General features: G+C 35.7%; 3 protein-coding genes across 4 annotated transcripts; all 3 read right to left on the bottom strand.

Moving 5' to 3' along the window:
- Positions 1-6453: 6453 nt before the first annotated feature.
- On the bottom strand, positions 6454-9008 carry LOC140987582 (transcription factor MYC2-like). Its single transcript, XM_073456148.1, has one exon. It carries the CDS (start codon positions 8773-8775, stop codon positions 6820-6822), a length of 1956 nt encoding a protein of 651 aa, XP_073312249.1. The 5' UTR covers positions 8776-9008; the 3' UTR covers positions 6454-6819.
- Positions 9009-24024: 15016 nt separating this feature from the next.
- On the bottom strand, positions 24025-43360 carry LOC140988238 (regulator of nonsense transcripts 1 homolog). Of its 2 annotated transcripts, none has more exons than XM_073457245.1 (29): positions 42696-43360; positions 41071-41322; positions 40830-41000; positions 40650-40700; positions 40106-40198; positions 39933-40028; positions 39669-39719; positions 39469-39587; positions 38692-38800; positions 34186-34308; positions 34027-34098; positions 33842-33913; positions 33652-33718; positions 32614-32756; positions 32428-32499; positions 32232-32360; positions 29888-30043; positions 29393-29506; positions 29203-29301; positions 29049-29126; positions 28709-28843; positions 28410-28484; positions 28194-28308; positions 27632-28005; positions 27443-27505; positions 27293-27358; positions 27002-27133; positions 25162-25281; positions 24025-24821 (listed from the first exon to the last, which is right to left on the bottom strand). In XM_073457245.1, exons 1-29 carry the CDS (start codon positions 43230-43232, stop codon positions 24693-24695), a joined length of 3813 nt encoding a protein of 1270 aa, XP_073313346.1. In that variant the 5' UTR covers positions 43233-43360; the 3' UTR covers positions 24025-24692. The 2 variants fall into 2 exon arrangements, with proteins under 2 accessions (XP_073313346.1, XP_073313348.1); XM_073457247.1 differs by having other exon boundaries at positions 25162-25242.
- An 8823-nt stretch (positions 43361-52183) lies between these two features.
- On the bottom strand, positions 52184-56826 carry LOC140987875 (uncharacterized). Its single transcript, XM_073456594.1, has 9 exons — positions 56351-56826; positions 54929-55080; positions 54628-54723; positions 54424-54486; positions 54229-54297; positions 54042-54144; positions 53880-53951; positions 53027-53115; positions 52184-52558 (listed from the first exon to the last, which is right to left on the bottom strand). The coding sequence occupies exons 1-9, from the start codon at positions 56664-56666 to the stop codon at positions 52409-52411; spliced, it is 1110 nt and encodes a 369-aa protein (XP_073312695.1). The 5' UTR covers positions 56667-56826; the 3' UTR covers positions 52184-52408.
- Positions 56827-72089: the final 15263 nt, after the last annotated feature.

Here is a 72089-nt window from a genome sequence, read left to right as displayed (position 1 = left end):
TCAACTAGCTCGTATATCATATAATAACATGTTGCATTCATTTCATAACATTTTTATATTCATGACATAGCACATCTCTTGAACATTCATGATCTTTAATCTATGATACATAACAATGGTATATGCGTTATGTTTTCATCAATCAACGTAGCAACAAAGTACATATAACAATAATCGGTAAGAAACAAAGTACATATAACAATAATCGGTAAGAAACATTCGAAACTCGTAATATTACCCATGTATTACTTCAAGAACATGCCAACTTACTTTCCAAGCGTTAGAACACTGGTAGAATAAAGTTCCCTGGTCCTACGCTGTAAAATACATCAATAATTGCATCACTACCTTTATACTTATGAATATGGTTGAAAGTTACTCTACACGGTCTTCTACATATGAAAATCAACATTCAATAGGTTAATACTTACAACCCTAAAATGCTCTTGTGGTGGATAGTTCAATTCTAGCTTCAATTTGAGGAAGAAGAAAAGATGAATGATCACTTGAGGGAAGAACTTGGCAAACCCTTGTTTTCTCCTTGATTTTTGATGGTAAAATGGTGCATAGAACTGAAACCCTTGATCCTTATCCATTTAAATCACAAAAATCATGTTTCTAACTCAAACTTTTTTCCAGGGGTACTAGGGCGGTTGAAAATGGCCGCCCCATCTCGAGCCTATCTGTTAAAATACCTAAAATTTGGTACAGGGGCGTTAGGGCGGTGAAATTTGAACGTTGGGGCGCCCCCTACACACAACCTCATCAGTGTTTGCTAAAATTGTACATATTTCTTTCATAATTTGAAAAGGTGGTCAACATAAAATTTGTAGCTCTGTGTCTTGGCTTTCATTTCCAATTAGCCTCAAGTCATTTGAATATCCAAGTAAAGAGTTATGCTCATTCTCCCAACGTGTGTTCGTGCAAAAACAATGATACACACGACACATTTCGGGGCACTTTTGGCTTGTCTTACACAATTATTTGAACAAACCCCAAAACATGAAAGTTGTAGCTCTACTTCTTAGATTTCTAATGAACTTAGCCTCCTATCAATGGGATTCGTATTCAGGTAATTATACAAAAAACCGTAAGAACTGCCATATTTTTCATCTCATTTCCTGCATTGCAATACCAACTTCCATTACACTACTTTATCTACACATCTTACTATCACTATTTAGACACATGTTCATTCTCAATATACCATGGAAAATATAGAAATCATATTCAATCTCAATATCAATATATAAATCGATGTCAATAGGTCCATATGCATAATATAAGGAGTATTAGCGGCATCATTCATGTAAATCATAATGAATCCGGTAAGCAGATAACACGCGACATAAACACATTAATCATTTGTACGAGTAACCGGGCATTACAATATGCATATCCTATAAAAGTGCAGTAAATTGTTTTAGGTCCAATTTTAATTTGTTTTGGCTTAGGTACTTTTACTTTAACCAAATACCCCCACAATTTGAGTTATTTGTAAGATAGTTTACGATCTTTCTATAGTTCATATAGATTTTCATCTTTTCCTTTATATGGTATCTTATTAAGAATCTGATTTGCAAATAGAATCAGTTCTCCCCACATGTTTTGAGGTAAGCTAGAATTTATTAACAACACGTTCATAATTTCCTTAGGAATTTGATTTTGCGTTCTGCAACTCTATTGAATTGAGGTGAGTAGGTGCATGTAGTTTTATTAATTATGCCAAAAGTTGGGCAAAATTCTTCAAATGGAGTGACGTACTCTCCACCTCATTCATTTTGAATCATTTTGATTTTTGAACTGAGTTTATTCTCGACCTCCTTCTTATATTTTTTGAAAGCTTCTAAAGCTTTATCTTTGATTTTCAATAAAAAGACATAACAGAACCTTATGCAGTCATCAATAAACTTTATGAATTATTTTTACCACCTCGAGTTCGCACAATTTTTAAATCATATACATCAATGTGGATTAACTCAAGTGGCGTATACTTCTTGTCACATAATGGAATTGAGCTTTGGCATCTTTGCTTCAACACATATCTCTCACTTATCTTGTGGATTTCTTTTAAACTTATGTGTTATTTTTAAGATTTGCAAGTATTTACAAGGTGTTGAAGTTAACATGTTTTAATATTTCATGCAATAAATTATAACTTTCAATCAAGTAAGCAAAATTAATCATTTTATTCTTCGTCTCTTGGTGGATAACATTCATTACATTTGTCACGTCCCGAAACTCGGGATTGACACCAGCGTCGTTTAACAATCACACAATTGAAAATAACAAGCCTTTGTAGCACAGTTTAAACCGAAACCAGTTTATGATTCATAATTCAAACGAAATAAGCATTTGTCTTTACAACTCAAAACTCACTAAACAACGTAAATAAATGCGGAAACGTCTTACAATTATTAAATCATAAATTCGAACATAACTACTACTGGTCTCGTGAATCACCAGCCCCAGAACTGCTCGGACTCCTCTTCCTCAATTTGTTCCTAGGACTTTTCTGGGAAGGGTTGTAAGGGAGGGTGAGTATTTGGGAATACTCAGCGAGTGGGGGAATATCGAGCACAATAAATCAACATGCATAAATTTCGAAATAAAACACATGACTTGCATAATATTTTTCGTATCACCTGCATAAACACTTACCAAGCACTGCGACTCATCTACTTTCTATGGTTTACTGACGTTAGTTCCTAATTTTTACTCCTCTAAGGGGACGAGACCGTATAGCGGTTATATCCCCCACCGCGTAAGGGTACGTCATGGTTGGGATTCCCACCCATATCCAGTCGACTCCTCACAGTGCCCAAAACCATATGACAATCAACACAAGAAAGGAGTAGGAGAAGAATGTAATCGACCGTATTTTCAAAAACGAATAAGATAATATGCATAACGAGATTTAATCTTTAAAACAAGCCCACTCACAGTATTTTAAATTGCTAAAAATGTAGGTGTTTGGCTTCGAGAATTGGATCGCTTCTTGCTCTTGCTCGGACAGCGCCTCGGCTTCGACTTTTGGTCTAACTTCGGGACGATTTTTGAGTAGAACTTCGGCTAGGAGAAGGTGCTGAAATTTCAAAAATTCTAGCTCTAGGATTTCGAAATTTGGGGGTGGAGAATGAGTAGGGATGGTGTGGTATTTATAGGTGAAGGAGAAGGATCTAAATTTGGCACTAAAATCCTACCAAAAGTTGCTCCAAATCTCTCAAAATTTGGCTCTAATCCCCTTGCTTAATTTCGAAAATATGGTTCCCTAATTAGTGAGATTTCTTGATCTCATGGCCCTTGATTTGGGTTGAAAATATGGTGGCTAGATCCAACGGTTTTGGTGCAAAGTTTTGATGATCTCCTTCCAAATAACCAAGCATCTAATCCTCACAAAAATCTTGTATATTCCCTTGCTTATTTTCGAAAATATGCATGCCATATTGTAAGTATTCTTTACTTGGTGACAAAGACTCCAACAATTAAATATCTCTTCATATGTATATCTTGGTATTTATTAAAATAATCAAGTATTACAATTTCCTTACAAATATTAATTACATTAGGGTGAGATTTTCGGCTCTCACATCTGGTATCAGAGCCGGTCACCGACATGGAACACCCGGGCTCGGGGCGTGACAGAATGGTATCAGAGCCGGTCACCGGCATGGAACACCGGGAAATAAGTGCTATGCAGGGCAAAGTGCTACGTGCATGGGAGCCACCTCTTGAACCTGATGGGCAAAGTGCTACATGACGGGAGCCACCTCTTGAACCTGTAGGAGCCACCTCTAGATTCTCGGTGTTGGTGGATCGAGGGGTCAGGCCGCGACGAGGACGTCGCGTTCTGAAGGATGGGTGATTGTGATACCCTTATCCCACATCGAAAAAATCAAAGATTTAAAATTAGTTTATAATGGCTTACAATGGACTTCTATAGCAACTTGGGTTAATCATTTTCGTAAAGCGAGGACGAATACGAAGTAGTTGCTATAGGGGCCCATTGTGCAGTCACGCAGGCGCGGGCCCGGGCTCGGGGCGTGACAGAATGGTATCAGAGTCGGTCACCGGCATGGAACACCCGGGCTCGGGGCGTGACAACTTTCATCTTAAAAAGACCAATGTCTTTGCATCTTTTACCTATAAAAACACAACTTTTGGTTAAGACAAACTTTTCTTATTAAAACACAAGCCTAAAATCAGCTTTACTTAATAAGGATTTAGAAACTAATTTCATACAAATGTCCGGCACATGCAACACATTCTTGAGCATTACTTTTGTAATGCCTAAAAACTAGTACACGTAAACCTCACACATGATTGAAATATTTTAATAATTTAATTAATATTTAGGTGATGCATGCTACGTGTTAAATTATTTTAAATGTATATGTATTTATTTTATTTATGTAATTTAATATGTTTTCATGAGTTTTATTTTTTCAGACGAATATGTTCGACACCGAACCGGGAATGGAGACCGAAGACGATTAAGATGTTAAAAATTTAAGAGTCCTAACACTACCACACAACACAACTCACGTGCACACACAACAAACACCAAAACACCAAGAACACACACTACATACACACACTTGGTCGAAAGTTTGCATCACCTAAGGTTCGATTTTTTCAACTTCCTCCCATCAGCAAGCTTAAGCCAACCACCACACTACAATCCTTGGTTAATTTAGTCACTTTTCAAGCCATTAAATGCAGCAATCCGTCTCCGTTCGGCCTCTGTTTTCCCACGCGTTCGTTTGTCGATATTTCGTGCGTTTTAATATAAAAGCATGTCTAAACCTTTCTTTTATGCATCGATCATGTTATATACTATATTTTATATAAAATATACATGAAAATCCATTGGTTTAATTATATGTATGCTAGAACTTGATTAAAACTCGTTTCGATAAATATATGGCATGAACTTCAACGTTTTCTTCGAGTTTTGATCGCCGCCTTCGTTGGACAGTACCTATGGCTTGATGCCATCTATGTTTATGTTTTAGGATGTGATTAGATGTCATTAGGTGGTCCGAGATGGGCCGATAGGCCGCTGGTGAGACAGAAGATGGAACAGGCGCAGCCGCACGCATAAGGTGATGGCCGCGAGTTTGGCGTCGGGTTGGTGGTTAAGCTGGACTAGGGTGCATATCCATGGTCTAGTCAGGGCCTTAGGGTCCTGAGGTAGGTCTGTTAATGGTTGGTTAGGATCCAGTTGGGTGGAGATAGCTGCTGGAGTCGAGAACATCAGCTTACGCGCATATGGAGAGGCGCGACTAGGGTGCACGATTTTGTGGGGATTCAAGGGGCAGTGGTGCGTGTTAGGGGCTGGACCAGAGGCTTAAGATATGTCTAAGGGTCGATTTTAGGGCTTGGTTCAGGTTTGGTTCGAGTTAAAGTCGGCAGGAAGTCGTACGAAGTGCATAAGTGCCATAGCGTCACTCTTTGGGCAGCTCGTGTATAGATTGTTTGTTCGGGACTGGTCTAGGGCCTTGGGCAGTAGGTTAGGATGTATTTTATGTATGGTTCGAGCACCGATTCGATTGGTACAACCTAAGTGGTTCTATTTAATTCGGGAGTCATACGTGTCCGAATGCACCTTAGGGGCTGTTTTGGGTATAAATTTTAGCATGTTAGGGCAGCAAGTCCAAAGACGATCCAACGAGGTTCACAATGTTCGTAAGTATGTATGACGTGCAAAATAATTATTTTTGAAGTATGCGATTCGTCTTGTGGCCAAATTATGTTACGGGTTTGGAAGCTGGAGAACGTGTCCGGGACCTCCAACCTCTTCGGAGGAATTATGTTATGTGGACATCCAGTTCAAGGGCCGTGGTGATCCCTGCCGGTCCAGTACTGTGGTTTAGTTTGATCAAACGATTTATATTATGAGCCACTTGCATTGAACAGAACTCTACACAAAATGATTTACGATTACGATTATTATGACGAGTATGAAAATATGATTTTATGAAAATATTTATGCAGAAAAGTCGCGTTATATGTATTTATGTTTATATTTTTCTATATACAAGCTATGTTAAAATTGCATGGATTTTTATTATGTATTACTTGTTATTCACGGTTTATGCATGCTGAATCATTAGGATCACTAGACTTAATCAATGCAGATGATGTAGTTGAGTAGACGGGAGACGATGACCAGTGAGCAAGCTCGGACTAGCAGCAGTGCAAATCTGAGGATTGAGTTTTATTATGCACATTTTTAAAACTATTTACTCTACTTTTATGTATTGATTTTGATGACTAGTATACTGAACTTTTATATTATGTTAGACTTTTCAAATTATGATAGTTGTGGTATTTCTAATGTTGGTATTTCTAATGTTGAGTTATAAATATTAATTTTATTTTAGTATGAGTAATCAAAGAAGCAACCACACACACATATATATGAAAACAAACACCTCCAATGGCCAAATCTATCATCAAAGAAGCAACAACACACATTTATATTACATTAAAGTCATATAATCACACATAGACAGCCCCTACATTTGTCGGACTTCATAGCTATGTACATTGAGGCTACACCCTAACCATGACACCATTAGAAGAACTACATGTAAGAAATTAACTCAAACTAAGCTCCATCATCGCCTAAGAACTGCTTACACATAGTTCCTAAATATACAAGAAGTACCATACACTCAAAATTTAATTCCCGAGCAAGAGCTTAACTCTAGCCCCGTATATCAAGAAACGAGCCTTTTTTCATGGGAGGAGGGGAATCGATGAGGTGGTTAATTGCAAACTGATCCAAGAACGAGCTTTTCTCAGTCAGAAACTCTACCGAGTTTCGGAAATTTTTGATGTCAAAGCAGCCCTAAGTTGATCTTGAGAAAAAAAATAACCCTCCATCTTCACTGTTGCCTGTTGGATCATCAAATCGTTCACCACCGATACGCTGGCATGATGAACATCTAGATTCAGCTCTTTAAGAGCAACCATCAATCTTGCTGCAGGATGATTTTTTTTACTACATTGGACTCGTATCATCACATCCCAACCGATGATCTTAACGTCAATGTCCATATCAATGGCCGTGATCCCACCACTGCTTGACTTCTTTTGATCGTTGCTCATTGGAGATGTAACCGATCCTTTGGCAACCAATTCCTTCTTCATCGATTCGAGTTGAGACCTCAAATCATCTTTATCCGATTCAACATTTTGAAGCTTCACCTTCAAATCATTAATATATGAAATGGCGTCACCGAGAAGTGAAGCCTTGTCCATTTTCGACACATTTGGTACGACAGCTCGAAGAGCATAGAACCTTTGATTCAACTTTTCCCTCCTCTGCCTTTCCGCCTCAACATGATTCAAAGGCTCTTCTCTACCATTTGCTGGTTTTCTCCCTCGCTTTCTTGGTCGTTTTTCGGGGTCAACGACCCTACTACTCTCCGCCTCCTTCACCACCGATACCTCAAGATCTGAATGATCCGACTCGAGCCCACCATTAGCATCGGTTTTCACCATACTTGAAGTTTGCAAAATCGCACCCGAAGTGAATGATAGCATGCCCTCTTCATGACTACCCCTCGGAACCGGAGACCTCTTCTTGTTTTTAGAAGTACTATTGTTATTGTTCTCTTCCTGAGCACCAAACAAATTCACATTTCCACCACAAATACTCCTTGTAGAACTCTCACCAAAACTAAGAATCTCCCCATTCCTGACATTGCTCGTCCCGTTGGGCCCGAATTTTGAAAATTTCAAATCTTTTGCAAGAAATCCCTGATTTTGCTGCTGTGGGTTCTCAGTTACAGTACTGGAACTTGGATTTTCATTACCAAACACAATTTGATTGCTAGTAATACTAGAAGGAATTGAACTCACTTGAACATTAGTATTGTTGTTATTGAATGAATCTTTTGTATCCACAGCAGAAGAAGAAGGCTCGGTCAACCATAAGGCTGAAGGATCGTTCTCAGCCAAGGCCCAAGAGCCCGATCCTGAGCCCGAACCCATTTCCATTCCATTGAAGTTGAACAAGAATCTGACCTTGTTCATGAGATCCGAGCTCTGGAAAATGGGTTCAGTGGAGCCAAGCTCCACGACTCCATTTGGAGATGGTATGCACACCAGAGTTTGAAGTCCGAAACCCTGTGCCTGTTGGGCCCGCTCACAGTGGGACGCCAAAAGCCTCTCAGTTCCAGTCACCCACACCGGGCTAGAGCTGTACATAGCCTGACCCGGAAGCCCAAACCCGTTGGCAAAGGATTGAGTCATAGAAATCAGGAAAAACCACTCAGTATCAGTAACCTCTTCATCCACGGCGTCATCGGGCGAAGCCTGAGAGCCCGAAATCAAAGAATTCAACTCCTTTATTACCTTCTTCCTGTGCTCCTGCTCCGCGGGGGAAGACAGAGTATTCCTCTTGACCTTGTTCTCCTCCCCTTTGTAGTATCCATCTCCCCAACCCAGAACAGATGGACCGCCATATTCAATAACGGAAGACTGCCAGAAAATGGCGTAGGTCCAGCTCTCTCGGGCCCCCTCAATCAGGGCCAGCAGACGCTGCTGCAGCGTTTCTTGGTTGAAAATCTTGGCGGAGGAGGTGGGCTTGGAGTGGTCGGTGGACGGCGGAGGAGGGTTTGGCGTGGCGGCGTAAAAGGGTTGTTGCGAAGGCCAAAAACAAGACAGATCGGAGGAGGACATGAAAGCATCCATTATCGAAGCCTCCCCGTCACCCGCCGCCGCTAGCGTAGAAGTATTACTGGTAGCTGTCCAAGGATTCATGGTGGCTGAAATGAAAAGAGTGTCCGCAAGAGATATCAATCAATCACTCACTCCCTCCATAAATGCAATCAATGAGCAGAAAATAAGAGCTTTTTTCGAATGGGGGCGGAGGAGACGATAAAGAAAAGAGCGGAGAGAGGAAGAAAATGGTGGAATTTGAGGGGCGTTTGATGTGAATTTGAGGGGAGTTTAAGGGATTCCAGTGTGGAGTCCACAGATAGAAAGGGAAAGCGAGTGGCAGCTGCCGATTCAATCGCCACCACTCAATATCTATTTTGGTTCACCATGTCATACAATATTACAAAACATATTTTATCTCCATTTAATTACAACATTTCATATACAAACATTATTTAACATATCCGCAAAGACGCGTGTCAAAATAAGCTAGTATATATAATATTTACAAATTATTTGTTTTTGTATATATATGTAAGTAAATATCTTATTAGACGGTATCACATATTTTTATTCGTGAGACTAGTTAATTATGTTTATATTTACAATGAAAATTAACATTGTTATCATTAAAAGTAATAATTTTTTTACGAGTTATTCAAATATAATATGTCTCATAAAAGACAAAAATTTGTGTGAAACGATCGTATTTTGTGAGACGGATCTCTTATTTGGGTCATCCATGAAAAAATATTACTTTTTATTATGAATATCGGTAAGATTGACTCGTCTCATAAATAAATATTCGTGAAACCGTCTCACAATAGACCTATCCCTCATAAAATCGATTCATTAGACAATCTCAAATTTTTTTTTTAATTGTAGTATAGTCTATATGATATTATAATATACGAAGGACAGAGGGACAGAGCGATTACTTTTGAAAGTAATGTTATAATATGTGAGACATTAAAAATACCCTTATAATATAGTAAAAATATTTTATTTTTATTTAATTTTTAAAAAAATTATAAAAATATATTTTACGTAAATGTATAGTTTATCTTAGCTACCAGCTCATGTTATGAAAAATTATTATAAAAACTATTTTTAAAATTTTTATTTTAATATAATATATGATCATTTAAATATTGCTAGTTTGTAGTATAGAATGTAAAATATCTATTCAGTTCCTTTTAAACTAAATTTTGGGTTTGAAATTCTGTGAATGAGGAAAGTAGGTAATCAAAAATCTTCTCCGGATTAGGTTCGATCAGGTTCGGTTTTGGGTTTGGATATTTTCTTAGTCGAATAATTGTAATTATTATGTCATTATGATTGTCAAGTGTTATAAATTATAATAATGTAGTTAACCATTGAGATATATTTAGTTAAAAGGTATTTGAAAACTAGGTATAATAAATAAAATTAATTAGTTGTTTTATTTATTTAAATATTTTATTGGACGATTAAAATTATTTGATATTTAAAAATTTTATGATCAAATAAAGTATGTGGTTCTGGTTAAAATTTTTTTTTTTGTTTAAAAGAGTTTTTAGCCTTTTGAGTAAGAAAATTACTGATTGATTAGGTTAGAAGTCACGTGAAATCCATTTTCATTTATTGTCGGTGGCAAATTCTTGACTTTTTTTCCTAATTAAAAATAAAGAAGAAAAAAATCAATTCCATTTGATTATTTAAATCATATATGGTTTTATAATGCGTTTTTTTTGAGTGTTTGACAATCATTTGATTACTTCTTTTGTTGAACCGCGACGTGAGACAATACTTTTTATTTTAGATGTGGTTGAGCGACCATGAAGTTACAAGATGTTTCGATAATTTGGGATCTAACAAATGATGGGAACCCGATGACTGAAATAGATGTTTTATATACAGTTGACAACATATATGTCTTGACTTGTTGGGATTTACGCCACCATCATCGCATTTTAAAAGTGGTCATTTGTCTATGACTGCACTACACGATCAATGCATTTGTCACGCCCCGAAACCGAGACATTAGTGATATCCAATATTTTTAATCAATTAATTTGAAAACAATAAGTTTTGTAGCAAATAACCAAAACCATAAATCCAGTGTCTTTACATATAAAAATGCAAATAATGCAGAAGTTTTTTCTTACAAAAGAAAGCACAAAAATGCGGAAACATGAATAACTAGTAATCTTGGACTCAAGGACTTGGTCTTCTTGTCTCTGTAGTTCTTCACCAGCCGCATTCTCCCATAGACAGGCTCCTTCCGGGGCCTTTTTCTTTACAGGATTTCTCGATGCACCATTATTCGAATCATAACTTATCATTTGGGACGAAGCAAAAAGATCAAACAGAGCCTTGCACGGCACTTGGTCGAGCTAACCGTTGTTCAATGGGTGATTCGAAACTCACTTGAACTTGGACGAATCTTCACCGAACACAAACCGTATTTCGAACAAGCCTTGGACGGCACTTGGTCGAGCTTTTGGACAACAATTTTTTGAGCCTTTGGACAACACCTTAAGTCGGTTTAGTAGCACTTGGACATGCCTAGATATTGAATGCAATAGCCGCGACTTGCCTTCTTTTTCTTCCTTGATATGGCCGAAACTTGGAGTGGGTTTGAAGAATTTTTTTGGTACATTTCTTCAGCATATATGGTGATATTTATAGGTTGAAAATGGCTGCTGAACTCCCCTCCATTCAACCGAAAATGTGGCATTCCAAGTGCCAAAGATTGATGGTCCAAGTAGCCTTCAAGTGGTCAAATTTTATCCACAACCAAAGGTCACCTTGGTTTGGTGTACTCAAGGGCCATTCTTTACATCTTAATTATATCCAACTTCTAGTTCCTCCCATGTCTAAATTTTTGGCTCCTTTAGGACATGACTCAATGAGCTTCCTTGAGCTAAAATCTTGAGTTCATGAGCTAGGGGTTTCTTCCTCTGGGTGATGACGCTTCGATTATTGTGGTTTCTCAATACATAGATTTCTTTTAAGCTAATCACTCGAGCTTTTAAAGATGAAAGTTTAATTCTATAGTCGAGTTTCAAAAATTAATAATTTTGAGCTTAAACATCGAGTTTTATTTTTACGTGATTTGCTTCGAAAATCCTGGTCCTCACATCATTTCTACCCTTATTGATGATAATAGTTCGGAAGTAGATGTCATGAAATATACTCGCTGTGTAGTGTTGATGATTATTGGAGGAATATTTTTCCCGGATTATGAAAGAGGGTCGGCTAGACTCATGTTTTTGTAACAATTGCATGATATTGACCGTGTGAAATCTTATTTTTGGGGAAGTGCAATTTTAGCATTCCTACACTACGAACTGTGCAATGCAACACGTATAGAAAATCTACAATAGCTGAACCTTTATATATCATGCAGGTATAAATATTTTATTTTCATTATTTAATACAACATATGTATTTTTAAATGTTGTTGTTGTTATTATTATTATTATTATTATTATTATTATTATTATTATTATTATTATTATTGGATATGAGCATAGAGCATGATTGCGTCTCCAAATCAACCCAATGATATTTTCCCAGATGCTCCATATGGTGAACAATAATATTTTAATTTTTTGTCCAAATATAATCTATAATTATTTTTAAAATTTTCAATATGTAATCATATTTGTTAAATTATAGGTGGAAAAATGTGTTTAGTTACACACATTCATCGACTCATGCTATAAGAATTAAGAGTCTTTCTTGACCGTATGAACAATAATGATGTATTTTTGGATCATTTAAATTATGTAATAATTATATGAATTTTAAAATTTAAATTTTTTTTTTGTAGTTTAACTAGAACATTTATAAGAAAAATTACATTTATTGATTCATACGATAACAAAATATGGCGATGTGTTTGTCCTCTCATTTGCTTTGAAATTGTGGAGATACATCGCCCAATCAGGTGACGAGATAGTTTAAAATATGACAATATATTCCAGTGTCTGCTCTCGACAACGATGAACTTCATAATATCTCGAGAATCGATCATCACAATACAGATTGGAAAAGAATATCAAAATGCAACTCTTATATAGAATAGAAAGTTGAGATATATTTTCAAAGAAGAACGACACGGGAGATCGAGGCAAACTGATGATGACTACTTTCAATGATATGAGCGAATATCTGTCTACCTTTTATCTCCTACAATGCATGGGGTTGGTTTTCAACCATATTCATATCATAATGTTGCCGAACAACATATTGTCCAACAAAATTTCAGTACACCTTCTCCTTGTTCGCATCATTCATCATTATGTTGGGGGAGTAACTTGGTTAGACCATCAAGTGGATTTACCACTATTGCACTAAAATTTGATAATTAAAATTTATATATTTTTGAATTATATAAAATATTGATTTAATTTTTAAAAATTCAAATACAAGACTTTTTTTTTATATACAAGGGCATGAAAATTATGTTTCGGGACATCATAATGTCATTCAAGTGTTGAAGGATCAAGGAAAAGCTTTCAGGCCAAAACAAGTGTGCCCGAGCGGCGCCTGGACGAGACAGGCATGCCCTAGTGGGCCGTTCTTCCCGCTTCAAAGTACAAGCGCGCAACACGCCCTTTAGCAAGAGCAGTGCACCCCAGCGGGCAGAATCTAGCACGCAGGCACGCAACACCCTTGAGCGAGAGCAGTGCGCCCTAGCGGGCTTTTCCGCCCGCCCCAGCATATAGGTGCGCACCAGCACCCAAAAACACCAGAATTTTAATATTCGTTATAATTAATTTTTAATCAACATCAATACAAAATACATATTTATTGATAAGAATTTAAATTTTAAAAACATTTACATATGTATAGTTCGTTGTTGACTTTCTCTAACTACTGGCCTATCCATCTCATTTCGTAATCGAGTTGTTATGTCCTTACCAACTCTTCTTCTTTCATGTCTAACCAGGTTGTGGTGCAACTCAAACGTGGGTGGATCCCAATATCGTTCATCTGTAAGAGGTTGAAATCTTCCCTCATACGTTGCTAGGTACTCGACATGTTGTACCACGACTGCACAAGTGTTGTGGGATCTAACAAGTACCATTTAGCGGTGCAAATTTCATGGAACATGGGATGTCAAAAATCGTCTATTTACTACATGAACAATCGCTGGTTGATAATTTCACAACCTGCATATGTTGGCCATTACTTGGCCTTTCTCTAGTCATGAACGAAGCAGTTTTATCTCGTACATCATATTTGACAACACGATGTTCACTAGATTTTTTCGCCCATTCCTCAATACTTTCCGAGATGCATATTCTGACCATAGCTGATTTTTCTGAATCATACGACTACCTCTTGTCACACGTTCAATGAAGTACTGTACGCACATCAAAAAGGTCAAGTGTACTATTGCAGATATAGGAACTATACGAGCTCCTTTTAACACACTGCTTATACACTTAGACATATTGGTTGTCTCCCCAACGATACTGCATTTCTCTAGCGCAATTCCATCCAAATATCTATGCGGCAAAATTTTTTTGTACTTGATTGCCTCCATTGTTGCTTCAAACTTACAAATTTGATATAGTGTGTCTGCCTCCCATCATAAATCTTTCAAATGCACATATTTGAATTTAGAATTAAAATTTGAGAAGACATGTTTCAAACAAAAAAGATGCAAACCATGAGGAGGTCGAAAATAGGATAGATTCTCAGCTGCTTGCACAATTCCCTTATGTCTGTCAGAAATTAGGCACACACCATTTGAACTACAAGCAATATGTTGACGAAGATTCTCCAAGAACCATTTCCAAGATTCGGGCGTTTCTTCATCCACAATGGCGAATGCTAGCGGTAGAATCTGATTGTTTGCATCCAGAGTGATAACGATCAACATCTTATGCTTGTATTTTGTATGCCCAGAACATCGCTTCGATGTTTGATCTGATATGCTTCTACTCCACTATTATTCCCTGATTATATTTGGAAATGACACACATATATTTTGGAAGTAGTTGCACTGAGCTCTCCCATGTACCATAAGAAATTTCCACTGCGTGTTTCAAACTTCATCATGCTTTCATATACAAGATTTGATATCCATATTTACCTTTTACATTTTCCATGATATACTTAATCTCATACGAAGGATAATATCATACAACTCCCAATAGCGTTTGTGCATGCCACCATATCACTATTCAAGTTGTGATGATCTATACCAACATTGGTAGATAAACAAGTGTGAGGCCCGCCATATTTTGTTATTTTTCAATAACCTGTTTTCGACTTGAAAGAAGCTCGAAGACCCCATCGACATATGATCGTAGAAGAATCATTTTTGCACCTTAAATTCCACAAAATGCGTGTGCTATCAATGTAGAGTGTGTTGGAACGAATGCTAATAACAGTAGTGTAGAAACGAACTCGTAAAGATAAAGCAGTAACCGAAACAAGTGTGTTATTAACATTATGATTATTGTGCAAAGGAAAACAAAACCAAACCGAGGCTTGTAGTGTGTACAGTTTCCTTAAAACAGATTCGCTCTCTCTGATATGTGATTCGAGGTTTCAGCGGACGTCTGTTTCCCAGTATACAACGGGCAGACCAGCAGTGATATCGCACAAATCACTATGCTAGCGAACTAAACAGTACCTGAAATTTATCAGTGGACGGAGTAGGAGCAGAAGCGCAGCAGAAGTGCATCAAAACAAGCAGAAGCAAAACGCAGAGTAGTGGGAGAATGGATTTCGGTGTGTGTTTCTTGGCTATGCACATCCCCTATTTATACATGTCAATATCACCCATACGAAAAGCCAACACGAAAGGCCAAAGATTGCCTTAAAGATGGTAGATGAAGCACAAAGAGTTGGAGCAAACGAAGCACCAAAAGCCAATCCATGCGAAAGGTCTAAAGGGCATGTGAAAGGTCTCAACCGAAAAAAAAAAACAAAAGATGGCATAGACTGCTAGGCGATTTTTTCCTTGATCGGTCCGGCATTCGACGCACTCAGGTCGCGTTCGTACGCTTGCACACAANATCCGGCATTCGACGCACTCAGGTCGCGTTCGTACGCTTGCACACAAGTCAAGTCTTTTCTAGTTCAAATAGGGCCCATGATTTGGGCCCCCTCTGCGCCGGCGTGCGCGAGAGATAACCTCTTGACTAATCATTGTTACACCTCCATAAAGTGTAATACAATATAAACTTAACTATATCACTTTATTTTTCCGATGTGTGACAAACCCACCTTTCCACATTTCCATTCACTCACATGAAAAGCCCATAAACCTTATAACTCATACTTTTAATCCAACAGAGTGAGGTTGAAAATTTTTTTGCATAAGTGTGGAGTTTCTTCATATTGACAATTTTCGCGTTCTAAGTATTGTTCCCCCTTCCGGGTGTTGGAGGCGTAAAATTTGTGAAAGAGTTCTCAATGTAGAGGGTGAGGCTGACGTTCGTTTTTTGTATTTTGATTTTGTGTAATTATTGTCTATATTATTAATTAAAGTTAAACCCTCTTAAATAACTAATGTTTGTTATGTTGATATTTTTTTAAAAAAATATTTTCTCATATCTTATTTTAAGGCAAAGTATATGAAAAATTCAATTAAATATTCTCTCACGTATTCATTTTTTTCTAAAATACTTATTCAATTTTCTGTCCAAATTAAATTATCATACATTTTTCCAATTTCATACCTAAATAAAAATAATTATTGTCTCAAATCTCTATGCTTTGAATTCATCGTTAATTTGTACATATGCAACATGTCTTCTTCAACCACAAATAGCTTATTAATTTGTATAAATCGGTGAATAGCCGCCACTATTAATTTAATAAATGCCCATTTATGTAAATAATAAATCAAGTTTATATTATTTAATTTATTAATTTAACATATAAGTTTAGTAATTACTAATTCGTTGTAATATAATAAAGTATAAATAGTGCATAACTTGTGTAAAAAAATAAATTCTACCAACATTTAATTAATAAAGCACTAAATCAAATTGAGTAGATCTTTTGTGAGACAGTCTCACAAATCTTTATCTGTGAGACGAGTCAACCTTATCGATATTCATAATAAAAAGTAATGCTTTTAGCATAAAAAGTAATATTTTATTATAGATGAGTCAAATAAGATATTCATATCACAAAATACGATATGTGAAATCGTCTCACACAAGTTTTTGTCAAATTAAATTTAATATTGCTGTGTAAAAGTCAAATCCAACCAGTAATGCGAACCCCACATTTGGCGTCGACGGTTGGATGTTTATTCAATATATTTATTTCTAATAATTAATAAATAAGATATTAAAATATTGAAGCACGTTTTGCTCATTGCATGCCATGAAAACGACATAATAAATTTATTTAAATAAACATTTATAATTTGTGTAGTGACATTGTTCCTTTTGGATTTTTTTTAAAGATTTGAATCTTTCGTTTAATCATGAGTCCTTAGTGTATGGTCCACTAATAAATTGTATGGGTCCAATGTCATGCGTCACGCAAATTATCGGGGGATAGAGAATTCATTTGTTTTAATTTATTAATTATATATTTGATTAAATAATAAATATGAACACATTGTGTAATAAGCGTGAGTCAAAATATATATTTTTAGTATTATATATACAAGTTTATTGTATCTTCGCACTTATCACGCCTAATATATATATAGATATTGTTATTTATGTTAGAGTAAGTGTCCCATAAATCAACTTGTAGATTGAGTTTTATTAATTTTAGTGTAAAACATTTTTTATTTTAATAATATTTTACGATTTTATTCAATTATGACATTTATTTTATCTGTATACTCATGCAAACTTCATAGATAAATACGTTGAATATAATGAGGTCGATTTCGCAAGGTTGATCATGAAATTCGTAAGTGTGTATTGTGTATCTAAATACGTTTCTAGTTGATTTAGTCGCTTAAAATATGGATAAAGGTCGCTCGAGACTTGTATATGTGATGTAAACGTGAATTTCACAGGTAATAGCATGTAAATGTCCATTCATATAGATGGCTGTATGAGTGAAGAGATCGTACCGTAAGCTATAACTATAATCTTTTGGTTCTTACAGACACTATCAATGATACTAATGGATAATGAGTTGATGATACTAAATGCTCTTACAATTATCTGATGGGTACTATCAGACTTGAGTCGATAATTATTTATCTATTACATGTATTGTAAAAAGTTGACAAATACTACATAGTTATATAATAACACATAGGTGTTTCTCCGACGGAGAAAAACTTAATAAGATTTTTATGAAAGGAGAGTTCTGGTTAGACTATGATAAACATTGATATTATTAATATATCTAATCAATTGTTGAATTCATACCATACAACACAAGTTACATATCAAATGTTAAAAACTCTCTCTATCTCACCCCACAAAAGTCGATCACCACCTCTACATGGAGTACTCACGACCGAACACCACCACTTCCACCACCGTACGCCGCCCCTGCACCGCCCATCGGACCGCTGTCTTCCAACAGTTACTCTCAATGTGAAAATTTCGCATATATCTCTAGTGCGATCTATACGATGAACACGATTGACGATCGTGGAATTAATTAGGCTATTCAAGAAAGGAGAGATCCAGTTGATCGTTCGTAAGGATATACAAGAAGGACTATATCCGCTAATCCCATATTAGTTTGGGTAAGCTTTTAGAATACAAAGGTAAACATCTAAATGTTCTATGAATACTTAATTGAATTATATGACTCCTCGGGAAGTTTTGATTGTCAAAACACAAAATTTTAAACTTCTACTTCTCATTGGGTGCAAGAAAACAGTACTCTTATAGAGGTATCAGAGCCTGAGTTTTCTATAAAGTATGATTCTTATTGTTTATTTTTAAATAATGTTGATTTATTTATTTCTAATCGCTTAAGAATAACTTCAAAAATTGCATCGCCTAATTGGATTTTAGAAAACAAAACAAAACAAAAATATTTTTCTTCGCTTCCCGAAATATTTCCGGGTAGCGCTGCCTAGCGCGGGATATAAAAAACAATTTATGTTCTTCACCTAGGGCAGCGTACTGCCCCGCACAAGGGGGCAGTTGCCAGCCGACGGCTGCCCGAGCTCTTTTGGCAGTGGGAAGCCGGTGAGGTTTCCCAGATTCTCGGGCAACCTTTTTCTGTCAATGGATCGAATTTTTTTGTCAGGCTTGATTTTCTGATTTTACAAAATTATGGTTAAAATTGATATTTTGCGAAAATTTGATGAAATTTACTGTTGAAAGTAATGTTTGACAAAATTGTGGATTTTTCATATAAAATAAAGAATTAGAATTGGATTTTAATGACAAATTAATGTAAATATTAGATGAGTGGGAAATCAAGATTTGAAATTGTAGGCCCAGGTCATCAAGATTTTTGAAGATCGAAAATTTGGAAAATATGGAAGTTTTTGTAATTGTTGCATTTGCATCCCTGTAATTACCTAGGTTTTGGACTTGGATCCATATTTGATTTTCCAAGTTTGCCATCACTTTATCTTCTGTTGTCCACCCATCGCATGGCTTTTCGATGCGATGAGGTGCTCCGTCAGTTATAACAACATCTGTATTTGTTTTCATGATTTTCATTGGTCCCTCAGTTATGACGTACCATATATCATCGTCATATGCAACTAAATGAGTCTGTATTCTGATTTTACAGTAATCTAATTCATATCTGGAAAACATAGGGATTTTATTGAATAACACTTCTGTTTTTGAAATCTTTTTCGGGTATAAATCAGTTCTCTAAGGAAGAACTGATTCAGAAATCTTGTGTATCAATATCGATTAGTTAACTAATAGTAATAATGCGGAAATAAAATGAAGGATAGATATATTTGGATAAGGTATCGATAACAGAATGAATAATATGATGCACACAATGAATTTATGGATGTTCGGAGACTTCAACTGTTCATATGTCACCCCTTCTATATCAAGGATAGGAATTCACAAAAATAATTTGATTGATTACAAATATTTGTAATAACCCACTTCAGTTGAACTTATACAATACCAAACTGAAACTCTTAGCTTTTTTTTTACTTATCAGTTGATAATTGAATAGCTCTAATAAGTAGCCTGAATGCTATGAATAAATCAATGAAGTAAGAGCTAAATTGTGCGATTTGTAAACTGAATGTAATTGAAAGTGAATTGCAACTGACTGATAGTTGTTCGTGGATAAGTCTTTAACCTTTCTTTAATTGAACTCATTAACTATAAATAGTCTTCGATTCCAACGGTCACATTCAATGCATTTAATGATTAATATCCGTTGAATCGTCTTTTAGCCCATGTAGATGACTTTTACTAACAGAAGTACGATGTATCAGACTGTTCTGCTACATCTGTTCTGTTTTGGTACGGACTGTCAATTTTTCTGCTGAGATTCAAATTGTAACCGATGACGTGACTAACTAATCAGAAGTCAAACTGGTCGACTGATCAGTTTAGCTGGACTCCATCAGTTCTAACTGATGTCTTCTCAGTTTGGACATTTCAGTTCAGTTAGGTCATTTTAGCTCAGTTTTGCGAAGTCTTCAGTTCTGATCTTCAATCTGTTTAACGAACTTCGAATCATCAGTTTTGAAACTTATTTATACTTATAAGAACTTTAGTCTTTTTACTTCAGTTCTTAATCCATTTAAGTCTGATAAGTCTTCTTTAGTTTCAAGATCAGTTACGAACTCTCAAATGTGTCAGTTCAATTTGCTTCTTCAGTTCTTTTACCGATTTGTTTGTCAAACTCTGAAACTCGTAATTTCCAGCACCCAAATTGAAGTTGTTCAAACCCAACTCACTAAAGTGATCAGTTTTCTTCATCACGTGCATGGTGATGCCGAAAATGGGGAAAATACAAAGGAGCCAGAGAAAGCTAAAAAAAATTATAAGGACTCAGAAAAGTCGAAATCATCTGCTTTTTTGCACTCTTCCTCTCAACACAAGAAACCGCCTGGCAGTGGTGGGCATATTGGTTCAAGCAGTAGTTACAGACCAAATCACTCAACTCACTGATCATTCAAGGGATATATTTTATCTTGTTTTATTGTGTTTCATTTCAATTCTTTTCAGTTCATCTATAAAGTCTTAGAATTTCTTAAATTTCTTTTAATATTGCAAAATACTGCTCAAGTTTGACATCAAAAAATGGAAAAATTGTTAAGATAAAATTTGGACTTAAATTTTGGTGACTATAAAACTAAAATAATTCAAATAAATTTTATTAATGCAGACAACTCAACTGACTGATAGAACTGGACAACTAAAACGATAGAATGAGATTTGAACTGATCTAAATCAAGAAGAGATTTGACAAGGCTACAACAGAAATGTATGGATCTGATGGTACTCAACAGTTCAAGACGTATTAAGCTGAATAAGACAAGTCTAGAGCAATTGTGTTGATTATTGGACTTATCCGAAAACATTCTCTGAATGCAACAGCCAGTTATATGAGAGTATTTATTCAATCAAAAAGGACGGATTTTCTATTTGCAACATAATAAAGCATTTGTTGCTTGTCTCTTTCAGCTAGCGTCCAAGGAAATTTGAATTGCCTTGTAATATATTTGGGAAGACGACAAGGACATGGTCTTTTCAGCAAGAATGTCCGGAATCCAGTACAATTGTGAGTACCGGCCATTTTTATGAATGTTGGATCGATTCCTATATAAAAAAAGGTGCATCAGATAACACAACTTTTTGCCTCTTGGAATCTTAATTGATATCAAGCATTCATTGAATTATTGGCATCTCTTAAAAGACTTATATCTAGCTTATTTGCACACGTTTCAAATTTCTATGATATCAATTAAGGATCATTCAGTTCACTCATTTGTTCTCACCTATTTTTGAATTATACGAGCTTTATTGTATTGTGAGAAACATCGTAACTGTCAAAAGTTATTTCTGAACATATTGAATTAAGAAGATAGTTGCTAGGAGTTTCAGCTTAACAGGGTTGGTAAACTGAGCTGATGTTAGTTTGTATAAAGAGTTGTATTCTAGAAGTTTTGTCTTCGAACTTCCATAAACAAATTCTCGCTCCTATTTAATTTCAGTCATGTATTCGTCTATTTTGATTTTATCTAAGTATGTTATGCATTTAGTATATTGAGTTGTTCTGCACTCTATCAATTTAGCAGCTCTACGTACTAAGTTTGATTGAAAAATCAACTTTAGATGCTCACACGACTTAAAGTTATTTAAATTTAGCATAATATTTTTAAATATTGATTCACCCCCTCTAAACATGTTTTCAATCCAAACAATATAAGTATATATATACACACACATATATACATGGAGAGAATGATGATAAGAGGAGCTTGGGAATGAAAAAATATGGTGAAAACTTCAATAAATTATTGAAGTATTCATTTTAATTAATTTTAATTATATTTGAAAAAATTAAGTGTAGTCATAATTTTTTACCATTTGTTCTTGTTTATTAAAAAATATCATTTAAATTCTTTAAAACAAAATAGTTTTATACTATATTGTAAAACTATTTTCATATACAAATATATGTCCAAAATTAGTTATTTGTGTTATTTTCATAATATAATGTTCTTTTCTGGTAGTTATGATACAAAGAACTATAATATAAAAATTATCAGCATGTTTAAACTCCATTTTTTTAAACAACTTAACAAATTTTTTTCAAAATAAAATCTTACAACTTATAATTTTCTAAAATAATTTATTATATAATTGTCTAAATAATTTTTGTCAAACACGCTCTAAGTCTATGTAATATATTATTCATATTTCAATCAATGTAGATTGGAAAAAAATCAAAAAAAATAATGATTTATTTATAAACAGAACAAAATTTAAAATTTGAAAATATTTTATACATAAAATGTCTAGAACTATATGAATTAGCAACTACATTTTTCATGTTAATGGATATATCCCTCGTTTTAATTGAAACAAAGCAATGAATTTTAATCTCTCATCTTAAAAGGAAGAGTAGGTCTCTTGTGAGACGGTCTCACGAATCTTTATTTGTGAGACGGGCCAACCCTATCGATATTCACAATAAAAAGTAATACTCTTAGCATAAAAAATAATATTTTTCATGGATGACTCAAATAAGAGATCTGTCTCACAAAATACGACTCGTGAGACCGTCTCACACAAGTTTTTGGATATTATTAAGAGGGACGTGCATATCTAATCTAGTCTCATTTTCGCTCCATAAGAATCAAGATCAAATGAGCACCAGTAGGGAATTGGATTGGTTACGATATTTTTTGGGAAAGATTCAAATTGATGAATAAAAATTCATATGTATTTTACAAGTTATCAAAAATTCAAGTTAGTAACACGTCTAAATTAATATATATTCTTCAATATCAAAGAATCCATTTTTTTCTTTAAGCATGAAATAAAGAAATCTCTGAAGATATAGAGATAAGATAAGAAATTAAATTTTTATGGATTTAGCCATATGCATGTACATCTATTTTCTTCATAAGTCTTGTCAGTCAATTTTCACCAATTCTTTTTCCAAACATTTTATTTATATTCTATTCTTTGCCAAAACATCAATCATCATCTAAAAAACGAAAAAAATGCGTCGCATGTGTTTTACTTAATATTTATCATTAACTAAAACTTAAGAGGACTTGAAAGTCCATTACACCAATTAAACCGAATTTATAAGGGAAGAAAAAAACTGAAATGAAACAATGTTCTGAAGTATTTGCACAAGGTTGACAAAGACTGACGATTTTTTTTCCCTAAGTCAATAAAATTACAACGTGATCCGCAGATATGAATTTTATATTCTGTTGGAGAACAATAATTCTTATTACTGAAAGAACGATCGAAACATAACGTTTAAATTCTGTATTTTAAAAAATTTGGATTACATTGTTACAAACAACTATTACTTTTAATTTAACAATGTCGATTCTACAATTGACGTCAGGATAAAAATTATTTGGTTGATTTCATGAATTGTAAGAAATATAATTATCAATAATAATTGTTGAAGAAAACTAATTATCCATGTTGGAGTGACTTCAGATGTTACATGGTTTTCCAAAATCTGAATCGCAAGAACTAGTGCTAGCCAAATCCTTTTTTCTATCAACTAGCCATTCAATCCTACACGTTATTCGGAGTGATTATTCACCGTCCAATTTTGAGGCATATATACTCCATTTTATATTCATTACTGTTCCTTAAAGTCGAATCCGAGCAATAGAAAATGAATTTCGAATATCGTTCACATTGTTTGTCAGACGAACATTTTCTGTGGATCTGCATTTAGTCATCATACCAAAAGGACCAAAACAATCTTAAGACATTCACATCCAAAGATACCATATTGAAGACACTTTTGTTCAAAATACAAGTATTTCCAGTCAGTGTCTAGGAAGCAATTACAATTCACTGGCCATTTGCCCAAATGAACACCAAAACAGAGATTTGAAAGCAAACCAGTTTAAAGTAATATTGGTCTCACACATCAATCCGAAGACACCTAGTGACCAGCAGCAATTGCACTCGTTGACACTTTGAATTATTGTCATCACCAAGTTCCAACGAGCATGATCACATGCAGGGGCCAGATATAGGTAAGAACCTGTCCTTGCAAGCGATACAAAACTATAGCAGTTCTCTATAATATTGCCACTGTCCGCTACTTCAATAAACTTGATCTGTTTCAGAAACCCTCTTTACCTATATCACAGCGTGCCACCTGTGTACCGCTCTCTTAGATTTCATGGTTATTGGATCCTCCACCCCAGAAGGTAGTGCATGCTCAGAAGGTAGTGTATGCCTAAAGTGACCATCCTCTCAAACTCATGCAATCCAGTAGTTCAGAGTCATCCTTGTGGATTATATCATCAAAAAACTTTATATATTCATCGAACTTCAGACAGACTTTAGTGAGAGAGAATACACCTGATGGCACAAACCAGATTTCTGAACGTAACACGTCACTCTCATACATCGAACCCGTGACTAATTTTAGTGGATTTTCTGATTTTGGGAGGCTTGACCTGGCTGGGATGAATGCTGTTGCTGGGAATTTTGCATGTTCGGCTGTTGAGCATTGTAGTGTGCTAATGGTTGCGAATAGAGGGGATTCAGGAAACTCTGTAAAGAAACAAGTGGGAAAGCTCACTGACCAAATATGACAGTACAAGGTATGGAAAAGGAAGATAAAATAAATAAAAAAATTGTGGAATTTTTTTAAAGTTTAATTTCCATCACCAAAACGCATCAAATAGATCCATTTTACTCGTGAAGCCTCCTTTACTAAAATCATCGTTGTGCCTGATTCAGAACAGCTTAATACAAAGTTGCAGGGATTGTTAAAAAAATATTTGCTGCTTCGCTATGATCAGAAGTGTTTTATGGACATGCATATAAATCATCAGTCTGTTAAATTATTTTTCACTGCCATTAATCAATTTAATGATCAATAAACAAATACCTGAGTCTGAAGCGGACGGGCATTACCCCCACCATAGAGGTTTTGAGAAGAATCATCTTGAGATTGTTCGTTAAACGCAGCCTGTGTAAATAGTCCAAGTGAACCATGGGCCATGTATTCCTGGAGAATGATGGTGTTGAACTTCAAAGGACAAGAAAAAGGGGAGAAATTGCATATTCACTGTTTTAATAGAAATACAAGTAGGAGAGACTTTTGTCGATAGAATCTTTATCACTAAAACCTCCTCAGAGTACTGATACCATCCAAAGACATATAAGCTTCAATCTTTAAAATTTTAACACGATTAAATAGCAATTTTCTTCTCATGGAAAGGCAGGTACTATTTATTCATAAACCCATGTATAATCATTACTTCAAGAGAATGTTAAAGATATCAAAGAAATTCTAAAAGGTTGGACATGTGGAACAACCAAGTTCTCATGTACCTTCAATGCCGTTCTCTTTTTGTTATTATAACTTCAAATGTGAAATTATTTTCACCCGCTAACTACAAAATGTAGGTCTTAACTTTGTTATAATCTAAATGAACTGAAAAATAAGATCAATATATGCCATATCTGGTTCTGCTTAAAATCATCTTGGTGCAAATAGAGCCAAAAAAATGGAAATTAAGCATAAAACATGTTGCTAGAAAAATAGATAATTAGTAGTTTGTCTGTAATAAACACCTGATTCCCTCAAACTTTCTGAAAGATTATTTTCTATCCCTTAAATTTAACATTAGGCACTTTGACCTCTCCAACATACAACCAGATGTTATAAATATCATATCTGTTCGAGTGTTTAATGATACAAATAGTACATGGTGTTTGAAACTGACATAATGATTGTAGCATTAGTTAATAATAGGCAAATCAATTTCCATAAATAGCTACTACCTTTTTTATGACAGATGAGTGAATTCAATGTGGAAGGGCCCTATCTTACTCTTTCGCAAAGTCACTTCTCATATAAACATATTTTCATCGTTGAAAATAAAGGAAAACAATAACTACTTTGACCACTTAATGCATAGTAATTTAAATACGGTTTAGCCCCAAGTTAATTAAGCTCGTAAAAAAACTATATTTCATATTATAAAGGATAAGTTTCATTTTGTACCCATCACCTACGACTGACTAATGCCCATTTATCCCTCTCCACTATTAATTGTCTCACTATTAATTGTGTCAGTTAATCCCACTTCAATTATATACAGTATCCACATTATCTCCTTGAAATGATATTATCACTTTGCCACTCTGAACACTAGTAGTCATCCATTTGATATTTTTTAGTTGAAAGTAATCAAAGTATTACTCAATTACAGTTACAATTATAACACGGTAATCAAATTTATGATCAAACATAAAAAATTAAATAACTCATTTAAGGTAAAATTATTGGGCAAGATAATTTATATTCTTCACAGAATGTAAATTTTTAATATTTATTTAAATTAGTTTATACATGATTTCATAATAAATTTTATTTAATAAATGCTTCTGCTCTTGCAACAGCAACAATTATTACTTTATTATAATCATAATTTTTCTATATTTTTAAATTTTTAACCAGGTTAGTTCTTGATAGTTCAAGACTGCAAAATGACGTCAAGCGGGTAATATGTATAGCTGAAGGATGTTAACATGATGTAATAAATACTTCAAAGGGATCAGTTTTAACAATATTTTCAGGGGTAAAATGAAATTGATCCTATTTTAAATTTATAATGACTTAGTTTAGCAAAATAACTTGAAACGGCTAGGCAAGGGGTAACATATTTAGAAAACATAAGGCCACGTAAATCAGGGAAAATCTACATAATTTTAACGCTAACCTGAGACATGAAGTCATTTCCTGTTGCAAAACGACCATATCCAGCATGAGAGCTCTGGTTTAAAAAACTCCCAGGAAATCCACCTTGAGCACCCTGTGTAATATAGTCAACACCATATCCACCCTGAGTTGCCTACACAGCAAAACAGATCGATGTATAAAAAGTAATCAGAATATCAATAAAAATTATTTAAGAGACGAAAATCACCGTAAAAGTACCGTTGACAAGCAATTTAAGCAAATATACATGAATGAGAGTAGACGAAAACTACACAAACAAAGAAATGTATACCTGAGTAGAGAATTCAGCATATGGAACATGAGAACCCTGGCTTTTAAAATCATCACCCAAGAAATCCTGCATCGTATTCCAACAAAAAATAAAAGGAAATCATCAAAAAATCACACAATCAATCAACAAATTCCCGTTTAAATAAACTACCTGAGACATGCCACCCATTGAGAATCGGTCGCTAAATGTTTGGCTGGGTCCTTGACCTGTCATCTATAGTGTGCAAAAAGAAAAATCTCTGAGTTTCATCAATCCAAATAGCAGAAAATTAGAATATAAGAACGGACACATTTTTCTCCTCAGAAGAGAAACATGAATAAAGTTGGAAACAACACTAACATTGGAAACATATCCTGGCTGAGATAATAATCCACCAGCATTTGGCTGGCTGCTGGCATTCTCCATAGCTGGGAAATTGTAGTTAGATGCAATACTTCCAATAGGGGATTGCCCAACCTGCTGATGTGGAAGATGGCTACCAATAGGAGCACTGATGCTCCCACGCCCACCACCAAATCCTCGACTTCCAGGTTGTGGCATTTGAGGAACAGTTCCAACAGGTCCATGTACAGCACCACGGGTAGGAATGGCATAAGGCTGAGAAGGAGGGCCACTGTGGTATGGGGAGAGAGGCACTCGTGGCATTGCATAACCAGCAGGGTGAACACCAGGTTTATGAGCACCATTAGGCGGTGCAGGTGACATGTAAGGACCTGCATGAAGAAAAAACTTTTATGAGCTCCAATTTTAGGAAGATATCAGCATTTTCATTTAAATGATACCATCAATAAAGCATTTGAGAATGCTGTTTGAAAGTTCAAACTTTTATTGGGAGTTCTAGAGAGAAGCATTCAAAAAAACCGATTCAGACAGTTAATTCACTTCATTAATAGGAACATACCCCTAGAGCGAGCACCCCTCCTATCAGCACCAGGGCTTGACGCAACAGATCCAAAAGTATCATTGGGGACGCCGCCTGGTCCACCACCATAGAAAAGTCGGTGATCATTGTATATCTGTACCACATCAACAACATAACCCATATGAAGGAGTCCAAAAATATAACTAGCAAGCATTAAATTTCATATTTGGCCATTGTTCCATCATCTCTGCCAACCTTTTTGGGCTTCTGAAATTGAACCATGCTCTGCTTTAAATTATTCAGAGGTCCCTCAACCAAGCATTCATGTTCCTGATAAACCAAACTTTCAGAGAGAGAAGCATACTACGTTACAACACATATATACATTCCAGGAGACAATTCCAAGCTCAAACTTAGTGAGAAAAAAACACCAAACTAACCAAAAATGTGGCCATGCTGAAGGAGCCACAGCCTGGTCATGGCAACTATAAACAAATGTAGGAACTATGTTTTATCATAAGGACATTAAGAACACAATGAAAGTGGAAAAATACTTTGTAATGTGTCAATAAGCCATTCCAGAGGGGTTGTTTGCTCAATACTTTTGGATTTCCTAGGATAACTATCCCATAACGAGCACGTGTGAGGGCAACATTAAGCCGGCGTGGATCATTGAGGAAACCAATGCCCTGAAAATAGATGAGACGAGAATATCCATCAAAAAAATTGTATCATGCACAAAAAGTTTAGGGTTCATAGGCATCTCCAGCAAATCGTGATGCATAAGAACATTTTGTAGTCAACCACCATATTGGAAATTATGCAGAGAATCCCAGAGCTGAAATACATATAACATATACAGTGAAGTGATTATTCTTCGTGTGAAGCCCCTACCTGGTGTTCATTACTCCTCACACAAGACAAAATTATGTAGTCCTTTTCCCTTCCCTGAAATGAGTCCACACTAGCCACCTGAACCGGACATGTCAAGTCACCTTCTGACTCAGACAAATTTTTTCAAATAAATAAAACCCAATATTATACTTACCTCGATTTCTTTGTATAGCTGCTGCCGTAAAGCACCATTGCGAGACATATAATTCACAATGTATGCCCGCTGGCCTTCATATGGGGTTATAACACCAATCTGTAGGACACCGAAAGAAAAAATAATCACAACTCGACATCAAGATAGCACCACACAAGAAACCTGAATGACGGAGAAGTTTATACTGAACCTGATTAGGAACTACACCACTTTTCAAAAACGTAGTCACAATTTTCTCAACATTTGCAGCTTCAGTCCTATTTAGGTAGGATGTTCCACTTGAACTTATCTCCTCTTGTCCCATCTATAGAAGCAACCAAAAAGGTACTAATAAAACTCTTCGAAAGTACATGAAAAAAAAGTGAAAGTGTATCATGCGAGTCTGCCCTGACTTCCAAAAGCAAAGACATTTGCAACTGGAACATGGCTCCATATCTTAACTAAAATTTCATCATAGAACAATGGGAAGATATAAAATGTGAAGGCTTATTACTGACATGAAGTAAAGAAATGCCGTACCAATTATATAAAATTGCAAGGAAATGACAAAAACTTCCCTTCTGCATTGAATATGTCATAAACCGAAGAAATTCTTCCACAACGAACAGTAACATGTGCATAAAAGGAATGCACAACAGTGTTTGAAGCAACTCTAGTCCATACTAAATTAAACAAGTGAATGTACCTGGACATAGAAAAACATGGGACGATTTGGTACAGGCCAAGGGAAGTCTATGCCTGGTGATTGCCTCTCATTAATTGTCACTCCATTTTGAAGAGTGCCTTCATAAAAGCTGTTAGAGGGAAACTCTGAAAGGGCAGGATGCATCCTATACTGAACCTAGAAGATAAAAAACGAGGGTTCTAAGGTTCTAACCATCCAAGATAAAGCCACTAATAACATGGTGTTACATCATTAAGCTGATACAACATAAATCAGATGCAAAATTACTGGATATTTAAACAATTACTATCGTTAAGCAAAACTATGAAGTCCATGATCAATTATGCTAATCCCACAAGTTGGTGGTTGATCTCCATTAACTGAAACTAAGCTGCACTAGTTGAATATTTCAGCATAGCCATGTGCATGGTAATCAAAAGCACAAGGCGCATAAAAGTGTCCAAGTGTCTTGGGGCTTTAAGTAGAAAGCAAAGCATGCGCTTTACCTAAATAAAGCACAATAAATAAAATATTCTCAAAAAATAACAATAAATTTTTTTTTTCTAAAAAAACATGAAAGATGAGATATTAATCAAATATGGAAAACATCATGACCTTCACCTTTCAAATATCAAATACTAAAACGCAAGTGCAAAAGGCAGAGGTGACGCGGGGAAAAGGCTACATGATGTTATGGTTTCCTCTAGGGGTAGGAGTTACGGTTCAGGTATCGAGTGCCCAAACCGACCCGATCAAGTTTTACATGATGTTATGGTTTCCTCTATGGGTGGCGTTCGGGTTCAAGTATCGGGTACCCGAACCAATAGGATTGGGTCGGTTTTTTTTTTTTTGGGTTTTACCCAAACCTGAAATTTTGAAATCGGGCTTGGGTTTTACCCAACCCTGAAATTTTGAAATCGGTTTGGTGTCGGTTATTTTTTGGGTACTCGACAATTTTTCACTTTTAAAAAAAATTTAGTATGACAAGTAATAATTAAATACCAAAATCTTAGTGACTATTTGACTTGGTCTACTCCTGTGCATCGGCTGATTAACGCCTTCTCTTTCAATTCTTTGGCTTGGTTAGGGTTTCAAATTGAACTTCACAGTTCAATCTCCAATCTTTGCAACTCCACGCCCATCATTCTCCTCTCTCAACTCTGTCCATCACTCAAACTCGAAGTATGAGCATTGAGGCAAAGAAAGAGTGGGAAAACCATTTGTCTCGCGAGTCCTAGCTTCCCTTCACCACCATTTGGGTCTACTTCTTAGATACGGTTTTAATCATTTTCTTAGATACGTTCATTTTCTCGGTGCCTAGCTATCTCTCTCGATGTATTGTGCTACAATTTTGTTGGTTACAATGTGATGAAGATTCACAGATATTTTATGCAAAGAAGGATTTTTTTTTTTGTTTAATTTCCCTATGTCCATTCATGTATGTAAAAGTTTTGGCAGTACAGAATATTGTGCAGAATTTGCAAAGGAATAGCACATGTATGCCGCTCAGTTTTGACCTGAAATTTCAGGTACCCGAAGTCGGTACCTGACACTACCCTACTTTTTCGGGTCCTGAAAGTCATGTAATGATTTTTCTCAGGTAGGGTTCAGGTAGTAAAATTGCTACCCAATTTTTTGAGTACCCAAACTCGAGGAACCCAACCTGACGCCCATGATGTTATGGTTTCCTCCACTATTTCTTTTAAGAGTTTTTTTTAAAGGCTGTTTTTCTCCGAAGCGCGCTTTGCATAAAGCGCACATAAGCACGCGCTTCATGGAAGCCGTGTGCTTTGCTGCCCTTTTGACAAGTGACAACTATGCCGCGTGTGTTTTAATTACATGTTCCTAGTCCAATAAATACCCCTGGTTTGTCTTTAGCTCTTATGACTAGGCTGAAAAAGGAGCACAGCAACACGATACATAGAAGGGGAACACTTTATACACAAAATTGGAGACACGTTTTGGGACAGAATATAATATTCATTTGTTAGACAAATTGTCCCTGTTCCTGTTCCTGTTCCTGTTCCTGTTCCTGTCCCTGTTCCTGTTTCTATTTAAAATAGAACTAGCAAAGGCAATAAATTTTATAATAGAGGGATCCAAAAGGTGAGTATTCAGAGGTCATCATCACCTTTTTACTAAGCCAGCTAGCTGAGCATGAAGGATGGGCGTGACAAAGGTGGAAAGAGATACGAAACAGTGTCAAAGACAAGTTCATTCCGTTTTTTTTAGTGATTCGGTGAATTTAGCTCGGCAGGCTATCTTAAACTTTTTCCCAGATTAAGTCTAGACAATAGGGCAAAGAGTACATACAAGATTCCATGAAATGGGGCGTAGCAAAAACAAAGATCAGCATGACAATCACCTGCAACCTAATTGGTTTAACCCCAAGCAGCACAAGCCTTTCAAATAGCGACTGTGCAAGACCAGCACGAGCAGCTTTCTTGCACATAATGACTGGACCAAGTTGGCAATGGTCTCCAACAAGAACAACCTATAGTAGACTTCTTATTAAAGTTATTTGAATAATCGAGGAACCTTATGTAGCTAACTTCAAATACCTGTTTCACTCCAAGAACCAAAGGAATAAGACACTCAGGCTCTGTTGCCTGGGTAGACTCGTCGATAAGCACCTAAAAAGGCATTCAGAATTAAAACCACATGATCAAGGGCCAATATAATAAAATTAATCTGGCCCTAGAAAATGTATGCATAGAAAGTAACCAAGTTTCCATTGCCCAAGTTACCTGGCGAAATCTGAAGTTCGCCAAGCGAGGATCTCCAGCTCCAACACACGTACAACAGATAACATCAGCACTCTGAGATATCTCCCTTTCAGTAGCTCGTTTTAGAGCTTTATATTTTTTCTCATCGCTGCTGGACAATTCCCCTGGAACATATACAAAACATGGGTAAAACCTCAGGATCGAACGTTCTTAGTGACTGTATATGGGCTTTGAGATGATATATTAATCTGGCAAATAATAGAAACAAGAAGCACAAACATAAACTCAACAATTAATGTCACCATTCCTATTTGCAGCAGGTAGAGTATAATAACTCAAAATTATACTGGATGTCCACCAATGAAAACAAATTATGTGGCCTCTATCATATTAAGTTTACCCAAAACACATGTACTTTTTTTCCTTAGCACAAATAGAATAATAAAATAGCATATTTTGTCACACGGCTAAAGCACAAATGTTAGATGCACAAGGGTTCCAGGTTTCATTACATAAAACTGATGTACCTCATTAAGCACTAAACCAAGATTTCTTTTTTAGACAGTGATGTTCTTATAGCGGAAGTTGGAACACCAACTTGAGCAGAAAGGTAAAACTGAATCATCCTTTTTAAAAATTAACTCAGAATCACTTAAGTTTCTTGTTTCTCTCATATACACATCATAAAAATTCCATTTATTGTGTTAAAAAAGTTGTTCCTTTTAAATCCATGATAACTGTATTTCGAAGTGGAAGTCAATTCTACATGTAAAGCACTTGTCTTACTCCTTCACAGGTAACATAACATCAGATCATAAATCTTTCTTGAACACATGTATACATACAAATTGCATTACAACTATTAACATGTTTTTTCAAATGCCAACACCAAGAAAAACAGACTAAAACATAATACCAGTAAGTTTCTACTTTGAAAAATACGACGACCAAAAGTAGAGAACTGGCAATGCCAACTGCTAACACATGTCAACCAAAAGGTGGTAAAAGAAGAATAGAGAATGTGAGGGGAACAAAAGGAAGAAACAAAAAGAACCACACCTTGTTCATCTTTCAGCTGCTGTAACTTGTGAAGTTCACTCTTTTCAGAAGTGTCAAGATGTCTAACCTGTGAACAATTATAAAATGTATATTATAGGTAACAACCAAACATACCATGGAAAAATGTGTAAACAAATTAGCAGGAAAAAAAAGGTTCAAATGCCAACATCCAGTTCATGGATTAACGAACCTGATAATGCAAGGTTAAATGCTCGACAGGGGAACTAACAGCTTCCCTTGACTTTGCACAAATTCTGACAACCTTGTCATTAAAAATACAAGAACATGGACGTGTCATAATCAAACATCAAAGTAAGTAAATATGATTTTGCACACTATATGAAATATAATATCTGAATGCAACAATATTCAGACCTTCAAACCAGTGGCACTTATCTTTTCAGCTAGCTGATCGACAGCCACATTACTTGGAGCACATACAAGAACCTGCCATGGAAACCTATAGATGAGTTGCGAAGGTAAAAGTAATGATCAAGAAAACCATCAGCTTTCCCAAAAACTATATTACATTACCTGTCCCTGGCCTTGCTTCGCCATATGATACACAATTGCAGCTGAGGTGACAGTTTTACCAGTTCCAGGAGGACCTTGTATGAGACTTATAGGTTTTTGTAAAACACTCTTCACAGCAAAAACCTGGGTGAATTGACAGGTAAGGACAACGCAAATTAAAAGAAACAGAATGATAAGAAACAAAAGGAAAAATGATTGACGGATTCTATCATTTGAACAAGTCTTCAACAAAGCTTACCGGTAAAAGGCCTTTCCTGTCAAACTTTCACATACGGATTCTATCATAAACTGAGTTCTACTTGTTAAAGATGCACATCATTGTTCGGATTTATTTTTTGTTATGTTTCTGTTTTTTTCTCTATTATCATGTCTAATATGTTGTTCTTCACACTTCTTACGGGCCCAAATATGTTGGGCTTAGATAGTAAATATCATATGGGCCCAGAATATTTTAGAGGCGGTAACCTGGGGAAGGAAAAAGGATTACAAGCAGTAACAACTATATATACCCGGCTAGAATTTGTTAGAGCATTATTTCACGTATTATTTTCTGTTTCGGGCTAGCTATGTCTAGGGCAAGGAGATCTTTCTTTTTGTAAAAGGAATTATTTCCTTCGCTGGGTAGAAAGACTCAGATCATAGTGTATCTTGTTTAGTGTTCTCATTTGGATTTTTAGTTGTAATTTCATTATACGTTGAGTTACAGCATTCTTCTTCTTTCATTTGTTTGTTATCCTTCATATATTGTATTGTAGTCGTATCAATTGGTCCGACCTGCCGGATACCAAATGGAGAGAAGAACGACGAACACATGTACTGATGCAAGGGCCGAAAGCACTGGAAAAGTTTGCACTAGAATCGAAGGAGCAAGGCTTGGTGACGCAGCAGCGGTTACAAGCTCTGGAGGAAAAAATGGAGGAGATAGGGGAGATTCGGCAATTGGTACAGCAGATCACAAGAATGTTGGGTATGAGTGTAGCTAAGGGTGAGAGGGAAAAAGGCCCACACAAGATTCCAAAACAGAAGGTCCAGAGGATACCCACGTCGGTGAAGATGCAATTAGTAGAGGGAACAGGCAATCAGGTTTGGAACATAAACAAGCCTTTAGAAGAGAGGAATCTCCAAGATTCTGTAGGATTGATGCCATCAGGTTGCTGTCCAAGACCGAATCATGCCTTGAGGTGACGGCCATTTTCTCGATTGATCACAAAAAATTGCAGCAAGAGGCGTGGGAGGTGTTGAAAGAAGGTCGGCACATCGGAATGTTGGGAGATCTGTGGGCTGCATACAAGGAACAGTAAGTGGGCAATTTTTCTATTAAGACAAGGATTGGAAAGTGGAATGAAGAAAAGGCCCATGGCCCAATTACACTTGCTACGGCCCTGGAATTGAGATGTGAGATGGAGAAAGATACTGCCAGCAATGAGTTTGGATATCTGGAAAAATTGGGCTCGGCCCAACACTCAATAGCGGGCTTTGGTAGGGGAATATAGGCTGGGTTCAATCAAATGGTATTGGGTATTCAAATCACAAGAATATAGCCCAATTAACCCACCAAAGCGGGTCGAGCATCATGGGTGTTGAAAAATCTCTGTTTGAAGTGTCGATTCTTGTGAGAGTTGTGATAGATGGGAGGTGTGTGATTCTTGGCTAGCAGAAGATGGGATCAACTGATGAATTTCAACAAAGGGATTTCCATCTTTATGTGCTGCTCCGGGAGGAAGATCGAGGAATGATAAAATTTCCTTTACATCACAAAACACGTTAATTGTGGTCCTGGAGCAATTATATAAGAAGCTGATGACTTTCATGAGGGGTTCTTTTTTATTCATGGTTTGGGATCAGGATGGGTGTTCTAGGTTACTTAGGAGTTATTATTGGAAAGTATAATGACGTTAGGTTGGAATATTCTAAAAACCTGCGGGAAACTGAACCAGATATTCTCAAGGGCAGCCTATTTTTTTGAAAATTCTTGAAAGATTGGATCCAGCATGTTACATTTTTTCTACATAAAACAATAAATCATTTGGAATCACTCGTGAGTGTTAGCAGGAGCAGGGAAACTGGAGTATGGAGAAAACCACATCTATGTTTTTAAATCTTTAGTCAAGGAACTAGGGCTGGCTTTTGATGTCACAAATGTGGCACCAAATTCAGCCTTAGCTCTAGGATTTGGAGGTGCAATCTACTTTTCTTTAAACCCTTTTCCTCACTATCGGAGGTACGGCTGATTCCGAAGCGCCACTGCATGTCATACCGCCACGGCCGGCCGCCGGAGATTCGCCATACGTCCACCGTCGAACGATCCCCTCACCCCGGTGTCTTGTAAATTCTCCTTCTCCTGCCCAACTGCTAGGTCTCGACACCAAATATGATGTGCTCTTATCGGGTTGGCCTATAATATCTGTGTAGGCCCAACCCACATACCAGTCACCAAACATGTCAAGAAAATATCCATCCGATCCCAACTCCCTATCCCTGATGTTGGGCCTTCAAGGCCTACTCTCTCTACCTTAAGACTTATCTCCATGGCCCTGATAATTATAATGATGCCATGGGCTGCCACCATTCCACAATTTCCCTTGTTGGGCTTAAAAATAAAATAGCCCATGTCTTTTCCTTCTTCTCCAAGCCACCCCAGCCAGGGTTAGCCCAATCATGCGTATCCTTCCCCACCCTTGCATCGACAACAAGAATCCTTCCTTCATGGATTTTCGACCACTGTATCTTTAGATCAACTCCATTGTGGGTCGCTTCCCTTCCTTACCCAAAAATTTCTTTTGAAACCATAGCATCTCAATAAACTTTAGGCTGTTGTTGATCGTGGAATTTCTGATTTGTTCCATCTCCATCTTAATTTCAATCTCCAATGCCATAGATTCTTGTACCAGATTGTGTTTGGCTTCGCCTCTTAATTGTTTGATTGGAAGATTGGTTATGCCGATGTATGGAACAAGCCGTGATGCCCCTCCAATTGGATCTACCTCATCAACCACAGGTAAATCCATTCCATAATCTTGATCCTTGGTGCTTTTTCTACTTCGCTCTGCTTAAGACTAGTGCATTTGACTCCTACTGAAGCTTGGTCTGGTTCGTCATCATCTTGTACTAGTTCTTTCACCGGCAAGTTTTCGTCCCCTTCCCCACGTTCATCCCTTTAAGCCATCTAGAATATACTTATTTTATAACAGGTCTCTCCTTCTCATCAGCCTGTTCATCAGATTTCCCTATGACTAGTGAAATCCTCATCTTCCTTACCTTTACAAGTTCCAAATATTTCCAGGGATTTCTCCACCGACTCCTCAATACCTACAAACTTTTTCACTGCTTTGGTCATTGATATTACAGCCTCATGTACTTTCAGCACCATCTTATTCATATCCTCTACTATCTTCAACATCTTATCTTCCAATGCATTGATTCTCGTGTCTAGCTCTGTGGTTGCCATCTCTTCTTCCTCTTCAATCGACATCAGGCATGTCGGACATTTGTTGCAACCACGATTTATGTATAACGATAAAGGAGATTTACAGTGAAAAATATCCCAGAGATAATCATTGTACCCTAGCTAAAGCTAGTCCCTAACACAAGCTACTGACACTCAAGCAAAGAAATGAACAGAATAAAACATTTACTGGCCTCCCTCACATATTATTATTTATTGTTATCTTTCTAGACTCTTCTAAGGTTAATGACTCGTGGGCTATTTGGATCTAGGCCCACTGATAACAGGTCCGTAACAGTCTCCTATAAGAACTAAGAACATAACCAACTTGTTCGACTCTTCTAGTTTCAAACAGGGCTTGAATGCAAACCCAAGCGAGGATGAAAGTTATTGGGTTTTCAAGGACTATAGAGCTGACAGAGTCAACTGGGAAGGATGCTGAAACCACATAAATTCAAGTTTCTAGCTATATCCTTGATATTTCTCAAGGGGGCGGTATTGTTACGTGCTCAAATAACTTGAGCATAGATAATCAATATCATCGTATGGGCCCATAATATTTTAGATGTTGGGCTTAGATGGTCAATATCATCATATGGGCCCAGAATATTTTAGAGGCGCTAACTTGGGGAAGGGGAAAGGATTACAAGTAGGAGAAACTATTTACACAAGACTAGAGTTTGTTGGAGCAGTATTTCACGAATTATTTTCTGTTTCGGGCTAGCTATATCAATTGTCTAGGGCAAGGAGATCTTTCTTCTTGTAAAAGGAATTATTTCCTTGGCTGGGTAGAAACACTCAGATTATAGTGTCTTGTTGAGTGTTCTCATTTGGATTTTAAATTGTAATTTCAGTATACATTGAGTTACAGCACTCTTCTTCCTTCATTTGTTTTTATCCTTCGTATATTGTATTGAGGTCGTATCAACACTCCATTCTCTAAATTTATAGGTATCACCGATCAAGCAACCAAAACCAAGAATAAAAAGAAAATCGAACAAAACCAAATTCAGTAGGGCAAAGAATTATATATAAAGATAAATTAGCAACAACGAGAATACCTGAGATGCATTGAGTTCTGGAAGACCCGGTGCACCAAATCGACGAGGCAACGCATTTCGAACGATCTGCATATCTACTTCATGGCCCAGTAAATGATGATAAATGTACCTGCATGGTGTGCAGCGGTTCAGAAAACAAATTAGAGACCACAAAAAATGACGTGGATCATCTATGTAGTACTGAAACACCAATTGATCTCAAGAAAATCTCATCAAAGTTAAATTTATGTGCAATCTATCTCCAATCAGGCCAACATCAACCCTCTTGAAAAAATCAACAAAATTTAAAGTGAAACAAATAGGAAAAATTAAAGGTAATAAAGCCAATGTCAAGTTGGCTACTTGAAAATGATAAGATATATATCATCATTTTGCATAAAATCAAAGCAGATCACTCTCGGAAGTATATTGTTACATCATTGATAGGTAGAAAAAGTAAATTATTGAGTCGCTTTGTTAATCAAATTCATGTATAAACACTTGAAGGGTACAACTAATAGTTTAAAGAAGACAATAAATTCCAGACACTTGACATGTATTGCTGCTCTTTAATCCAATTTTCAACATCAAAAAGGATGGTTGTTCCCAGAAGGGGAATCTGATACCGTGAACCTCCAAGTTTACCCCAGGCACATTAACAAATTGAAGTACCAACTTTTCCCTATTAGGCAGGCTATGCAGAAGACAAGAATAGAAATTCCTTTTATTATCTTGTATTATATTATACATGCATACACCCAAAGGAGCTTATCAACCAGATGAATGGTGTTCACTTACCCACTGACACTTGTTTCATCCAGCGCAAATGTTTTCATGGCCCCTTGCATTCGATCAAAACTAGTGCTTTTCCAAACAAAGTCGACACTAAAACCATGGTTCACATCAACAGAAACACCCTGCTAGGGCAAATTTTATCAAACTCTCGTAGAAGGATTTAATAGCGAAAATAAATAATTATGACCACAGTCAACAAATACCTGACTAACACGAAGCTCAAGGGCAACCTCCTCTTGTGAAGTTAATTTTATCTGAAAATATGAAAGTTTCAACATAATGAAGAAAATATCTGTCAATGCCAATGGGTTATTAAATCAAGTCATACAACTGATCACGGAATAGAACGAAAACCACACAGCAAAGCGGGTTTTCAGCATAGCATATTATGCTAATTATTTCAACAGACTCGGCAAAAAAAGGTTAAAAAAATTAAAAGCAGGAGGGTTTAGGCAAAAATGACGAACCACATGACCCACAGACTGCCATGAGGGATGAGATGCATCTCCTGGATAACGCAGCCTTAATTCATCACCAGGAACTAGCCGTAACTCATTGTCTTCCTACAGAAAATAATGCATTCTTCGCATAAATATAAAAAAACAGTAAATAAAAAAATTATTTTGAAAAAATAAGTTACCTTTGGAAAGACAAAGTAAGCAATACGCTTCTTATTTAGGCCAATATCCCATCGAACTGTGATGTTATCTTTGCTTTGAGACTCTTTCATCATCTGCCATCAACAACAGTAAGTTGTGTTTTTGGTGTCTTTGTTCCACTTAAGAAAATATACAACAAAATTTTTTTCCTGAGTTATTAAAAGAAAACATGTAATAATGGTGTTAAAAACAATTTAATTATATTTGCTAGATGATACATTTATATCAGTCATGACATACCATTACAAACCATTTTTTCTAATTTATTTCTTTTTATGAGAACATGTTTAAAGAATCCTCTACCCGAACTTTGCCTCTTCACTTTAGGAAATTAATTCCCATACAAAAAAAAAAAAAGAAACAGTACAATCGGTGATGCATAATAGAGTTGAACCTCAGAACCTTGTGTAAATGGTGCATGGAGTGGAAAAATCAATACATGACAGAAAAAAGTTTTCAATTGCACACTTTGTAAGATTGCTTGCAGATAGCTAAAATGAGAAACAATTAAATGTGTAACAATACCTTGTCATAGTCCGCTTCAAGCTTAATGAGTGGTGCAAAGACATTTTGATACTGGACAGAAAAATTAATAGCAATGAGTTAGGTGGAGGCAAAAAAAATACATGGAATTTCATCGACAGCAAGTAACATCCATTTCAGATGATTAACTGAAAAAAATATAGTCAATCTACTCAAGAGCACCTGGTATGCATCCTCGTACTTGAGTACTACAGGTTGAGGTTCCTCATCCACACCAGGTTTCTCAAGATCTTCCAAGGTAGCATCAGGATTTGTCTTCCAAAGCTCTTCGATTTTATTTATCTGTTGGGCACTAATTTGTCTTGCCCTCAACTGCTCTTGTTCAGATGGGACCTGTTTTACAAACAATTGAACAGTTTATTTTAGTTCATAACCCGTAGCACAATTAATAAATATGTCCTACTTTCAACAGCCATTGCAAGAAACATCTGTCATCAATAAGCGGGCACCACTGACTGAGATCCCAATTCATGTCCTTCAAAGCATTAGAACTAAGGCAAGGTTCTCTGCAAAGAAGAACCACCACACTCTCTGTCTTTGCAGATATGAATCCAAGAAGGAAGACATTCCGGCATCCACAGTTGTAACACTCAAGAATTGTTTCTCCCAAAGGACTATCTTTATGAAGACACACTTCCTTGTGCTTTGCTCTCACCTAAAAGGACGGAAGGAAATTAAGCCAAAGGAACAATTATTTGCAGACAACCAAAACACAAAATTAAATATCCTCACTTTTAAGGGTTATATATATTGTTTGATTAGAACACTTAGATAGTACTTATACTCACTATAAATATTAGACACAATCTTATTTTGTAGCATATATTTCTAAATAAATAAAAAATAAAAGCACCCCAAAAACATAAATATATTTTTCCAATTTCTGTTGTTTGGTTGTTTCTGTTAATTAAAATATATTTCTTATTTTTCACATCTTACCAAAATTCCACCGTTTTCAGCCTTTTTATTCTGCACCGGTTCTTTAAATATTTATTACAAATATAACATTTTTAATTAGTTTATGATTTATATTATCAAATTTATTTTTCATGCCAAAGAATGCAAGAAATATTTATTTCTGCATGATTTTTATAAATGGTATTTATGGCTAATATTGATTCTACTTTTTATTACTTTTGTACACAAGTTGAAGTTTATGAATACAAGTTTTATTACTTTAATAAAATGTATTGATTTTTGAAAAAACTAAATGTATTGACTATTTCATTAAACGAAAAAATTAATATACGCAAAAAAAAAATACTTCTCACTACTGTTATTTTGCAATCATTTCAAAGATAGCAACTTGTTTCTAAATGCTTCTCCGAAGTTGACAGTCGTTAACTGTTTATATTTGTGCTAAAAAAACTATATTCAACCTCAACAAACCGAAAAAGTACATGTATTGTTTATCAATAAATTAAAAAATGTCTCTCCACCAAGAACCAATAAAAAACAGAACTAGTAAAATAAATATCACTGCTCAAACCCAATATACATTGATCATGATTCTATTTTATGCTTCTGCACATGTATCATCAACTACCCAGGCCATGAAAATTTCCAGGAAATAAAACAACAATTTATACCTGGATTCAGATATGGGTGCCACTCTAAGATGTGGTTACAGTCAATTAAACCAAATAGAATCTCATATTTCAAATATAAAGCAGGTGTAGCAGAGTATTATCCAACACCAAGCAACCAAACGACATTATGCAAACACCTTCAAAGAAACATGTGGCATTACAAATATTATATCCCAATAGATTTATGTTAACTGAATGCAGCAATTCAGCTGGCACAATTCCATCAATTCATGCTAATACCTATAATTTCTTTCGTAACAGTCATTCGAACAATAATTTCATTTACAAAACCACTAACCACACCAATCCAGCAATCTTTCATCTCCAGACAGCTTATCACATGATATTTAAAAAAAAAATTGACACCAGAGACCTAATATGATCTTGTACATAAGCAAACACTGCACAGACAAAGTAATCAACATTTTTTTCAACTCACCAGATGATTTACAATGTGAGAACCAGATGTATTCCCTCGTGAATTACAGAACCATTTCCTACATGATGGCACATTGCACCGTGCAACACATGCAGGGTTGGTGATCCCACAGTACTTGCAAGCATGTTCAGCAAAATCCCCCTTCCCATAATCAAAAACCTCGTCATCACCGGTCTCTTCAAAGTTCAGACCGCTCATCCCTGCCGCCAATGCCTCCACCACTCCCTCCTTACTACCATTATTACCACTACCACTACCGCTGGCAGCGCTATTATTGTTGTTGCTGTTGCTAATTCCACCGCGGAGTTTGTTTGTCGGAGAGGACTCAGTGGAGAAAGCAGTATCAGAACCAGCAATAGAATCGGACGGTGCAGGCCACAGAGAGGAAGACAATCGAATAGGCTGCGAGAGCTCCTGAAATTCAGGGTAAGCAAAATCTTCCTCGCCTTGCGTGTGGAATTCTAAGAACGTATACGCATCGTTCCCCTCATCGGGCTGGGACGCGGTCTCGTAAAGATTGTTCGCCTGCGAATCCATGACCGCCTGCTCTAACCAAAAACAATATACGTACTATTATCGGTGGTGAAGATTACGAATTTGCGATAAATTAAGGTAATTCACACTTGGATATGAAAATTAGATTTTAGGTTTAGGGTTGATGTGGATGAGATCGGGGGTTAAGAAAGAAAGACGGTGTAGGAGAGGAAAGATTCTCTGCGCTGGGTGTACTGAGTTTGATGTAAATGGGCCGAATCAAACTTTAGCCTGGCCCAAAAGTCTTGTCCATTTTGGCTGAAATTCATGTCAATCGCCTAGTGGTGTAGTATAGTCTCACTCATGAAGAATATCCATTTTTTAATGATTTCATTTGAAGTAGTTAAATTTTAAGACGAATATTATAAAATTAAATAATATTTTTATCTATGGATTCATCTTGTGTTTGAATATTTATTATCTTCGCGAAAATATTTTTTATTAAGTTATCGTTTGAGGTGAATAATATGATAATTAATGATATAGAGTGAATTGATAAGTTAATAAGATTCATGGTATAAAAAAGAAGATGATAAATAATAATGTCTTTGTTTCGATTTTAAAAAGTTGGGCAAGGACACAATATAAATTTGCTTCATAAATTTGTGCGATGGTGAGCGTTGCCGAACCATTTATTAGCATAAGCCTAATATTAAATAAGCCCAAAGTACCAACCCAAACACTAGATGCCCTGGAATACTAAAGTTCGCTGGCGATGCTCTAAAGTTTTGTCAATTAATCTTAGAGTTATATGGTAAATATGTTGACGGTTTCATTCTTTGCGGCTGCCACCCTCTCCCTCGTCGTTGCCACATTTCACAATTCATTTCCAATATTCCAACTTCCCTCGTCATCAACCTTTTCCAGATCTTCCAGAGAAAACTAAAAAAGAAAATTAAAATTTTTAAAAAATTGAAAAACATTAACATGGTTTCCACGTCAGCGACACTCATAATAGGTGTACACATATGATGTGGAGCAAATCAAAACTATATCTATATGTAGAGGAAGTTTACGTTACCCACCATTTGGTGGGAAACCGTAACTACTGGCCCCCTGTGGAGCCACCTAAAGGGAGACGCTAGGCTCCCCATGTGAGGGCCCGTTATCCTAATAACGATTTATTAACATGCAATCATGATTAATCAGTAAACAACGGAAAAGTGAGTAAAAAATTTGCGTTTGGACCTATAAAAATTTCGGCATGACCTTCTCATAAATAAGACATACCAGAAAATCAAATACTCAAAATAAACATCATATGCCCTCAATAAACACAACAACATAAACATGTGTCAGCCAGACACACAAGCATGACATATACAAACCAAAATATCATAGAGCCGACAAGGCTCGATAATACCATAATACAATCCTCCAAATATATACATATAGTATCTGGGAGACAGCAACACCGCGCAGTACCTAAATACAACCGAACCCACTCTCAAGGAGCTCTGGTACTTCCTGAGGCTTCCTCTCGAGCGCCTGAGGTCGAACCACCTGTCATGTCCACACACAAAAGACACGACAGCCCCCTCTCGGGGGTCAGAAACCCCAGACATCAAGAAATCACGATATATGACATAGAAATGCAATGATGCCATGCATGAATGCAATGCATATATAGGTGCAAGATATCAGGATATCAGGAGTCAAACGATCGATATCAACAATCATACATATATGCTCGAGCTGGTCCACGACTCAGCGGACCGTGCCTGGGATATGGCCCAGCCTCGAAGCCAGCAACTACCTAAGCCGGACCGAATCAAGGTAGCCAAACATCTCCAGAACACCATGTCATATCATATATATAACGGATCTCAACCGAAATATAACTGGATCTCAATAACAGATAGGCTCAATATGATATGTTCAGTGGTATTGATGTGTCTAACTAAAATAAAATGTGTGTGAACAAAAGAAATATTTTATTTTATTTTGCACATCAATTACCAACTGATAATATGCGAGTCAGCATATAATATCACATAAATCATACACAGGATCATCAGATGTCTCTGTCAGACATCGTGAAAATAACTGATCTCTACGTACCTCAACTAATTTACCAGTAACTTAAATCCTCAAGAAAGTCCTGGAAATGCCAAATCACCTGAATATTAATTTAAATGGTCTTATTATCATATAAAAATTTCACAACCATTTAAATTCATTACAAAAATCCAATTTCAACTATTTAGGCATAAAATTCCAATATACGACTAAAATGCCTGAAATCAATTATTTCTATTTTAATTCGTCACAAAATATTTTTTAACTAATATTCAAGTGACTGCGATGAATTCTAGGTTCACCCAATTATACCTCCAACACGGACAATTCTGGAACCTACAATAATAACACAACAATTAATTAGTAATGATACAATATTAATTAAATTAAATTCACATAGACAACAATTCGCACCGATACAACTTGTACTTCCAATAACAGCGGCTAAACTCGAGCTTAAACCGAAGCTAACCGGCAACAAGCGGCGAACTCGCCGGAGAAGATGACCGTAAATCACGCACAAAATCAGAGCCGACGGGTCGTTCTCGAAAATTTGCAAAAGTGGTATCAAAAGAAAGCTTACGACATAAGGAACAAAACCCCTCAATCAATTTTTACTTTTGAGCGGCGGAAGACGGCGATTTTAGCGGTGAAACCGACGGCGTTTTTCGACGGGTTTTCAGAAATCGAGATTTTACCTAGCAAGAGTGGTATCAATGGATAGCTCTCATCATGGGCTTTCCAAATATGTATTTATTTTAATTTTTAGATCACCGGTGCGGTCACAATCGGCGGTCAAAGTGGCGGCGGTGGTTTGAAAATTTGGACGGAAAGTTACGGGAGAGAGATGAGGATCCGTGCGTGTTTATGGTGTAGTATGTGAGAGAGAGTATGTTATAATATATATATATATATATATATATGTGTGTGTGTGTGTGTTTATCTTTATCTTTTCGGAGTTCGAAATTTGACCCAGTCTATTTTATTTCAACTCTCGTGTGCTATAAAATTTAAATACGTATTTTAATATCGTCTATAAACCGATATTTTCTCATACATATTTCAACACAAGATTTAATTATTTGACTTAATTATTTTAAATTCATCAATTTAAAATAATTAATCTTAATTATCGCCAAATAACATATAATTAAATCGGGTCATTACACCCCATGTCTAGTCTAGCGTTATGGAGCCTATTTTGGGCGTTCTAGCGCATGTTCAATTCCATCTGTCGCATGTTCAATTCATTCTGAGTGAAGAAATATTTGAGAATCTTGTGGTCAGTAAATATCAAGTACTTCTCACCGAACAAGTAATGTTTCCATATTTTCAAAGCAAAGACCACGACAACGAATTCCAGATCATGCGTCGAATAATTCTTTTCATGCATCTTCAAATGTCTGGATGCATATGCGATGACTCGGTCATGCTGCATCAATACGGTGCCTAATCCGAGCTTAAAAACATCGATGATAACACAAAGTTACTTTACTCTGATGACATGGCTAAAACTGACGCTGTTACAAGAGCTTGCTTCAAAATGTCGAAGCTTTTCTGATAGTCAACACTCCATACGAACTTGGCATTCTTCTTCGTCAATGAGGTGAGCGGCACTACAATAAAAGAAAATCCCTGAATGAATTTTCTATAGTAACCCACTAAGTCCAAGAAACTGCAGATATCTGATGTATTCTTCAGCTCGACCGATTTTTTCACTTGTTTCTACCTTGTACGGGTCAACTTCAATGCCACTTCTATAGATAACGTGTCCCAAAAATACCACATTCTCTAACCAAAATTCACACTTACTGAATTTTGCAAACTACTTACGATTCTGCAGTACTTTCAATGCGGTACGCAGATGCTGGCCATTATCCTCCCGATTCTTCGAATAAATGAGGATGTCATCTATGAATACGATGACAAACTGGTCCAATTAAGGCTGAAATACGTTATTCATGAGATCCATGAAGATCTCTGGAGAATTCGTCAATCCAAACGGCATAACTAAAAACTCGTAATGCCCATAGCGAGTTCTGAAGGCTGTCTTGTGTATATCTGTGTCCTTCACCCTCAGCTGGTGATAACCGAAGTGAAGATCTATCTTAGAAAACACCGAAGCTCCTTGCAATTGATCGAAAAAATCTTGGATCCTAGGCAAAGGGTACTTATTCTTCAATGTAACTCCATTCAGCTCCCCGTAGTCGATGCAAAGCCTCATGCTTCCATCTTTCTTCTTCACGAAAAGAACTGGTGTGCCCCAATGCGAGCAACTAAGGCGTATGAATCCTTTATCCAATAGCTCATTCATCTCTACTGGAACTAATCAATATGGTGCCTTGGAGATTGGAACGGTACCTGGCATAATATTAATAGAAAACTCCACCTCGCGCTCAGGTGGGATACGCGCGATATCGTCAGGGAATACATCGGGAAAATATCTGACAACTAGGACGTCTGCTATTGTCTGACTGGTAGCATCAGGGGCTGAAATAATGCTCGCTAAGAATGCCTGGCAGCCCCTAAGCATAAGCTTCCTCGCCTGGAGACATGATATCATCTGCGGCATACTGTTGCGTCCACTTAGCTTGAATACAAACTCCTCATCACCTAGTGGTCTCTGACCCTCACTGACTTTCATTGGAATCGATTGACACTCCATTCTTGACAACTAATCCATTCCTAGAATGATGTCAAACCTGAGCATAGACAATACAATAATGTCAGCATAGACTATGTGACCTTGTAGCTCGAGACTCAAGTCTCTGACCACACTAGAAGTAGACAATTTCTCTTCAGATGGAACGGTCATAGAATAACTTACATCCAGCCTAGTGGGCTTGATGCCCAAATAAGTCACAAAGCCATTCGATATAAAAGAATGAGTAGCCTCGGAATCTAATAAAGCATTTGTGGCTACTCCCGCTATATAGATCCTCCCTGAGATAATATTAACATACACTCAACCCAACAATTCACGAAAAGGGCTAAACTTAATCTCATGCACATGTTAAATCCACCATCCTAAAGTTCTCATATAAATTTCGAAAATAGCCTGCTAGTATACCCAAAATTCGAACCATGCACAATAAATTCCAATGAATAATATGGTGCTAAATAAGTTATATTACCTCGAACTAATGTTCTTTCAGATGTTTTCTCATTGCCTCGGATGAACGATCCACCACCCTCTCTCCCGTGGATGAATGGCCATCCTTCCCTATACCATCTCAAACTTCTCAGTTCCTTTTACCTTCGCCTACCTGTTTCTTGAATTTGCTATCTCCTCAATCCCCATATCCATTGCTTTCACCCGGATATCAGTATCCTCCAATTTCACCTAATTTCTCATTTTCTTCTGTTGCACACTCAGGATTCTTAGGTCCTGTATTGTCTCTCCCTCCTTCACATGTTTAGGGATTCGCTTTATCCCCAAGGTTTTTCCCAGCATCCAGCCCAAGATGGAGGAACCAATAGTCTAGTGCAAGCTTTTGACTTGGACAAAAAGAGCCCATTATTTTCTTTTATACTGTGACGAACCATGTCTTGAAATACTACTACTTTAATATTTGCGAAAGAATTTAAAATTTTCTTATTAAATAATTTATTATAACTATAACTCGTAAAATAAACCACGGTCACCACTCGTATTAAAAATAAAGTTAAAATCAAACTTCATCATTTGAAATACCACAACCATCAAAATCCAAGTTAAAAACATCCACCATAATTTGAAAAATTCAAACATAACATAAAAAGTTCAGCATACTAGTCACCAAAATCAGTGCAATAAAAGCATAGTAAATAGTTTTAAAAATGTGTCTAATAAAACTCGTGAACTACAAGGTCCTCAGGTTTGCACTGCCGCTAGTCCGAGCCTGCTCACTGGTCACCGCCTCTAGTCTCCTCAACTACATCATCTACATCGATCAGGTCTAATGAGCCTAATGACTCAGCATGCATAAACCGTGAATATCAAGTAATACGTAATAAAATTCATGTAATTTTAACATCGCTATTATATAGCATAATATAAACATAAATATGTATAATGCGACTTTCCTACACAAAAAATTTCATAAAATCATATTTTTGTGTTCATCATCGTAATCGTAAATCATTTTGCGTAGAGTTCTGTTCAATGCAAGTGGCTCATACACATAAATCGTTTGATCAAAATAAACCACAATACTGAGCTGGCAGAGATCACCACAGTCCTTGGACTGAATGTACGCTCCCTAACATACATAATTCCTCCGAAGAGGTTGGAGAGGTCCCCGGACATGTTCTCCGGCTTACAAACCCGTAACATAATTTGGCAACAAGACAAATCGCATACCTCAAAAAAATATCGCATGTCATACATACTTACGAACATCGCGGACTTCGTTAGATTGTCCTGGACATGCTGCCACAACCTCATAATTTAACCAATCAAACATAGCCCCGAAGATGTACTCGGACACGTACGATTCTCGGCTTAAATAAAATAACTTACGACTTACCGTATGACTCAGGACTCGAACCATACTTAGACAACATCCTAATCTACTATCCAAAACCCTAAACCAGCCCCGAACCATGATCGAGCCCCCTTAAAACATGAACAACAGCCTATCCAAGAAAACAACCCATGGAAACGCAATATGACACATCTACGTTTCTCACGACTCAATGCCTAAACCAACGTGAATGGGACCCGAACCAAGCCCTAGACTCGAACTTAGACACAACTTAAGCCCCTGATCCAGCCCTTTCCAGCCCAAGCCTCACAAAACCACAAAGTTGTGACCAGCCCTGCGCGTGGCTCAACCTGTGCACAGCTGCGTGTTTCTGTCCCATCACTCTTCCTGGCCAGCCACACTGTGAACCACCCTAAGTACCCACGTCCCAAACCATAGCCATGAGTCCATGTCCAGGCCCTGCACTGAACCGTGCAACGGAACACAAGAACAGTCCGACCCGATTGCATGACAGCCTGCGCCACCCTTAACCCATGCCATACTAGACCGTGTCTAGCCCTTATCAGCCATCAACCATGACCCAAAACACACCCTAAAACCTAACCATGACCAACATCAGCAGCCCAACGAAGCCTCCAGTCAAGAACACTCCAGAAAATCGTGAACTCCATGCACGTAAGAACCGAAACCAATATTGGTGATGAACCATCACTCAAACAATTAAACCAACGAATTTTCCATTCACAATTTGTATCAAAATACATAATTTAACAAGATCGATGCGTTAAAGAAATGTTTAGACATTCCTTTGTGTTAAAACACACGAATAGTCGACAAACGAATGCGTGGAAAAACAGAGGCCGAATGGAGACGGGTTGCCACGTTTTATAGCTCGAAAAGTGGCTAAATTTATCAAGTATGATGGTGGGAGTGTTCGGCTGAAGCTTCTGATGGAAGAAAACCAAAAAATTTCCTCCTACCCTACATGAAACTCTCGGCCAAACTGTGTGTATATTGTGTGTGTTTTGTGTGTGTGTTGTGTGTGTGCGTGAGTTGCATGTGGAATTAGGGTAGGACTCCTGCTCAATATATAATATAATATTAGTTAGGTGTTTTAGTCCAATTAAAATACTAATTTAATTTACTAATTAGGTTCTTACAATTTAAATTATTAATCTAACCTTTCAAAATTTTAAATTAAGAGTCCTACAATTTTAAAATTCTACACATAATTAAATACTAACTAATTTAATTAATTAAATCATAAAAATAATTATTAAAACATTTTATTTCGAGTGGTCGTATTTAAATTCCTTATTTTACAATTTTGCTAAATAAAATGCTTAACGTTTCTTTTTCACCCCATAATTAAATTTTAGCCTTTACATGCTAAAATTTAATAAAAACTTTAAAATAATATTTTTGACTTAAAATAAAAATATAACTTAAATTTTTAACATCTTAATCATTTCCGGTCTTCTTTTCCCCGGCTCGACGTCGAATATTCGTCTGAAAACTAAGCTCGAGAAAACATTTTAAATTGCATGATAAAATTAATATGTATACATTTAAAATAATTTATCACATAACATACATTGCCTAAATTCTTAACTAAATAAATAAATTAATTCAATCATGCTGGGGTTTATGTGTACTAGTTTTTGGACACTACAATTTTTCTGATGACGATTTTATCTCTCTCATGTCGTTGCTTTTGCTCCAGAAATAAGCAAAGTGGGATGCCAAACAACCTCGATTCTTTTGCACTGTCTCTATGTAAACACTTGGGTAGAGCTGCAACAAGTACCAAAGGTTAAGTTGTAATTCACATATCATGTAATTGTAGGCCATTCGTGTGTTGATTGAACTTTGTAAACATCAACTGTGCTATTGCATCGTTATAGTGATTTTCATGTTAAATTATCTCGATGAGCTTTCAGCAAGTCGAGATTCTTGGATACCTACAAATCAAATGCCACAGATGGTGATCCAATATCGCATTATTATGTACCGATTGTATTTTTGCTATGCCTCCTGTGACATCTACCATATCACAAAAATCCCTTTAAAGTCATACTTGACTCTACTCTATCATCCGATCGTTGGGTTTACATATTCGAAAATATAGTACCAGATACGATAAAAGATTCGAATTCTTGAATCATACAGATGAGCGACAATACCCATGATATTTCAATAAATATTGTAAAGCTCAAGACCTCTAGTACAGAATCTCAGTAGTGTATGGGAGTGAATGTTGGTCTGCTAATGCTGGATACTTACCTTGTTCTTCTCTTTTTTAAGATTAGATTAGTTCTGTCATCTGTATATGCATATGTTACTAAAATAACCAAAATAAAAACATTTCATACATAATTTCCTGCTCCAACTCTTCCGACCACGATTGCAACCAGAAATTTAGATGACGACTCATTAAATGCAATAGTCACCTCAAAAGTTGTCAAGTACAGTAAAAATTCCGAAGTAAATAAACGCAACAAACATTTCCATTTCTCGAATGTACAAAGTAAAGCAAGAAATTATCTGCACACTATTTCTCACAAGCCACTATACTTCGTACCTCTATAACCTGCTATTCTTGTTCTGTTTATACACAAACTCTGCAATACCTGCCTGTACTTCCATTAAATTCTCAACCATCAAAATATCAACTCCTCGAGTTTCTTGGACTCGTTATTTCCTTGAAATTTTACCTTCCAATTTAAGTTTTTTCACTCGTTGTCGTAGTCGTCGTTGATGATCATTAATCTTCCAAAGACCGTGTCCCAGAATGACAGAAGAGTAGATGCCATGGGTAATAATAGGCGCTAGAATATTGTCTGTCTGCAACGTGCATGTAAACAAGAAAACAACAGATTAGAACCATCCACCTGGTATCTCCTAAACCATTTCTACATAATGTTTAATCTATTATTGTTAGAGCCATGAGAAACCAAAAGGCGCGACCACTGTGAAGCTTACATAATCTAACCATCAATGGACCAATTAAGCATCATATTTCACTTCGTAGAAGATTCCATTTTGTTGGTTGTTGCAAAATATTTGTCGCACAAAAATGGGTTTAATCCTTGCATAATTGACCGTCCTAAATGTATGAGACTTGGTGATACCCAACACATGTACTGATCACTTTTGGACTATGTGAGACCTAAATGAGACTTATGTCAGTCACACTTACTTTATCTAATGCACCGATGTGCATCGCATGGGCACAGAAAATCTCATTCGTTAGCCCCTGATTACGTTACTACTTACCTACAGGAGTAAAAGAACTGCATGGACTTGACTTACCTGAATCCATTCAAATCCAAGATAAAGGGCCAAAAACGCCTCAAGTAATGGGGAGTATATCTTTTTCATTTGCCTCCTCTCATACCAGGCTGTAAGATTAAGCGTTATACAATGTAAGCACAGATAATCTTAATAACAAACTTGCATCCTGAAAATTTGCAAGCAGTATAGTGAAAAGATATTCACGAGTCACTAGCACAGATGAGTTAAGACATTAGGAATGCACTCAAAAATTTAGGTGAACAAACTTGCATCCTGAAAATTTGCAAGCGGTACAGTGAAAAGATATTCACGAGTCACTCGCACAGATGAGTTAAGACATTAGGAATGCACTCAAAAATTTAGGTGAAAGAGTGTGGATTATCGATTTTAGAGGATAAACAAGTAGGATTTACAATGACTTTACAGATATACACGTTCTGAGAAATCGAGTCAGGATCTTTCTTTTCAACTCAGATTTTCAACATGAAATGCTAATGTTTCTTAACAAAATTAGAATCATGAATTTCTTAACTAGTGGATTGAAATCCTTTACTTTCCATAAGTGCCCAAGTGTATACGATAGTTCATAAAGTTTCACTCCTTAGGCATAGTGGAGAAAACTACATGCATTGCTACCATTCCTCGATTTCAAAATGATGCTTCATTTCCTATAATGTTCATGGGTTGAACAACACATCATAAACATACAATAATTTTCAAGTCAAAAACAAGAATATCTCATACAAGAAAGTGATAAAATCAAAATTTGTGGTAGAGTTTTGAAGCCAAATAATACGAGTAAATGAACAATATGATCAGAGTTACTTCCAACAGTAGACAACAGGAAAAACTATATCTGGGAGAGACCAACCTGCAAATAGCTTTTTCAGATCTTCACGACCAGAGCGTGACTTTAGAACTGGTGCGACTATATAGGTGGGATCTAAATGTGCACACAAAAAAATCTCGAATTTCAGATAATACAGTTACAGGGATATGCAATCAAGTCAAAGTGAGAACTGATACAACGTACCTTTGGGAGAAGCAGCCAAGTAATAGAGTGAACCAATAAGAGCAGCTGTGATAACAGCAGCATATGCCTGCGCAAATGGGACGAATGGAGGCAACACACCAGCCTGAATTCCAAAATGGACTGTTAGAATCAGATATGGAATTATTTAACCTTTTATTGTTTTAAGGGGTGATTTTAGCTATTTTACCAGAAGTGTCATTCCTCTAGCATCAGCAAACAAATTGCTTCCTCTAAGAAATATTTCTGCTAGTGCTCCCTGAAATAAGCGACGTAAAATACAAATAAACCATCAAGGAACGATATCTTCTTACACTAGAAAGAAGTCAATCATTAAAAATATCTATTTACTTCCCCTTGAATATTTCAGAATATGGAGATCGACCTGAACAGCAGCACGGTAGAAAAGTTCCTCCCCAACAGAGCTTGCAGCAACTATGAGCATAAACTGAAAGAAGGGGGAGAACGAATCAGGGATAAAACCAATTTCACTTGGGTAAACACATATAAAAAATTATGGCCCTGGTCCAATATCTAGAAATAATCGATCCTGTTGTATAACAAACGAACAACTTAGTCGAGCTTTTACCTGCCATGCTGACATTCCATAAAAAAAACTCCGCAACTCCTCATCCTCAACATCCCTGATAGCACGAGCATGAGGAGATAGCTTCACAACTTCATCCTGTAATCACGAGAGTATGCTTTTTACCATCCAATTAAGACTAGATTTGTGAGATTTCATATATGAGTCGATTCTCAAACAATCATCAACCTTTAGGATGGAATGATTTTAAAGCTTTTATATGATGTTCTGGGTCTGGAAATGGAAAAACATATTATAACGAACACAGCAAGAAAGTTGATTTCGAAGAAAAACTTTTTCATACATCTAGTATGAAGAGAAGGGCCATAATCGGTGGAGCTGCATATCCCAGCCCTTGAACTATTGCATTTAATGAGAGATCAAATCCTCCCATGCAATCAATACCAGAAAGGGAGCATATAAATCTTCCCGCCACTGCCATTGCACCATATATACCTAAAATCCCAAAAAGTAAGTGAAAGTATATATCAGAGAGTGTTCTCCATGATTCAGTAGCGTGCTCAAATTATCACAGACTACTCACAGGAAAGAACAAAATCAAATTATGATTGAAGTGCACAAACAGAAAAGTATATTCAAGAAAAAGTAACAAATAGCAAGAGATGCAAATATACATCATGTGCTGCTATAAGGGGAAAGATTCTAACAAGAATTACACGGCCACATACCGACGTGAGATGTTTTGATGGATCATGAGTCCATTTAGAGCTCACATGATCTGATAAATAATGCCTCTGGTGTATATGATAGATGTATCATGCCAGGACCTTAACATGGAAATAATGATTTTTCACATCTATAAAACTATTCTTCACCATCAGATCTTGTATCCACTTTGTAGTGCAAAAATAGATGGATTCTCACTTAAATTGAACTTAATGTAGTGGAAGCGACATTCAACTCAAGGTATGAATCAGTTTGCAGGTGAGTTAAACGTGAGTATGCCGACACCAATATAAGCTCAACCGAACCTATTGGAATAAAAATCTCAAAGACGATCACAAAACTGCAAACTAACTAGTTTTGCATGGGAAAAAACACTTCTCTTCAAACCTAAACCTCGATATCTAGGATAAGCTTCACTATAAAGCAGACATAATACATCGTAGTGCTTCTCCTTTTTGTTTCAGTGTCTTTATACTATCTGTTTTTCTTGTAACAAAGAAGCATAGGCTTTCATAAAGAATTGAACATCCTTTGGCATGCCCAAGCTTAGATCTAAAAACATCGATGCAACTCAAATCTTGTTAAAGAGAACAATAGTCCAAATTTCACTTTTTTATCACAAAAATCCTACAAATCGGAACCATTAATTTTAGCATCGAACTACTATAATTGAACAAAAATCTAAAACTTATAACAATGGCAATATCTAGATAGCCACACATAGTAGCGACGATAGCGGACCCATGACTTGGCTCTTGAAATAAATTTAGCACCGAACTTCTTTTGCCCTATGATAATCTGTTTATTCCATCATTTTAGTTACTAGACAATCAAAATCTCAACGTTCTAATAATTTATTTTTTTTAAATTTACTCACAAAAACTCAATAATCAGCATTAATCAGATTATCAGAAATAATTTTCCATTTCTAAAATGGAAATAAACTTCCATTTAATGAAGGGAAGCCCACATGTAAACTTCATGATCTAATTTCAGCAACCCATTACAGAGCTTAGACAAATAAAGCAAAAAAACTCACCGACTCCATAACCCAGTCTAACAATAGCTCCAATCTTTTCCCAGACAGGAAATTCCGCATCGTTGAAGCTCTGATTCAATGTGCTCACCTCCATAGTAGGAACCCTGTTGTATCCCCCCGCACTACTCTTTCCTTCTCTACCCTCCACCGCCTCCCCACCTCCGCCATTGCTTTCCGCCCGCACCACCGTATAACCACTAGCCGTTCTCTTCTTCAGCACTTGGACTTGCACAAAATGACCCAAACCACCAGCAAAACCACAATACGAAACAGCCCTGGTCAGTTTCGGAGTCCGCGAGACGAACGAGATCTCCATGAAACTCAGCGGTTCGGACCCGACAACAAGGTTTCAGTATCAGGGCTGTGTAAAACGGTGTCGAAGGGCATGGTTTTTGTGGATTAGGCAATTATGGCCGTTGGTTTTGATTGAAATTTGGTTGTTTTTGTATGGCGCCACATCAAGGTCAAAGGTGGGTCTCCCATGGTGGATTTGTACACACAGAAATGATGATATTTTGAGGGGATATCCCTACAACCAATCACCTTCTTCTTCTTAGATAATAATAATATTGCCAAGATAAAATAAAAATCCAGTCTTTTGAATTTTTTCAACAATCCATTCATTGGATTATTCGATCAAATCCAATTTGTAAAAGCGAATAAATCATAAAAATTGTATTTTTTTTAAAATCAAAATCGAATAAACCGAACTGAATTATAAAAAAATCGATTATTTCGGTAAGTAATAATCGAGCTAATCGAATTTTTTCAAAAAAATCCATTCATTGGATTATGCGATCAAATCCAATTTGTAAAATCGAATAACTCATACAAATTATATATTTTTTTATCAAAATTGAATAAATCGATCTGAATTATAAAAAATTGATTATTTTGGTAAGTAATAATCGAGTTAATCGAATTTTTTTAAAAAATAAAACAAGAAAAATTGGACTAGGATAATCTCGATAGTTATGACAGCCGATGAAGGGAATGTTACATTGAACCTTTACTATGTTGATGCCAATTATTAATGAAATATAGAGTAGGACAAATTTTATTAGAACTCAACTCCAATTGAATAAAATAGCCACATGTATACATACTAGTGCCTCATTTGTACATTTTGTATCTTGAGCTTGTACAATTGAAATGATTATTTAAATAGGATAAATTTTACTGTTTTCAAATTAATGGTTTTTTTATTTTTTATTAGGAGTTATATGGTCATCTAATTTAATTTTTTTTACTAAAATATTGTTTTATAATATTTTTAAATTAAATAAAATATTAGTATTTTTGTATTTTATAGGGGTATTGTTGGCACTTAAAATTGTTATATCAAGACAATAAAAGTAGTTAGGTTAAGAATCTCATTCTTTATATAATATAGTATAGTCTTCGGTAATATAAATATATACTAGTGGGAAGCAAACACAATTTGCAAATTTCAGATATCGATTTATTATCTCAAGCGGGTATTGGGGAGTTGAAACCTCATATTCGATAATCCTATTATATATTTGATTTTGTCAAGAATCCTGAAAAACTATGTTTGTACAAGAAAGTTAGTGGGAGGATTGTGACATTTATATCACTTTATGGTATTAATATCCTGCTAACTGGAATGATGTAAGATTATTGCCATCAAATAAAATATGGGAAGAAAGTAAATTCTCCATGAAGTATACGGTTGAAACATCATTGTATTAAGAATATAGATCTATATGGATAGATCGAAGAGGATGATGAGGTTCACCCAAGACACTTATATCGATATCACACTAAAAGATTTTTTATAGTGAAATCTAAGATTAGATATCGACCAATGTGTCATGGTGTGACTCTATCCAAGTCTATATCTCATAAAACTTATGAAGAGATAGAAATCATAACTCGCATTTCCCACACATCAGCCATTGATAGTATAATATATAATATGATATCTTCATGACCTAATATAGTTTTTAGACTGAGTGTTACTAGTAAATATCAATCGAACCCCGGTCCATTGCATTGGAAAGCCTTGAAAAATATTCTTAAGCACTTAAGAATGACTTAGAATTTGTTCATGGTCCATAGAGTTAGATAATTAAAACTGGAAGACAACACTGATTCTAGCTTTTAATCAAAAATAGATTATTCAAAATCAACATCTGGATTTGTATTCATGCTCAATGGTGATGTTATATATTGGAAAAGTTCCAAACAAAACATCATCGTAGATTATACCAGTGAGTCCGAATACATTGTTGTATCAGCTGCAACAAAAGAGACAGTTTGAATGGGGAATTTTATCCAAGAGTTGGATGTCATTCTAATAAGAGTTTATCCAGTCCCTGTGTACTGTGAAAACACTTGTTCGTTGCGCAAGCGAATGAATATATCTCTTATCAGCAATCCAAATATATAATAAGGAATTTTCACATCATCCAGAAGATTGTGGGAAGAGGATACATATCAGTTGAGAGAGTCGTCTTTCCTCTGCAAATAACATTACCAATCCACTAACAAAGCCCCTTCCAGAACCATTGTCTGAGAAGCATCGCGAATCAATGAGATTGATATTTATGAGTAGTTGGTTATAGGAAAAGTTGGAGATTGCTAGAGTAAAAACCGAACAAGATAATTTTTTATTTGAGTTTTATTAACTCTTATGTTACAAACAATCATTATTTTAATTATATTTTACGTTTTATACATTATGATATTTACTTTATTTGTATACTCATGCAAGCTACATGGATAAATAAATTGAATATACTATGACACAATGAAGTCGTACATATGATGGCAATCATGAAATATATTTAAAAGTTTATGTGAAACGTCTGCTACTCGTTTTCTTAAAAGGTACTAGAAAAAAAATTTTGTCCTTAAACTCCATAATTAAAAATATACATATATATAAATATTTTAAAATATCTTGTCACCATTTTAAAAATAAACATCTACTAACATTTAAAAATCCAAAAGAAAATAGTTTAAATCGTCAAATGTTTACCAAACTTAAAAACATTATTTGAAAAGTATAGTCCATACTATAACCTCTCAAAAACCACTCATAATTAAATCGTCGTAAAAATATCTTTAGCATCACTTAAAATCATAAATTAACTAGTGCGGAAAACTAGAGTCGGTCTTTGGGTTATGTGCACCTTCAGTCCAGTCAGATCAACCATCAATACCTCCATCATTTTCATAATCACCTGCATCAATCACACATAGTGATTCTAAAGACTCAACACACTATAATCTTGATAACAAGTATTACATATACAAATTGCATGCAACACTTAAAAATATTTGTACTTAAAATATCGTTTTCATGAAGATGCATAAACTTTAAACATAACCATTTTAATGATGCATATACTTTAAATAAAAACATTTCCATAATGATACAACACTTTAAACATAAACATGTCCATAAACTTTTCATAAATATTTTCGTAACATTTTCATATCAACATATTCATATTCATATGCATATTCGTGTTTGTTGAATTCAGATCGTGATTGTGACTTGTATTCTTAAACGTATTGGGCTATGGATCCATCTACATGTAACCACAATACTGGGCGGCGGGGACACCAGCGACACTCTCACCGGTCAACTGGGCCTTGGCCTTACGTGTTAACATATCCTCATATGGAAACACGATCGTCGGAGCTCCCTCGAGGGCCTTCTCCCATAGACGAGCTCCCTCTGGAGCTTTTTCTCACGCATGGGCTCCCACTGGGACCTTCTCCCGAAAATGGGCTCCCTCTGGGGCCTTTTCCCCTCACGTTATCCCAATGCATATCATCATATTCGTATTCGTATCCGTATCCAAGGAAATACGATCGTTGGGCTCCTACTGGGACCATAACCCTCACGACATCTCCAACATATCATCGTATTTAGTCACAATCCCTTCACGTCCTTCAACATGTTATCATCACTTAATAAAAATCATGCATATACGTATCGTTTTTCTTTAAACCAAGCATGTAACATTTCTTTTAAATGTCCCAATTAAACCATAAAAATTCATAAACATTTAAAATAATCATATTAGCATATAAAATAGCATTCAGGACACTGCCATCACGTTTACTAATTTCTAAGTGTAAAAAGAGCGTTTTACCTCTAGACGTAAAATTTCACATTTTGACTTTTTCTTAATTTCATTGACCCTAACATGTCCCAAATAATTATTTAAGCCTACATGAATTTTTTCATATTTTTATTTGGCTTAAATCGATGACTTTTAAATTAATCTTTAAATAAGACGTACTACTGCGTTTTAATCCCGAATTAAACCAAACCTTAATATAAAATTTCCAAATTAAAAACATAGACTTCTAATAATTATTTGAGCTTAAATATAATTTTTCATAATTTTATTAAGCTTAAATCTAGACGTTTCAATTAATTCGTTAATTAGCGTTTCGTGAGACGATTAAATCCCGAATAAATCCAAAGCTCATTATTTACATCCCAAACTTTAAATATAGCATTTTTGTTATTTATTCTACCCTTCCAATTCATGAGCCACCCCCGTGGACCCATGGATTCAATTTTATCCTTTTAATTTTTGTTTTTGACACGTTATTGAACCACCTGAGCCATCTCCCGATTTACTCGAGCCACGCCCAAGCCACCTTGAGCCAAAACATAGCCAACCCACCTAGGGACCCTACTGACCAAGCCCAGCCCAAATAATCAGCATTGGCCCGCTCAAAACCCTCCTGGAACTTGCCCCAAAATCATGCACGTGAGTGTGTGAGTCTCCCATGAACAATAGGACTCCTACCTAGTCTAGGACTCTTCCAGCCCTTAGCCACCGAGCCCACCTGACCATAGACATCCCTGGACCATGACCAGCCCCTACCCAGACTAGCCCAAGCCCTGGACCCAAGCAGCGAACCACCCTCATGCCAGCAACAGCATACGCGTAGGTGCTCTCCTCGCGCATCCAAGTTTTCCTCGAGCCAGCAGCGAGCCCAAGCCACACCAGCCCCTAACCTTCCCTTGTGCACCCTCTTAGGACCCTAAGGACCTAGTATAGCCCAGCCCCAAGCCCTCGGCCAAGCCTCTTCCTTCCCTGCGTTGAAGCTGAACCTGTGCGCCTCTCACACCTTGTTCTCGGGTGGAGTCCTTGTTGGCAAGGACTCCTCCCAGCCCCTGGTTTTCGAGTCCTAGCATGGCTAGGACTCTTCCCCTACCTCTTACCATGACACAGCCATGTCCCAAGCCAAGCCACGCAAAGCCTAACCCCTTAAACCCGATCCTTGGCCCCAAAACGCAAGCTACTGTTCCAGCTTCGTGTTTCTGTTTAGGTGCAGCGTTTTTGTTGCTTTCATTGACTCTTAACACTTGTGTAAATCATACTTGATCCTATCCTAGTCATGACAGCCCCTTTAACAATCATATAAACATGTTTTGAATCCAATAACAAGGGTTTAAATGCAAGCATGTGCATAGTTACGAAAATTGTGACTTGTGTGACTTGTTTTCATGCAAAAAATTAATTAAATAAAATACTATGGTGTGATAGATGTTTGAAGGAAAGAATATGGCGTGCCTTTGCGTATTATATACACGATTTTACGTCGACGATTGCGACAAACGTCGACGAACGACCTTGGCTTGATTTTTCCTCCTTGAACTTTCGAAATTTCTACCACATTGTATGTGTGTGTCGTGTGCTGATTTTGGGAGGAAAAGAGTCCTTATGCCATTGGGGTAGAGGGAGGCGTGAGTTTTAAATAAAATTGTGGGAGGAATTATGGGGTAGGTTAGTATATTATATAGTTAATTAAACACTAATTAAGCCTTGGCCCATTAAGATATTAATTAGGTTCATTTAAGTTCATTAGAGATTAATTAAAATATTAAAAATAATTTTGATTAAATAAGTTTGTGAATTTATTAGTCGGGTTACCAAATCGTTCGTATATTTGTTGAAAATCTAACACCGATAAAAATTACGTCACGGCGTATAAAATCACCTTAAAACCCCATATATCAAAAATAAGAAAAAGCATTACCCTTAATTTAAATAATTAAAAACAATTATTTAATAAAATCATTTTCTATTTTTCAGCCCTCGGTCTCCGTTCCTCGATCGCAACTCGAATAACCTTTAAAAATACATTTTTATGCAAACATGTAGAAAAGTATATTTTAAGCATGCAAATATGCACAACATAATTAATTCATGCAATTAAAATATTTAATTAAAATACACAATGAATTTAATAACTCGTATCCATGTGGTTCGCGTGGACCTTTAAATTTTCAGGGCGTTACATTATGTATATTGAAAATTTGTTCCTAATCGATTCAGCCGCATAAAGTAAAGATAAAGACCGCTCAAGCTCAAGACTAACAGCTGTGATGTTGTGTACCATGTTTCATTGATAGGGACATGAAGATGTCCAATCATACATAATGAGTGCTCAGATGATGAGTCACTAAAAAACCCTCTATTGGATTTTCCAAGCGGTTATTATTTATCGAGTAGATAAATCCACGGTTATAGTTGTATACCATTAATTCTTACGACTCGGGACAACATAAAGGCTCTACGTGCTAGTACTACACTTTGACTCGTTTACATACCCTGCGAGTGTCAGCAGGTGGAAAAGTTGGGTATAATATAGACATACTTAGGAGCCAATGCATTGTAATTAGATATTCATCGCTCATCTAAGGATGTAGATATATATTGATCTGATGAGTTAATATTGTATGAAATTTCTGGTCAGAGAATGAAGTGTACTTTAAGGTAAAACAGTTTTTTAGTTGCACATGTGATGTCACTATTAATGCTAAAAAATACAACACAGTGTTATCAAATCATATGCAACCCTTGGTATACCAATGATTGCAGTTTCAATCAAGATATATGAGATGAAAGGACTATATTGTACGCTAAACATAACCTATTGGTTTTTGCAAGCACTATCGGTGATACCTAGGAAATCATGTGATGATGCTAATAAGCGCTCTTACCATGATTCAATGGGTGCAATCAGAAATGAATTTGACATTCTTATAATCCAAGGGTTGATGAATATGATAAGACTAATTATGGTAAGCATGTATTAGGGACACATGTTGTATTGAATCACATGATTTGTAAACACACGACTAGCTATATCTCTTAATCATTGAGGGTCACACGGGTATTGATTTATGTATTCTTGTTGAGATAGTCAAATTCAAGAAGTTGAATTTGGTGATTAAAGTTTGATGGGGATCAAACGTTTGGTTATTAAACAAGTTTATAAATAGATTCCATATTTGAAATTTATAAGAGTTATAATGACTGCTAAAATTGTAAGGAGAGTGCAACTGCCTAAAATTTTGTGAAGAAGTTCCAAAATTCGCATATGCCAAAATTTGAGTCACTCGACAATTGATTTTGGACAATTGACTATGACTCAGTGGTTTGTCGAAAAGTTTGACTTTTTATCATTATAACAAGTTGTGATTTCTAATCGTTGGCTAGGTTACGATAAAATCAAGATCATGGATTATTTTATGGATTAGATTTGAAGTATCCTAGTAAAACTCTAACTAGTAGGAGTCCTATTTAGACAAAACACTAGTAGGAGTTTTGACTCATTAGACTGAAATATCCTAATCATACTATAACTAGGAGTTTTGACATGTATATCCGGAGTGTCCTAATCAAACATTATATGGATAAAATTACATTATCTAGATAATATCTAAATAAGACTCTAGATATCCTAATTGGTCAAAACTACTAGTAAGAATCATGATAGGATTCTACTAGATCCATGATATCATTAAATATGATATAACACATCAAAGATAGATGCTAGACAATTTTTATCTCCCCGACACTTCGTCCACCACCTTGTATTGCCAAGAAAATTTGGCCACCACCGCGACATCGCCACTTCTTCATCGTTGTCATTAGATAATTTATTTATTGACGCATAAATTTTCTGATTTCTCTAGTGTGATCTAGAAAGAACAAAGTTATCAATCGTGGATTTGATTTGACGATTGAAGAAAGACGATTTATCCAATTTATTGTTCGTACGGATATACAATAAGAGCTATCTTCGCTTAAAATCTAGAATAGTTGAAGTGAAGTGATTTATTCAGTAAATATATATTCAGTAAACACCCTATTGTTGGGATTAAAACATATGATTGCCCAAATATGATTTTGAATGTTAAAATAAAATTAAACTTATATTACGATTTGGATACGAGAAAATGATACACCAACAAATATTATATTCATTTTGGTCTTGACTCAAGTTATGAATGCATGCATTGCAAACATAATTTTTTTTTTAATCTATGTTGTTGTTTAGATGATCTTTTTAATTATATTGTTAAATTTGATTTAGCTCATATATGCATGAATTGGCAAATATGAAATCATAAGAGAATAATGAGGCCAAAAATCTAGAAGCCCTTATCAATTAGTATTTCTGGCGCTTGAAAGCGACCAGATAAAATACCAACTGTGGCATTATTTAATATCCTTATAAGTTACCATAGGAGGCTTAACATATTTGTCAGTATAGATAACAATACGAGACAATCAACCTTGCCCTTATTAATAAAAAAAATGACAAATTTTAGTGCCTTTTTAGTAGGCTATACTACACTTCGTTTTGCCTTCATGTAGTGTCGTATAGCCTTCATGTCTCTAATCTAATACATTTTTATTGTCAGTGTTGATGTTTTATACTGATATTAGAAAGTGTCCGCAAATCTAATATGACATTAGAATAGACGAAAGTGCCACTTTAAACAAAAGTGTGAGTAAATCATTATTATAAAGACATTTTTAAGTGTCAGTATGTAGTGAAAGCACGCTTAACTTTGGTGTTTTTTAAATAAGAGGCTCCAGAAAGGAAGATACATCTTATTGATATGAATTTTACTTCTCATATTTTTTAAGTTAGTATCAATTGTATAGTCTCCTACTTACATAGTCTTGGAATCCCTTTTATTCCATGTGAGATTAGTTCATTCATGTTTTCATTTGCTTAGAAACCTACCAAGAGCCGCAAAGACATCCCAATTTGACAATTGTTCCACTATATCAATAGGTCATTCCAGTGTGCTTATTTTCTCACTCATACGCCCTCCAAGAAAACTTCTCATGGAATCACTCATCTCAGAATTACCTCAAGTAAAACAACAAAGTGTGTGAGAGTGATAATATAAGCACACTGAAAGTAATGTTTTGGTACAATGGGGACAATCATCGAATCCAGGGCAGGAAAGATAAATTTTTTGAGGATCATTCAAATGTAGATCCACAATGGACTAATCAGTTTAGGACCCAAAAGAGATATGATACTAGAACAAAGGGAGACTAGCAGTTTCAAGAGAACATTGGGATTTTATCCAAATCCAATTAAGAATAAAGCAAAGGGAGAGTAGCATTTTCAAGAGCTGTCAGAACAGATGGAAATAATACTTACAAGACTTAGAATCGGTAGAGCATAGGCTTGTTAGTAGATATGATCTTTTTTTTTAAGGTTCTTAGAAATGCATTGTAACCACATTTCATGTTATAATCAAAACTCTTGAAATTCTTGCTCGTTCTATTTTAGTTGATAATGAAATGATAGTCACTATGAAAAATCATTTGTAACTTAACATATTTTATCAAGGACTAGTAATTTTAGGTTTTTCAAGTTCAGTCCTGTCAACTTCTAAGAGAAGGAAACTGGTTAATCATAAGCTTTGGAGTAACAGATCAATTGGAGGAACAAATCAATCAGTTGAGCCAACAGGTTCAAAATTTATTCAAAACAAGTCAATTTGAGATCAATGCTGACCTTTAAATTATCTCAAGTTCAGACCATTACATAACATATCAGCTTCAAACTCTGTCAGCTATTCAACATTACAAATATACTCATGCCGATTTATGTGTTAACAAATCAAGGAAAAGCCTTTGTTTTATCATTAAAAATAAAATTGACAGATCACTTAGCTTTAACAAGACAAAATTTCAAATCAATCCACCTGAAGTATTTTGATAAACTTATATCACCATCATCTTCAAATAATCAACTTCGAAGACCTATAAAAATAGGAAAATCGATAGGATTCTATGTTAAGAGAACAAGTTCAAACATGTTAACTCAAATCCAGAACCGATAATTGTGTTTAAAATTCTTTGACAATTAAAGACAAAAAAATTATTATGAGTAGAGTTAGAGTTAAAAGGACAAAAATACAAAGTGCTTTTCAGGCAATGGTAAGAAGTGATGAAAAATAAAATTATGATTGTCTTGAACTCTTGTAAAAAGAAGAAGTTTTCAAAACAAAGAGATAGATAATTGACCAAAAAAAAAGATAATAACAAAAAAGCTCTCAAACACCATTCATGAACACCCTTAACAAAGAAATGTTAGTGATGTCAGTGCTCTCACTTTATGGTGTATTCACTCATTCAAGGAGTTTCACGAACATCAGAGCAAAATATACTTGACTACAACATATCATGGAGATCAGAGAAAAACATATTTGACTACATCATATCATTGAGTTGTTAGAGTAGGCGTCCAAAAAGCCAACTTATGGATATTTTTATAGACTCTAATGTAAAACATTCTTTATTGTAACAATACTTTATTATTTTATCTAATTATGTCATTTACTTTATCGGTATACACATGCAAGCTGCATAGATAAAATAATTTGTTGGAACATTTCATGTTTGCAATTTTTACTTGATTTTAATGTTAACAAAACTTGTTATTGAGTTTCTAATAATCTACCTTAAGTGCGCAGAAAACTGGAACTGAAATAATCAGTTGACAGCCTAAACTGAAGACTATCAGATACGCCAACTGAGCGAACCAACTGATCTTATGAACTGAACAAAATCCAACTCATGTATCTTAAATCAGTTCAACTGACTAACCAGCTGAAATGTAGTTCAGCGGGAAACCTTCAGAAGCCCGGCCAGCTGATGAAGTGTTCAACTGATGATGATCCCAGCTGATCAGTTCAACTGAACCAGTGAAATCAGTTCAGCTGACGAGCCAACTGATTTCACCTCTTCAACTGCAGACCAGTTCAACTAACCAGTTCAGAAATTTAGTCAGGAGCAATCAGTTGCGGAACACGACAGTCAACATTATTGGAATCCAGCTGTGCGCAAAAGTACATAAGCTTTTGTCCAGTCAAAGGACAATAATGGACCGAGCAGCTAAGCTTAAAGACAAATTGTTCCAGAAGAGATGTCGAAAAAAGACGAGACACAAACTCCAAGGAACGCATTCAAAGCTGCAACGGTCACATGCGTTTAATCTTGGCATACAGTCATCTTGCTGCTATAAATACAGGCCAAGACTATCAGCAAACACAATAGAGAGAGTGAAGGGCACGCTTATTATGCATCAGCTTTCAAGAAGCATTACGCCCAGTTACGAGGGGATAATTCAAGAGATATCAGCTTAGTACAAAAGCTATTTTCCCTTAGAGTGTGAGAACACCCTTCTGGTGTATTCATTGTTCAGTTCTCACACACACGCATACACTCCACCACTCAAATACAGTCTTGCACAAAGACAATAAATTTTTGTATGTAGTCTTTCTCACATAGACGTTAAAGAAGTGTTGGCTAGAAGGTGCTGCCTTCAGTCTAGTATAGGAGTTCAGTTAGGCAGTTGTATAAGTCCTATGCTCTATAATGTGTAGGATTTATACAATCAGTTGTATAAGTCTAATTCTTCTAGTGTATCCTACCCGTGGAGGTAGAAGGGGTGACGTAGGAGCAGTTGAAGTCTCCGAACATCCATAAACATATCTTGTGTATTTAACTGATCAACTGTTGTTTTCAAACTAACTGGATTAACAAGGGTATTAATCAGTTCAGTTGTCATCATAACTGAATTGGTGAATGCAAAAACTAATCTACCCCTTTTCAGTTATTCAGTTGCACAGTATATAAAATATATCAATTTCCTTAACGAAGGATTATTTCGAGTGTCTTGCGCTTGGTTTGTAAACCAAACTTGATCTAATTCATCGGTGTATACATTCTTAGAACAAGAGCTACTGCATCTCATGAAGAATATTTTGTTTGAAGCACCTTTGGTGCCGAGAACACGATCCAACACAATTTAATATACTTTAGTACAATGAGGTTTTCTTCGCAAGGTTGATCATGAAATTCATCACACGTGTACTGTATACTCTAAATACGTTCCTTGTCTATTCAACTGTCTAAAATAAGGATAAAATTTGCTCGAGCTCGATACTAACATATGTGATGTTAACGCCATATTTCATTGGTATGAGCATGAAGATGCCCAATCATATAGATGAGTGATCATGAGATAAATCATTGAACAACTATCTATCGGACTTTCCAAGTGGTTATCACTTATCGAGTGGAATAGTCTGTGGCTATGGTTGTACATCATTAGTCCTTAGACACATGACAACATGGAGGCTGTACATACTAGCACTGCACTTTGACTCATTTACCAACTCCACGAGGGTCATCAAGTAACGAGATTTGATATAGCTCTGACATACATAAAAGCCACTGCATTGTAGTCGTGGATTCACCGCTCACATATGAGTGTGGATATCTATGTGATCTGAAAAATTAATAGTGAGAGAAGCCAGAGTAAGAAATGTGCTAGAGAAAGTGGTTCTCTAGTTGCACCTCCGATGCCACTATTAATACTAAAAAATATATCACATTGTTATCAAATTCGTATGTAACTCTCGATACACCAATGGTTGTAGATTCAATCAGGATATATGAGATGAAGTGACTGTACTGTACACTAATAATAACATATTGGTTCTTGCAGGTACTATCAATGATACATAGGAGATCATGTGTGATGCTACCAGACAAGCTTACCATTATCTGATTGGTGCAATTAGACTTGAGTTATTACATTATTGTGATCAAGGGATTGATGCACAAAATGAGTCTAATTAGGGTAAGCTCGTATAAGAGATAAATGTTGTCTCAAATCCCATTATTTGTTAACCAACAACTAGATGTATTCCTGAACATGTGTTCCCATTGAGATAGTTGAATTTTATGCTTATGTTTGATGAAGATCAAACATATCGCTTATAAATGAGTTTACGAGTAGATTCCATATTTGAAAGTTGTAAAAGTTAGCATGACTATTAATTTTGTGAGGAGAGTGCAATTGCCTATTTTAGTGAACCTATTTTAGTGAAGTAGTTCACAAAATAGGTAGCTACCAAAAATAGATCTGTGAAAAATTTTGTTCTTTGAAATTTTCAATTTCATTATGTGAACAAGATTTGTGCCCTAGTCATATCAGCAATGTCTGATTGTCGATCAAAGTTATAACGAATTCACAAATATTTAATTAGTAAATTTGGAATATGCTGATTAAATAATAATTGAAAAGTTTAGACTAACATGTAAGGTTTCCAAGAAATATTTTAGCGAGATTTAGAATTAATTGATTAATTAATTAAATAAATATTTAATTATATTTTATCATGTTTATCAAAAGTTGATGATTATCAAATTATATCATGTATTTTCAAAATTTGAAAATATACATGAGAATTTTGACATGGGAAAAATATATGGTGAAGAGTCCTGATATCATGATGATTTTACTATTAAAAATAATAAATATATAATATCAATAGTTGATAAACTCATAACCTGATACACAAGAAAATCAACATAGATTCTTAAGTCTCCCTCGCCTCACAATTCTAAAAATCGTCCAACCCTCTTTGGAGAAAACCCACCTACGCCCGAGCCCTCCCACCATCAGTTGTGCATCGCCGCCAACGTCGCTGCTACACAGTTGCCGGAGATGTACAATTCTGGCGAATTGATCTAAACACGTAACTTTGTTTGAGTTACTAGTACAATCTAAATAAATAGCATTGATTCCAATAATGAACTTGATTAAGTGAATCAAAGGACAATTAAAGTAGATCATTCGAAGGAATTTACAATAAGAGTTATTACCGCTTAAACACCAGGATACTTGGTTCCAAACGCTAAATTATCAAGGTAAATCATCTAAACATCTTATGAATGTTTAATTGAATCATAAGATACCCAAGGACATTTTGGATACATCTTGGATGGGAGAAAAAAGGTACTCCAACAGTGGTATCAGAGCCAAGTTCTTTAAATCGTATGATTTCTATTGTTATCTTTTAAAATGTGTTTAGTAAATTTTCTAACCGCTTAGAAAATCTTATAGAAAATTTCAAAGCCTCGAAAATTAGATTTTCAGAAAACCAAAAAATCATCGCTGCTCGGAACAGTTCCGGGAAGCCAGCAGTACGCTGCCCAACGCAGGATTTCAAAAGTTTAATTATATATATATGTGTGTGTGTGTGTTTTCACTCCGGGCAACATGTTGCCCTGCATGAGGGGACATATGCATGTCTTTGGCTGTCCGTGTTGTTCGGGCAATAGGCGGGGTGTCCGATGTTGTCTTGGGCAGCCCTTTCCCCTCACAGGCTCGAATTTTTCGGGCCAAGTGCAATTTTGGATTTCACAAAATTTTGGGTCAAATTGATATTTTGTGAAAATTTGATGAAAGTTATCCAAGAAAATAAATTTTGACAAATTTTTGATTTTTCTTATAAAATAAATAATTAAGATGTGATTTTGATTATTTGTGATAAATATTCGTTTTTCTAAGAAATTTAATTATTCATAAATTAATTGAGAACTAAATAAAGAATTTTATTTAATTTGTTAATTTATTTTTAATTGTGACAGTTAGAGATAAATTTACAAGATACATGATTTAATGATAATATATGATATTATGTTTTTATATAATATGAGATATTATATGTTATAAGGATGAGAGCCAGGAACAATGTGTTGATTTATGTTTGGTTATGACATGCTATATTTTAATTATGTGATAAATATCATAGTGTGCCTAGTTTATGACTTATTACCTCCTAAATTTGTATCCCAATTTTTCTTGAAAATTTAATATAAATATTAAATTTATTGGGAGATCAAGATTTGAAAATGATGGACTGAGATCATCAAAAATTTTGAAGATCGAAAACATAATAATGGAAGCTTGTATAATAATTGCATTTGCATATTTGCATTTACCTATATTTTTGGACTTTGATCCGTGTTTGGCTCACGTTGATCAATTATCTCTCGGTTATCGAGCGTTCTTTATTATTTATGATGTATGAAATATGTTATAAATAATCAATGTGTGTGTTATTATAAAAATAATAATAACAATAGTTGCATGAATCCGACAAACATACAAATAAACATGACATATTTTTTTAAAATTAACTACGAGACATACAAACAAATATGGCTTGTTTTTTAAAATTAAAAATGAGAAAAAATTTCAAAATTAAAACTTCTTATTTTGAATAAAATTAAAATTTTATATCAAGCTTATAAGAGAAAAAATTAAAAGAGTTTAAACTTTTCTTGCCTTTCATCAACGGCAGTTGTACGATGAATGCTACCCGCGGTCAACGTCTGGCTCATATCATCGAGGAGGCATGAACACCGAAATGTTGTGACTTTCACTGACATACATGATGTGAATTGGGTGTAACTCTCATAACTACAACCCATTCATTGAGGAAAAACTCATGGCGACCGTCCACTAGATTCAACATTGATGGACCGAACTCGACAAGTGAAAATAAACGGCATCATATCATTGGTCCTTATCAAACTTGAGGCAAAATATGTGAGGTTTTCAT

This window comes from Primulina huaijiensis, chromosome 11 (assembly GCF_012295235.1).
Source record: "Primulina huaijiensis isolate GDHJ02 chromosome 11, ASM1229523v2, whole genome shotgun sequence".
Classification (NCBI taxonomy): domain Eukaryota; kingdom Viridiplantae; phylum Streptophyta; class Magnoliopsida; order Lamiales; family Gesneriaceae; genus Primulina; species Primulina huaijiensis.
Note: the sequence above shows the minus strand (reverse complement) of the source record. Positions and strands in the feature narration are given on the sequence as shown.

Excerpts from the sequence above, each read along its gene's own strand:
- LOC140987582 (XM_073456148.1), bottom strand. The coding sequence starts at position 8,775 with ATGAATCCTTGGACAGCTACCAGTAATACTTCTACGCTAGCGGCGGCG.
- LOC140988238 (XM_073457245.1), bottom strand. The coding sequence starts at position 43,232 with ATGGATTCGCAGGCGAACAATCTTTACGAGACCGCGTCCCAGCCCGAT. Across the intron at positions 40,029-40,105 it reads CTTACTTTGTCTTTCCAAAG|GAAGACAATGAGTTACGGCT; the intron begins GTAACTTATTTT and ends TATTTTCTGTAG. Across the intron at positions 25,282-27,001 it reads GAAATGACTTCATGTCTCAG|GAATACATGGCCCATGGTTC; the intron begins GTTAGCGTTAAA and ends ATCATTCTCCAG.
- LOC140987875 (XM_073456594.1), bottom strand. The coding sequence starts at position 56,666 with ATGGAGATCTCGTTCGTCTCGCGGACTCCGAAACTGACCAGGGCTGTT. Across the intron at positions 55,081-56,350 it reads TAGACTGGGTTATGGAGTCG|GTATATATGGTGCAATGGCA; the intron begins GTGAGTTTTTTT and ends TTGGGATTTTAG. Across the intron at positions 54,298-54,423 it reads TCTACCGTGCTGCTGTTCAG|GGAGCACTAGCAGAAATATT; the intron begins GTCGATCTCCAT and ends CGCTTATTTCAG.